The sequence below is a fragment of the Panulirus ornatus genome, chromosome 58, assembly GCF_036320965.1.
Source record: "Panulirus ornatus isolate Po-2019 chromosome 58, ASM3632096v1, whole genome shotgun sequence".
Classification (NCBI taxonomy): domain Eukaryota; kingdom Metazoa; phylum Arthropoda; class Malacostraca; order Decapoda; family Palinuridae; genus Panulirus; species Panulirus ornatus.
In genome coordinates this window covers 38,303,519-38,375,607 of record NC_092281.1, presented here as the reverse complement: position 1 = coordinate 38,375,607, position 72,089 = coordinate 38,303,519, and the positions used below count along the sequence as shown (strand labels likewise).

Here is a 72,089-nt window from a genome sequence, read left to right as displayed (position 1 = left end):
CTGTGCGGAAGACGGTCCAAATAGGGGAACATAAGATAGGGTTGCTGCGTTGAAGTACCCGGCTGATGTCATCTGATAGACGGTGCCTGTGTATAAACAATCATTGGACAGATATTTTGTGGATTACAGAGGTCCTCCCTCATGACGTCAAGCTGTAGCTCAGAATAGCAACCCTACCTTATGATGTCGTCTTTTGTTTCTCTTCCGCTCACTTTGCCTTTCTTGGCCTCGCTGGCTCATTCATGTGAATATCGCGATTCTTTAATAAGCTAGGTCAACTGCTGAAATGCAACTCTGGGCGGAAGACGGTCCAAATAGGAGAACATAAAGTTGGGTTGCTGCGTTGAAGTAGCCGGATGACGTCATGTGATAGGTGGGGCTCGGAGATGACCAATCATTGGTTAGATGGTTTATAGGTACAAAATCCCGCCCTTCTCATGACGTCACTAGGGCAACTCTGAGTAGCAACCCTACCTTATGTTGTGCTGTTTGATTCCTCTTCCGCTCACGGAGGCCTTTCTTGTCCTCGCTGGCTAAAAGACTCCTTATGGTAATAATAATAATAAAAAAAAAACTTGGGCAACTGCTGAAATGCGACTCTGAGTAAAAGACGGTCCAAACAGAACATAAGATAGTTTTGGTTTGAAGTACCCGGATGACGTCATCTGAGAGGTGGGTCTTGGGACTTACCAACCAATCATTGATCAGATAATTTGTGGGTTCAGAGCCCTGCCCTTCTCATGACGACGTCACCCGGGCAACTCAGAGCAGCAACCCTACCTTATGTTGCGCTCTTTGGTTCGTTTTCCGATCACGGTGGCCTTGTTTGACGTCGCTGGCTTATGTGAAATGACCGACGGCTTTATCCTGCTGAAATGCGACTCTGAGCGGAAGACGGTCCAAACAGGAGAACATAAGGTAGGGTTACTGCATTGAAGTAGCCGGCTGACGTCTTATCATGGTTGGGGATTGAGACTCACCGACAAATCAATCTTTGATCAGATGATATGTGGGTTCAGAGCCCCGTCCTTCTCATGACGTCACAGGGTAGCTCAGAGTAGTAACCCTACTTTATGATGTCCTGTTTGGTTTCTCTTCCCCTCACGTCGCCTTTCTTGGCCTCGCTGGCTCATACATGTGAATATCGACTTTTTTATAAGCTCAGTCAACTGCTAAAATGCGACTCTGTGCGGAAAGACGGTCCAAATTGAAGAACAAAAGATAGGGTTGCTACGTTGAAGTACCCAGCTGACGTCATCTGATAGACGGGGCCTGGGCATAACCAATAATTGGACAGATATTTTGTGGATTACAGAGCTCCGCCCTCATGACGTCACCCGGGAGCTCAGAGTAGCAACCCTACCTTATGATGTCCTGTTTGGTTTCTCTTCCGCTCACGTCGCCTTTCTTGGCCTCGCTGGCTCATTCATGTGAAAGTCGACTCTTTAATAAGCTCGGTCAACTGCTGAAATGCGACTCTGTGCGGAAGACGTTTTAAATAGGAGAACATAAGGTAGGGTTGCTGCGTTGAAGTAGCCGGATGACGTCATCCGATAGGTAGGGCTTGGACATGACCAATCATTGGTCAGATGGTTTATAGGTACAAAATCCCGCCCTTCTCATGACGTCACTCGGGCAACTCAGAGTAGCAACCCTACCTTATGTTGTGCTGTTTAGTTCCTCTTCCGCTCACGGAGGCCTTTCTTGTCCTCGCTGGCTAGAAGACTCCTTATGGTAATAATAATAATTAAAAAAGCTAGGGCAACTGCTGAAATGACTCTAGTAAAAAAGAGGGTCCAAATAGAACATAAGATAGTTTTGGTTTAGTGAAGTAATGGGGTGACGTCATCTGATAGGTGGGTCTTGGGACTTCCCGACCAATCATTGATCAGATAATTTGTGGGATCAGAGAGCCCTGCCCTTCTCATGACGACGTCAACCGGGCAACTCAGAGTAGCAACCCTACCTTATGTTGTGCTGTTTGGTTCCTCTTCCGCTCACGGTGGCCTTGTTTGACCTCGCTGGCTTATGTGAAATGACAACGGCTTTATCCTGCTGAAATGCGACTGTGCGGAAGACGGTCCAAAAAGGAGAATGTAAGATAGGGTTGCTGTGTTGAAGTACCTGGCTGACGTCATCTGATAGGCGGGGTTTGGGAATAACCAATCATTGGAAAGATACTTATTGGATTACAGAGCTCCGCCCTCATGACATCACCGGGGAGCTCAGAGTAGCAACCCTACCTTATGATGTTCTGTTTGGTTTCTCTTCCGCTCACGTCGCCTTTCTTGGCCTCGCTGGCTCACTCATGTGAAAGTCGACTCTTTAATAAGCTCGGTCAACTGCTGAAATGCGACTCTGGGCGGAAGGCGGTTCAAATAGGAGAACATAAGGTAGGGTTGCTGCGTTGAAGTAGCCGGATGACGTCATCTGATAGGTGGGGCTTGGACATGACCAATCATTGGTCAGATGGTTTATAGGTACAAAATCCCGCCCTTCTCATGACGTCACTCGGGCAACTCAGAGTAGCAACCTTACCTTATGTTGTGCTGTTTAGTTCCTCTTCCGCTCACGGAGGCCTTTCTTGGCCTCGCTGGCTAGAAGACTCCTTATGGTAATAATAATAATTAAAAAAGCTAGGGCAACTGCTGAAATGACTCTAGTAAAAAAGAGGGTCCAAATAGAACATAAGATAGTTTTGGTTTAGTGAAGTAATGGGGTGACGTCGTCTGATAGGTGGGTCTTGGGACTTCCCGACCAATCATTGATCAGATAATTTGTGGGATCAGAGAGCCCTGCCCTTCTCATGACGACGTCACCCGGGCAACTCAGAGTAGCAACCCTACCTTATGTTGCGCTGTTTGGTTCCTTTTCAGATCACGGTGGCCTTGTTTGACGTCGCTGGCTTATGTGAAATGACGGCGGCTTTATTCTGCTGAAATGCGACTCTGAGCAGAAGGCGGTCCAAACAAGAGAACATAAGGTAGGGTTACTGCATTGAAGTAGCCGACTGACGTCTTATGATGGTTGGGGATTGAGACTCACCGACCAGTCGTTGATCAGATATTATGTGGGTTCAGAGCCAGTCCCTTCTCATGACGTCACCCGGGTAGCTCAGAGTAGCAACCCTACCTTATGATGTCCTGTTTGGTTCTTCTTCCGCTCACGGTGGCCTTTCATGACGTCGCCGACTCATGCGAAATGTCAATTGCTCATGGAAAAAAAGAAAAAAAAACGATCAACTTGTGAAACATATAACTCTGAGCGGAAGACGGTCCAAACATGAGAACACAAGGTAGGGTTGCTGCTATGAAGTACCCGGCTGACGTCATCTGATAGACGGGGCCTGAGCATGACCGACCAAATCTTTGGGCAGATATTTTGTGGGTTCAGAGCCCCGCCCTTCTCATGACGTCACCCGGTAGCTCAGACTTTCTTAGCCTCTCTTGCTCATTTTAATGACGACACTTTATGGTAAGAAAAAGGGCACTCTGAGCGGAAACCGGTCCAAACAGAACATGAGGTACGGTTGCTGCTTTGAAGTACCCGGATGACGTCTTATGATAGGTGGTGCTTGCACATGATCGACCAATCATTGATCAGATAGTATGTATATACAAAGCTTCGCCTTTCTCATGACGTCATCCCGATAACTCGGAGGCCTTTCTTGGCCTCGTGGGTTAGAAGACTCCTTATGGTAATAATAATAATGAATTAAGCTCGGGCAACTGCAGAAATGCGACTCTGAGTAGAAGACGGTCCAAACAGATGAACATGAGAGATTTGGTTTGTTGAAGTACCTTGATGACGTCATCTGAGAAGTGGGGCTTGGGACTTACCGACCAATCATTGATCAGATAATTTGTGGATTCAGAGCCCTGCCCTTCTCATGACGTCACCCGGGCAACTCAGAGTAACAACCCTACCTTATGTTGTGCTGTTTGGTTCCTCTTCCGCTCACGGAGGCCTTTCTTGTCCTCGCTGGCTAGAAGACTCCTTATGGTAATAATATAATAATAAAAAAAGCTCTGGCAACTGCTGAAATGAGACTCTGAGTAAAAGACGGTCCAAACAGGAGAACATAAGGTAGGGTTGCTGTAGTGGGGATTGGGATTCACCGACCAATCATTGATCAGGTAATATGTGGGTTCAGAGCCCCGCCCTTCTCATGACGTCACCCGGGTAGCTATGAGAAGCAACCCTACTTTATGATGTCCTGTTTGGTTTCTCTTCCACTCACGTCGCCTTTCTTGACCTCGCTGGCTCATTCATGTGAATATCGACTCTTTAATAAGCTCGGTCAACTGCTGAAATGCGACTCTGTGCGGAAGACGGTCCAAATAGGGGAACATAAGATAGGGTTGCTGCGTTGAAGTACCCGGCTGATGTCATCTGATAGACGGTGCCTGTGTATAAACAATCATTGGACAGATATTTTGTGGATTACAGAGGTCCTCCCTCATGACGTCAAGCTGTAGCTCAGAATAGCAACCCTACCTTATGATGTCGTCTTTTGTTTCTCTTCCGCTCACGTCGCCTTTCTTGGCCTCGCTGGCTCATTCATGTGAATATCGACTCTTTAATAAGCTCGGTCAACTGCTGAAATGCGACTCTGTGCGGAAGACGGTCCAAATAGGGGAACATAAGATAGGGTTGCTGCGTTGAAGTACCCGGCTGATGTCATCTGATAGACGGTGCCTGTGTATAAACAATCATTGGACAGATATTTTGTGGATTACAGAGGTCCTCCCTCATGACCTCAAGCTGTAGCTCAGAATAGCAACCCTACCTTATGATGTCGTCTTTTGTTTCTCTTCCGCTCACTTTGCCTTTCTTGGCCTCGCTGGCTCATTCATGTGAATATCGCGATTCTTTAATAAGCTAGGTCAACTGCTGAAATGCAACTCTGGGCGGAAGACGGTCCAAATAGGAGAACATAAAGTTGGGTTGCTGCGTTGAAGTAGCCGGATGACGTCATCTGATAGGTGGGGCTTGGACATGACCAGTCATTGGTCAGATGGTTTATAGGTACAAAATCCCGCCCTTCTCATGACGTCACTCGGGCAACTCAGAGTAGCAACCTTACCTTATGTTGTGCTGTTTAGTTCCTCTTCCGCTCACGGAGGCCTTTCTTGGCCTCGCTGGCTAGAAGACTCCTTATGGTAATAATAATAATTAAAAAAGCTAGGGCAACTGCTGAAATGACTCTAGTAAAAAAGAGGGTCCAAATAGAACATAAGATAGTTTTGGTTTAGTGAAGTAATGGGGTGACGTCGTCTGATAGGTGGGTCTTGGGACTTCCCGACCAATCATTGATCAGATAATTTGTGGGATCAGAGAGCCCTGCCCTTCTCATGACGACGTCACCCGGGCAACTCAGAGTAGCAACCCTACCTTATGTTGCGCTGTTTGGTTCCTTTTCAGATCACGGTGGCCTTGTTTGACGTCGCTGGCTTATGTGAAATGACGGCGGCTTTATTCTGCTGAAATGCGACTCTGAGCAGAAGGCGGTCCAAACAAGAGAACATAAGGTAGGGTTACTGCATTGAAGTAGCCGACTGACGTCTTATGATGGTTGGGGATTGAGACTCACCGACCAGTCGTTGATCAGATATTATGTGGGTTCAGAGCCAGTCCCTTCTCATGACGTCACCCGGGTAGCTCAGAGTAGCAACCCTACCTTATGATGTCCTGTTTGGTTCTTCTTCCGCTCACGGTGGCCTTTCATGACGTCGCCGACTCATGCGAAATGTCAATTGCTCATGGAAAAAAAGAAAAAAAACGATCAACTTGTGAAACATATAACTCTGAGCGGAAGACGGTCCAAACATGAGAACACAAGGTAGGGTTGCTGCTATGAAGTACCCGGCTGACGTCATCTGATAGACGGGGCCTGAGCATGACCGACCAAATCTTTGGGCAGATATTTTGTGGGTTCAGAGCCCCGCCCTTCTCATGACGTCACCCGGTAGCTCAGACTTTCTTAGCCTCTCTTGCTCATTTTAATGACGACACTTTATGGTAAGAAAAAGGGCACTCTGAGCGGAAACCGGTCCAAACAGGAGAACATGAGGTACGGTTGCTGCTTTGAAGTACCCGGATGACGTCTTATGATAGGTGGTGCTTGCACATGATCGACCAATCATTGATCAGATAGTATGTATATACAAAGCTTCGCCTTTCTCATGACGTCATCCCGATAACTCGGAGGCCTTTCTTGGCCTCGTGGGTTAGAAGACTCCTTATGGTAATAATAATAATAAATTAAGCTCGGGCAACTGCAGAAATGCGACTCTGAGTAGAAGACGGTCCAAACAGATGAACATGAGAGATTTGGTTTGTTGAAGTACCTTGATGACGTCATCTGAGAAGTGGGGCTTGGGACTTACCGACCAATCATTGATCAGATAATTTGTGGATTCAGAGCCCTGCCCTTCTCATGACGTCACCCGGGCAACTCAGAGTAACAACCCTACCTTATGTTGTGCTGTTTGGTTCCTCTTCCGCTCACGGAGGCCTTTCTTGTCCTCGCTGGCTAGAAGACTCCTTATGGTAATAATATAATAATAAAAAAAGCTTGGGCAACTGCTGAAATGCGACTCTGAGTAAAAGACGGTCCAAACAGGAGAACATAAGGTAGGGTTGCTGTAGTGGGGATTGGGATTCACCGACCAATCATTGATCAGGTAATATGTGGGTTCAGAGCCCCGCCCTTCTCATGACGTCACCCGGGTAGCTCAGAGAAGCAACCCTACTTTATGATGTCCTGTTTGGTTTCTCTTCCACTCACGTCGCCTTTCTTGGCCTCGCTGGCTCATTCATGTGAATATCGACTCTTTAATAAGCTCGGTCAACTGCTGAAATGCGACTCTGTGCGGAAGACGGTCCAAATAGGGGAACATAAGATAGGGTTGCTGCGTTGAAGTACCCGGCTGATGTCATCTGATAGACGGTGCCTGTGTATAAACAATCATTGGACAGATATTTTGTGGATTACAGAGGTCCTCCCTCATGACGTCAAGCTGTAGCTCAGAATAGCAACCCTACCTTATGATGTCGTCTTTTGTTTCTCTTCCGCTCACTTTGCCTTTCTTGGCCTCGCTGGCTCATTCATGTGAATATCGCGATTCTTTAATAAGCTAGGTCAACTGCTGAAATGCAACTCTGGGCGGAAGACGGTCCAAATAGGAGAACATAAAGTTGGGTTGCTGCGTTGAAGTAGCCGGATGACGTCATGTGATAGGTGGGGCTCGGAGATGACCAATCATTGGTTAGATGGTTTATAGGTACAAAATCCCGCCCTTCTCATGACGTCACTAGGGCAACTCTGAGTAGCAACCCTACCTTATGTTGTGCTGTTTGATTCCTCTTCCGCTCACGGAGGCCTTTCTTGTCCTCGCTGGCTAAAAGACTCCTTATGGTAATAATAATAATAAAAAAAAAACTTGGGCAACTGCTGAAATGCGACTCTGAGTAAAAGACGGTCCAAACAGAACATAAGATAGTTTTGGTTTGAAGTACCCGGATGACGTCATCTGAGAGGTGGGTCTTGGGACTTACCAACCAATCATTGATCAGATAATTTGTGGGTTCAGAGCCCTGCCCTTCTCATGACGACGTCACCCGGGCAACTCAGAGCAGCAACCCTACCTTATGTTGCGCTCTTTGGTTCGTTTTCCGATCACGGTGGCCTTGTTTGACGTCGCTGGCTTATGTGAAATGACGACGGCTTTATCCTGCTGAAATGCGACTCTGAGCGGAAGACGGTCCAAACAGGAGAACATAAGGTAGGGTTACTGCATTGAAGTAGCCGGCTGACGTCTTATCATGGTTGGGGATTGAGACTCACCGACAAATCAATCTTTGATCAGATGATATGTGGGTTCAGAGCCCCGTCCTTCTCATGACGTCACCGGGTAGCTCAGAGTAGTAACCCTACTTTATGATGTCCTGTTTGGCTTCTCTTCCCCTCACGTCGCCTTTCTTGGCCTCGCTGGCTCATACATGTGAATATCGACTTTTTTATAAGCTCAGTCAACTGCTAAAATGCGACTCTGTGCGGAAAGACGGTCCAAATTGAAGAACAAAAGATAGGGTTGCTACGTTGAAGTACCCAGCTGACGTCATCTGATAGACGGGGCCTGGGCATAACCAATAATTGGACAGATATTTTGTGGATTACAGAGCTCCGCCCTCATGACGTCACCCGGGAGCTCAGAGTAGCAACCCTACCTTATGATGTCCTGTTTGGTTTCTCTTCCGCTCACGGCGCCTTTCTTGGCCTCGCTGGCTCATTCATGTGAAAGTCGACTCTTTAATAAGCTCGGTCAACTGCTGAAATGCGACTCTGTGCGGAAGACGTTTTAAATAGGAGAACATAAGGTAGGGTTGCTGCGTTGAAGTAGCCGGATGACGTCATCCGATAGGTAGGGCTTGGACATGACCAATCATTGGTCAGATGGTTTATAGGTACAAAATCCCGCCCTTCTCATGACGTCACTCGGACAACTCAGAGTAGCAACCCTACCTTATGTTGTGCTGTTTAGTTCCTCTTCCGCTCACGGAGGCCTTTCTTGGCCTCGCTGGCTAGAAGACTCCTTATGGTAATAATATAATTAAAAAAGCTAGGGCAACTGCTGAAATGACTCTAGTAAAAAAGAGGGTCCAAATAGAACATAAGATAGTTTTGGTTTAGTGAAGTAATGGGGTGACGTCGTCTGATAAGTGGGTCTTGGGACTTCCCGACCAATCATTGATCAGATAATTTGTGGGATCAGAGGGCCCTGCCCTTCTCATGACGACGTCACCCGGGCAACTCAGAGTAGTAACCCTACCTTATGTTGTGCTGTTTGGTTCCTTTTCAGATCACGGTGGCCTTGTTTGACGTCGCTGGCTTATGTGAAATGACGGCGGCTTTATTCTGCTGAAATGCGACTCTGAGCAGAAGGCGGTCCAAACAAGAGAACATAAGGTAGGGTTACTGCATTGAAGTAGCCGACTGACGTCTTATGATGGTTGGGGATTGAGACTCACCGACCAGTCGTTGATCAGATATTATGTGGGTTCAGAGCCAGTCCCTTCTCATGACGTCACCCGGGTAGCTCAGAGTAGCAACCCTACCTTATGATGTCCTGTTTGGTTCTTCTTCCGCTCACGGTGGCCTTTCATGACGTCGCCGACTCATGCGAAATGTCAATTGCTCATGGAAAAAAAGAAAAAAAACGATCAACTTGTGAAACATATAACTCTGAGCGGAAGACGGTCCAAACATGAGAACACAAGGTAGGGTTGCTGCTATGAAGTACCCGGCTGACGTCATCTGATAGACGGGGCCTGAGCATGACCGACCAAATCTTTGGGCAGATATTTTGTGGGTTCAGAGCCCCGCCCTTCTCATGACGTCACCCGGTAGCTCAGACTTTCTTAGCCTCTCTTGCTCATTTTAATGACGACACTTTATGGTAAGAAAAAGGGCACTCTGAGCGGAAACCGGTCCAAACAGGAGAACATGAGGTACGGTTGCTGCTTTGAAGTACCCGGATGACGTCTTATGATAGGTGGTGCTTGCACATGATCGACCAATCATTGATCAGATAGTATGTATATACAAAGCTTCGCCTTTCTCATGACGTCATCCCGTTAACTCGGAGGCCTTTCTTGGCCTCGTGGGTTAGAAGACTCCTTATGGTAATAATAATAATAAATTAAGCTCGGGCAACTGCAGAAATGCGACTCTGAGTAGAAGACGGTCCAAACAGATGAACATGAGAGATTTGGTTTGTTGAAGTACCTTGATGACGTCATCTGAGAAGTGGGGCTTGGGACTTACCGACCAATCATTGATCAGATAATTTGTGGATTCAGAGCCCTGCCCTTCTCATGACGTCACCCGGGCAACTCAGAGTAACAACCCTACCTTATGTTGTGCTGTTTGGTTCCTCTTCCGCTCACGGAGGCCTTTCTTGTCCTCGCTGGCTAGAAGACTCCTTATGGTAATAATATAATAATAAGAAAAGCTCGGGCAACTGCTGAAATGCGACTCTGAGTAAAAGACGGTCCAAACAGGAGAACATAAGGTAGGGTTGCTGTATTGAAGTAGCCGACTGACGTCTTCTGATAGGTGGGGATTGGGATTCACCGACCAATCATTGATCAGGTAATATGTGGGTTCAGAGCCCCGCCCTTCTCATGACGTCACCCGGGTAGCTCAGAGAAGCAACCCTACTTTATGATGTCCTGTTTGGTTTCTCTTCCACTCACGTCGCCTTTCTTGGCCTCGCTGGCTCATTCATGTGAATATCGACTCTTTAATAAGCTCGGTCAACTGCTGAAATGCGACTCTGTGCGGAAGACGGTCCAAATAGGGGAACATAAGATAGGGTTGCTGCGTTGAAGTACCCGGCTGATGTCATCTGATAGACGGTGCCTGTGTATAAACAATCATTGGACAGATATTTTGTGGATTACAGAGGTCCTCCCTCATGACGTCAAGCTGTAGCTCAGAATAGCAACCCTACCTTATGATGTCGTCTTTTGTTTCTCTTCCGCTCACTTTGCCTTTCTTGGCCTCGCTGGCTCATTCATGTGAATATCGCGATTCTTTAATAAGCTAGGTCAACTGCTGAAATGCAACTCTGGGCGGAAGACGGTCCAAATAGGAGAACATAAAGTTGGGTTGCTGCGTTGAAGTAGCCGGATGACGTCATGTGATAGGTGGGGCTCGGAGATGACCAATCATTGGTTAGATGGTTTATAGGTACAAAATCCCGCCCTTCTCATGACGTCACTAGGGCAACTCTGAGTAGCAACCCTACCTTATGTTGTGCTGTTTGATTCCTCTTCCGCTCACGGAGGCCTTTCTTGTCCTCGCTGGCTAAAAGACTCCTTATGGTAATAATAATAATAAAAAAAAAAACTTGGGCAACTGCTGAAATGCGACTCTGAGTAAAAGACGGTCCAAACAGAACATAAGATAGTTTTGGTTTGAAGTACCCGGATGACGTCATCTGAGAGGTGGGTCTTGGGACTTACCAACCAATCATTGATCAGATAATTTGTGGGTTCAGAGCCCTGCCCTTCTCATGACGACGTCACCCGGGCAACTCAGAGCAGCAACCCTACCTTATGTTGCGCTCTTTGGTTCGTTTTCTGATCACGGTGGCCTTGTTTGACGTCGCTGGCTTATGTGAAATGACGACGGCTTTATCCTGCTGAAATGCGACTCTGAGCGGAAGACGGTCCAAACAGGAGAACATAAGGTAGGGTTACTGCATTGAAGTAGCCGGCTGACGTCTTATCATGGTTGGGGATTGAGACTCACCGACAAATCAATCTTTGATCAGATGATATGTGGGTTCAGAGCCCCGTCCTTCTCATGACGTCACCGGGTAGCTCAGAGTAGTAACCCTACTTTATGATGTCCTGTTTGGCTTCTCTTCCCCTCACGTCGCCTTTCTTGGCCTCGCTGGTTCATACATGTGAATATCGACTTTTTTATAAGCTCAGTCAACTGCTAAAATGCGACTCTGTGCGGAAAGACGGTCCAAATTGAAGAACAAAAGATAGGGTTGCTACGTTGAAGTACCCAGCTGACGTCATCTGATAGACGGGGCCTGGGCATAACCAATAATTGGACAGATATTTTGTGGATTACAGAGCTCCGCCCTCATGACGTCACCCGGGAGCTCAGAGTAGCAACCCTACCTTATGATGTCCTGTTTGGTTTCTCTTCCGCTCACGGCGCCTTTCTTGGCCTCGCTGGCTCATTCATGTGAAAGTCGACTCTTTAATAAGCTCGGTCAACTGCTGAAATGCGACTCTGTGCGGAAGACGTTTTAAATAGGAGAACATAAGGTAGGGTTGCTGCGTTGAAGTAGCCGGATGACGTCATCCGATAGGTAGGGCTTGGACATGACCAATCATTGGTCAGATGGTTTATAGGTACAAAATCCCGCCCTTCTCATGACGTCACTCGGACAACTCAGAGTAGCAACCCTACCTTATGTTGTGCTGTTTAGTTCCTCTTCCGCTCACGGAGGCCTTTCTTGGCCTCGCTGGCTAGAAGACTCCTTATGGTAATAATAATTAAAAAAGCTAGGGCAACTGCTGAAATGACTCTAGTAAAAAAGAGGGTCCAAATAGAACATAAGATAGTTTTGGTTTAGTGAAGTAATGGGGTGACGTCGTCTGATAAGTGGGTCTTGGGACTTCCCGACCAATCATTGATCAGATAATTTGTGGGATCAGAGGGCCCTGCCCTTCTCATGACGACGTCACCCGGGCAACTCAGAGTAGTAACCCTACCTTATGTTGTGCTGTTTGGTTCCTTTTCAGATCACGGTGGCCTTGTTTGACGTCGCTGGCTTATGTGAAATGACGGCGGCTTTATTCTGCTGAAATGCGACTCTGAGCAGAAGGCGGTCCAAACAAGAGAACATAAGGTAGGGTTACTGCATTGAAGTAGCCGACTGACGTCTTATGATGGTTGGGGATTGAGACTCACCGACCAGTCGTTGATCAGATATTATGTGGGTTCAGAGCCAGTCCCTTCTCATGACGTCACCCGGGTAGCTCAGAGTAGCAACCCTACCTTATGATGTCCTGTTTGGTTCTTCTTCCGCTCACGGTGGCCTTTCATGACGTCGCCGACTCATGCGAAATGGCAATTGCTCATGGAAAAAAAGAAAAAAAACGATCAACTTGTGAAACATATAACTCTGAGCGGAAGACGGTCCAAACATGAGAACACAAGGTAGGGTTGCTGCTATGAAGTACCCGGCTGACGTCATCTGATAGACGGGGCCTGAGCATGACCGACCAAATCTTTGGGCAGATATTTTGTGGGTTCAGAGCCCCGCCCTTCTCATGACGTCACCCGGTAGCTCAGACTTTCTTAGCCTCTCTTGCTCATTTTAATGACGACACTTTATGGTAAGAAAAAGGGCACTCTGAGCGGAAACCGGTCCAAACAGGAGAACATGAGGTACGGTTGCTGCTTTGAAGTACCCGGATGACGTCTTATGATAGGTGGTGCTTGCACATGATCGACCAATCATTGATCAGATAGTATGTATATACAAAGCTTCGCCTTTCTCATGACGTCATCCCGATAACTCGGAGGCCTTTCTTGGCCTCGTGGGTTAGAAGACTCCTTATGGTAATAATAATAATAAATTAAGCTCGGGCAACTGCAGAAATGCGACTCTGAGTAGAAGACGGTCCAAACAGATGAACATGAGAGATTTGGTTTGTTGAAGTACCTTGATGACGTCATCTGAGAAGTGGGGCTTGGGACTTACCGACCAATCATTGATCAGATAATTTGTGGATTCAGAGCCCTGCCCTTCTCATGACGTCACCCGGGCAACTCAGAGTAACAACACTACCTTATGTTGTGCTGTTTGGTTCCTCTTCCGCTCACGGAGGCCTTTCTTGTCCTCGCTGGCTAGAAGACTCCTTATGGTAATAATATAATAATAAGAAAAGCTCGGGCAACTGCTGAAATGCGACTCTGAGTAAAAGACGGTCCAAACAGGAGAACATAAGGTAGGGTTGCTGTATTGAAGTAGCCGACTGACGTCTTCTGATAGGTGGGGATTGGGATTCACCGACCAATCATTGATCAGGTAATATGTGGGTTAAGAGCCCCGCCCTTCTCATGACGTCACCCGGGTAGCTCAGAGAAGCAACCCTACTTTATGATGTCCTGTTTGGTTTCTCTTCCACTCACGTCGCCTTTCTTGGCCTCGCTGGCTCATTCATGTGAATATCGACTCTTTAATAAGCTCGGTCAACTGCTGAAATGCGACTCTGTGCGGAAGACGGTCCAAATAGGGGAACATAAGATAGGGTTGCTGCGTTGAAGTACCCGGCTGATGTCATCTGATAGACGGTGCCTGTGTATAAACAATCATTGGACAGATATTTTGTGGATTACAGAGGTCCTCCCTCATGACGTCAAGCTGTAGCTCAGAATAGCAACCCTACCTTATGATGTCGTCTTTTGTTTCTCTTCCGCTCACTTTGCCTTTCTTGGCCTCGCTGGCTCATTCATGTGAATATCGCGATTCTTTAATAAGCTAGGTCAACTGCTGAAATGCAACTCTGGGCGGAAGACGGTCCAAATAGGAGAACATAAAGTTGGGTTGCTGCGTTGAAGTAGCCGGATGACGTCATGTGATAGGTGGGGCTCGGAGATGACCAATCATTGGTTAGATGGTTTATAGGTACAAAATCCCGCCCTTCTCATGACGTCACTAGGGCAACTCTGAGTAGCAACCCTACCTTATGTTGTGCTGTTTGATTCCTCTTCCGCTCACGGAGGCCTTTCTTGTCCTCGCTGGCTAAAAGACTCCTTATGGTAATAATAATAATAATAAAAAAACTTGGGCAACTGCTGAAATGCGACTCTGAGTAAAAGACGGTCCAAACAGAACATAAGATAGTTTTGGTTTGGTGAAGTACCCGGATGACGTCATCTGAGAGGTGGGTCTTGGGACTTACCAACCAATCGTTGATCAGATAATTTGTGGGATCAGAGAGCACTGCCCTTCTCATGACGACGTCCACAAGGCAACTCAGAGTAGCAACCCTATCTTATGTTGCGCTGTTTGGTTCCTTTTCCGATGACGGTGGCCTTGTTTGACCTCGCTGGCTTATGTGAAATGACGACGGCTTTATTGTGCTGAAATGCGACTCTGAGCGGAAGACGGTCCAAACAGAACGGCTGTGTGGAAGTAGCCGGCTGACGTCTCATGATGGGTGGGGATTGGGATTCACCGACCAATCATTGGTCAGATAATATGTGGGTTCAGAGCCCCGCCCTTCTCATGACCTCACCCGGGTAGCTCAGAGTAGCAACCCTATTTTATGATGTCATGTTTGGTTTCACTTCCGCTCACGGTGGCCTTTCTTGGCCTCGTTGGCTCATTCGTGTGAATATCGACTCTTTAATAAGCTCGGTCAACTGCTGAAATGCGACTCTGTGCGGAAGGCGGTCCAAATAGGAGAACGTAAGGTGGTGTTCCTGTGTTGAAGTAGACGGAGATATAATCTGATAGGTGGGGACTGGACACGACCAATCATTGGTCAGATGGTTTATAGGTACAAAATCCGCCCTTCCTATGACGTCACTCGGGCAACTCACAGTAGCAACCTTACCTTATATTGTGCTGTCTAGTTCCTCTTCCGCTCACGGAGTCCTTTCTTGCCCTTGCTGGCTCAGTCATGTGGAAGTCGACTCTTTAATAAGCTCGGTCGACTGCTGAAATGCGACTCTGAGTAAAAGACGGTCCAAACAGAACATAAGATAGTTTCGGTTTGGTGAAGTACCCGGATGACGTCATCTGAGACGTGGGTCTTGGCACTTACCGACCAATCGTTGATCAGATAATTTGTGGGATTAGAGAGCACTGCCATTCTCATGACGACGTCAACCGGGCAACTCAGAGCAGCAACCGTACCTTATGTTGTGCTGTTTGGTTTCTTTTCAGATCACGGTGGCCTTGTTTGACCTCGCTGGCTTATATGAAATGACGGCGGCTTTATCCTGCTGAAATGCGACTCCGTGCGGAAGACGGTCCAAAAAGGAGAACATAATAGAGGGTTCCTGTGTTGAAGTATCCATCTGATTGGTGGTTCCTGGGCATAACCACCAGTCATTGTTCAGATGTTTTGTGGTTTACAGAACTCCGCCCTGCTCATGACGTCACCCGGGTAGCTCAGAGTAGCAACCCTACCTTATGATGTCCTGTTTGGTTTCGCTTCCTCTCGTGTCGCCTTTCTTTCCCTCTCTGGCTCATTCATGTGAATGTCGTCAATTCTTTATTAAGGTCGGCGGTCAACTGCTGAAGTGCGACTCTTTGCGGAAGACGTTGTAAATAGGAGAACATAAGATAGGGTTGCTGCGTTGAAGTGCCCAGTTGACGTCATCTGATAGACGGGGCCTGGGCATAACCAATCATTGGACAGATATTTTGTGGATTTCAGAGCTCCGCTCTCATGACGTCACCCGGGAGCTAAGAATAGCAACCCTACCTTATGATGTCCTGTTTGGTTTCTCCTCCGCTCACGGTGGACTTTCTTGGCCTCGCTAGCTTATTCATGTGAGTGTTGTTGACTCATTGATAAGGTCGGTCAACTGCTGAAATGCGACTCTGGGCGGAAGACGATCCAAAAAGGAGAACATAAGGTAGGGTTGCTGCATTGAAGTAGCCGGCTTACGTCTTCTGATAGGTGGGTATTGGGAGTCACCGACCAATCATTGATCAGATAATATGTGGGTTCAGAGCCCGCCCTTCTCATGACGTCACCCGGGTAGCTCAGAGAAGCAACCCTACCTTATGTTGTGCTGTTTGCTTCCTCTTCCGATCACGGTGGCCTTCCTTGATTGATATCACTGGCTTATGTGAAGTGACTGCGGCCTACCTTATGATGTCATGTTTGGTTCTCTTCCGCTCAAATTGCCTTTCTTGGCCTCGCTGGCTCATTCATGTGAATGAATATCGACTAAAGATATTCAACTGCTCGGTCAACTACTGAAATGCGACTATGTGTGGAAGACGGTCCAAATAGGAGAACATAAGGTAGGGTTGCTGCGTTGAAGTACCCGGATGACGTCATCTGATTGGTGGGGATTGAACATGACCAATCATTGGTCAGATGGTTTATAGGTACAAAATCCCGCCCTTCTCACGATGTCACTCGGGCAACTCAGAGTAGCAACCCTACCTTCTGTTGTGCTGTTTGGTTCCTCTTCCGCTCACGGAGACCTTTCTTGGGGTCGCTGGCTAGAAGACTCCATATGGTAATAATAATAAAAAAAAGAAAAAGCTGGGGCAACCGCTGAAATGCGTCTCTGAGTAAAAGACGGTCCAAACAGAACATAAGATAGTTTTGGTTTGGTGAAGTAACCGTATGACGTCATCTGAGAGGCGGGTCTTGGGACTTACCGACCAATCATTGATCAGATAATTTGTGGGTTCAGAGCCCTGCCCTTCTCATGACGACGTCACCCGGGCAACTCAGAGTAGCAACCCTACCTTATGTTGCGCTGTTTGGTTCCTTTTCCGATGACGGTGGCCTTGTTTGACCTCGCTGGCTTATGTGAAATGACGACGGCTTTATTCTGCTGAAATGCGACTCTGAGCGGAAGACGGTCCAAACAGAACGGCTGTGTTGAAGTAGCCGGCTGACGTCTCATGATGGGTGGGGATTGGGATTCACCGACCAATCATTGGTCAGATAATATGTGGGTTCAGAGCCCCGCCCTTCTCATGACCTCACCCAGGTAGCTCAGAGTAGCAACCCTATTTTATGATGTCATGTTTGGTTTCACTTCCGCTCACCGTGGCCTTTCTTGGCCTCTTTGGCTCATTCGTGTGAATATCGACTCTTTAATAAGCTCGGTCAACTGCTGAAATGCGACTCTGTGCGGAAGGCGGTCCAAATAGGAGAACTTAAGGTAGGGTTCCTGCGTTGAAGTAGACGGAGACGTAATCTGATAGGTGGGGACTGGACATGGCCAATCATTGGTCAGATGTTTTATAGGTACAAAATCCGCCCTTCCTATGACGTCACTCGGGCAACTCACAGTAGCAACCTTACCTTATATTGTGCTGTTTAGTCCCTCTTCCGCTCACGTCGCGTTTCTTGGCCTCGCTGGCTCATTCATGTGAAAGTCGACTCTTTAATAAGCTCGGTCAACTGCTGAAATGCGACTCTGGGCGGAAGACGATCCAACCAGGAGAACATAAGGTAGGGTTGCTGCATTGAAGTAACCGGCTTACGTCTTCTGATAGGTGGGTATTGGGAGTCACCGACCAATCATTGATCAGATAATATGTGGGTTCAGAGCCCTGCCCTTCTCATGACGACGTCAACCGGGCAACTCAGAGTAGCAACCCTACCTTATGTTGCGCTGTTTGGTTCCTCTTTCGATCATGATGGCCTTGTTTCACCTCACTGGCTGATGTAAAATGACGACGGCTTTATTCTGCTGAAATGCGACACTGAGCGGAAGACGGTCCAAACAGAACGGCTGTGTTGAAGTAGCCGGCTGACGTCTTATGATGGGTGGGGATTGGGATTCACCGACCAATCATTGGTCAGATAATATGTGGGTTCAGAGCCCGCCCTTCTCATGACGACCTCACCCGGGCAACTCAGAGTAGCAACCTTACCTTATGTTGTGATGTTTAGTTCCTCTTCCGCTCACGGAGGCATTTCTTGGCGTCGCCAACTCATGCAAAATGAGAAATGTTTATGGTAGAAAAAAAAAAAACGATCAACTGGTGAAACCCAACTCTGAGCGGATGATGGTCCAAACAGGAAAACATAAGATAGGGTTGCTGCTATGAAGTACCCGGCTGACGTCATCTGATAGAAGGGGCCTGTGTATAACCAATCATTGGACAGACATTTTGTGGATTACAGAGCTCCGCCCTCATGACGTCACCCTGAAGCTCAGAATAGCAACCCTACCTTATGATGTCCTGTTTCGATTCTCTTTCGATCACGGTGGCCTTTCTTGGCCTCGCTGGCTCATTCATGTCAGTATTGACTCTTTGATGAGCTCGGTCAACTGCTGAAATGCGATACTGGGCGGAAAACAGTCCAAATAGGCGAACATAGATATGGTAGTGTTGCTGCATTGAAGTAGCCGGCTGACGTATTCTGATAGGTGGGGATTGGGATTCACCGACCAATCATTGATCAGATGATATGTGGGATCAGAGCCCCGCCCTTCTCATGACCTCAACCAGGTAGCTCAGAGTAGCAACCCTACCTTATGATGTCATGTTTGGTTTCGCTTCCTCTCGTGTCGCCTTTCTTTCCCTCTCTGGCTCATTCATGTGAATGTCGTCAATTCTTTATTAAGGTCGGCGGTCAACTGCTGAAGTGCGACTCTTTGCGGAAGACGTTGTAAATAGGAGAACATAAGATTGGGTTGCTGCGTTGAAGTACCCATCTGACGTCATCTGATAGACGGGGCCTGGGCATGACCAATCATTGGACAGATATTTTGTGGATTACAGAGCTCCGCTCTCATGACGTCACCCGGGAGCTAAGAATAGCAACCCTACCTTATGATGCCCTGTTTCGTTTCTCCTCCGCTCACGGTGGCCTTTCTTGGCCTCGCTAGCTTATTTATGTGAGTGTTGCTGACTCATTGATAAGCTCGGTCAACTGCTGAAATGCGACTCTGGGCGGAAGACGATCCAAAAAGGAGAACATAAGGTAGGGTTGTTGCATTGAAGTAGCCGGCTTACGTCTTCTGATAGGTGGGTATTGGGAGGCACCGACCAATCATTGATCAGATAATATGTGGGTTCAGAGCCCGCCCTTCTCATGACGGCACCTGGGTAGCTCAGAGAAGCAACCCTACCTTATGTTGTGCTGTTTGCTTCCTCCTCCGATCACGGTGGCCTTGCTTGATTGATATCACTGGCTTATGTGAAGTGACTGCGGCCTACCTTATGATGTCATGTTTGGTTTCTGTTCCGCTCAAATCGCCTTTCTTGGCCTCGCTGGCTCATTCATGTGAATATCGACTAAAGATATTCAACTGCTCGGTCAACTACTGAAATGCGACTATGTGTGGAAGACGGTCCAAATAGGAGAACATAAGGTAGGGTTGCTGCGTTGAAGTAGCCGGATGACGTCATCTGATAGGTGGGGATTGGACATGACCAATCATTGATCAGATGGTTTATAGGTACAAAATCCCGCCCTTCTCATGACGTCACTCGGGCAACTCAGAGTAGCAACCCTACCTTATGTTGCGCTGTTTGGTTCCTCTTCCGCTCACGGAGGCCTTTCTTGCCCTTGCTGGCTCAGTTATGTGAAAGTCGACTCTTTAATAAGCTCGGTCGACTGCTGAAATGCGACTCTGAGTAAAAGACGGTCCAAACAGAACATAAGATAGTTTCGGTTTGGTGAAGTACCCGGATGACGTCATCTGAGACGTGGGTCTTGGCACTTACCGACCAATCGTTGATCAGATAATTTGTGGGATTAGAGAGCACTGCCATTCTCATGACGACGTCAACCGGGCAACTCAGAGCAGCAACCCTACCTTATGTTGTGCTGTTTGGTTTCTTTTCAGATCACGGTGGCCTTGTTTGACATCGCTGGCTTATATGAAATGACGGCGGCTTTATCCTGCTGAAATGCGACTCCGTGCGGAAGACGGTCCAAAAAGGAGAACATAAGAGAGGGTTGCTGTGTTGAAGTATCCATCTGATTTGTGGTTCCTGGGCATAACCACCAGTCATTGTTCAGATGTTTTGTAGTTTACAGAACTCCGCCCTGCTCATGACGTCACCCAGGTAGCTCAGAGTAGCACCCCTACCTTATGATGTCCTGTTTGGTTTCGCTTCCGCTCGTGTCGCCTTTCTTTCCCTCTCTGGCTCATTCATGTGAATGTCGTCAATTCTTTATTAAGGTCGGCGGTCAACTGCTGAAGTGCGACTCTTTGCGGAAGACGTTGTAAATAGGAGAACATAAGATAGGGTTGCTGCGTTGAAGTGCCCAGTTGACGTCATCTGATAGACGGGGCCTGGGCATGACCAATCATTGGACAGATATTTTGTGGATTACAGAGCTCCGCTCTCATGACGTCACCCGGGAGCTAAGAATAGCAACCCTACCTTATGATGTCCTGTTTGGTTTCTCCTCCGCTCACGGTGGACTTTCTTGGCCTCGCTGGCTCATTCATGTGAGTGTTGTTGACTCATTGATAAGGTCGGTCAACTGCTGAAATGCGACTCTTGGCGGAAGATGATCCAAAAAGGAGAACATAAGGTAGGGTTGCTGCATTGAAGTAGCCGGCTTACGTCTTCTGATAGGTGGGTATTGGGAGTCACCGACCAATCACTGATCAGATAATATGTGGGTTCAGAGCCCACCCTTCTCATGACGTCACCTGGGTAGCTCAGAGAAGCAACCCTACCTTATGTTGTGCTGTTTGCTTCCTCCTCCGATCACGGTGGCCTTGCTTGATTGATATCACTGGCTTATGTGAAATGACTGCGGCCTACCTTATGATGTCATGTTTGGTTTCTGTTCCGCTCAAATCGCCTTTCTTGGCCTCGCTGGCTCATTCATGTGAATATCGACTAAAGATATTCAACTGCTCGGTCAACTACTGAAATGCGACTATGTGTGGAAGACGGTCCAAATAGGAGAACATAAAGTAGGGTTGCTGCGTTGAAGTACCCGGATGACGTCATCTGATTGGTGGGGATTGAACATGACCAATCATTGGTCAGATGGTTTATAGGTACAAAATCCCGCCCTTCTCATGATGTCACTCGGGCAACTCAGAGTAGCAACCCTACCTTATGTTGTGCTGTTTGGTTCCTCTTCCGCTCACGGAGGCCTTTCTTGGGGTCGCTGGCTAGAAGACTCCATATGGTAATAATAATAAAAAAAAGAAAAAGCTGGGGCAACCGCTGAAATGCGTCTCTGAGTAAAAGACGGTCCAAACAGAACATAAGATAGTTTTGGTTTGGTGAAGTACCCGTATGACGTCATCTGAGAGGCGGGTCTTGGGACTTACCGACCAATCATTGATCAGATAATTTGTGGGTTCAGAGCCCTGCCCTTCTCATGACGACGTCACCCGGGCAACTCAGAGTAGCAACCCTACCTTATGTTGCGCTGTTTGGTTCCTTTTCCAATGACGGTGGCCTTGTTTGACCTCGCTGGCTTATGTGAAATGACGACGGCTTTATTCTGCTGAAATGCGACTCTGAGCGGAAGACGGTCCAAACAGAACGGCTGTGTTGAAGTTGCCGGCTGACGTCTCATGATGGGTGGGGATTGGGATTCACCGACCAATCATTGGTCAGATAATATGTGGGTTCAGAGCCCCGCCCCTCTCATGACGACCTCACCCGGGCAACTCAGAGTAGCAACCTTACCTTATGTTGTGATGTTTAGTTCCTCTTCCGCTCACGGAGGCCTTTATTGGCGTCGCCAACTCATGCAAAATGAGAAATGTTTATGGTAGAAAAAAAAAACACGATCAACTGGTGAAACCCAACTCTGAGCGGATGATGGTCCAAACAGGAAAACATAAGATAGGGTTGCTGCTATGACGTACCCGGCTGACGTCATCTGGTAGAAGGGGCCTGTGTATAACCAATCATTGGACAGACATTTTGTGGATTACAGAGCTCCGCCCTCATGAAGTCATCCGGGAGCTCAGACTAGCAACCCTATGATGTCCTGTTTAGTTTCTCTTCTGCTCACGTCGCGTTTCTTGGCCTCGCTGGCTCATTCATGTGAAAGTCGACTCTTTAATAAGCTCGGTCAACTGCTGAAATGCGACTCTGGGCGGAAGACGATCCAAACAGGAGAACATAAGGTAGGGTTGCTGCATTGAAGTAGCCGGCTTACGTCTTCTGATAGGTGGGTATTGGGAGTCACCGACCAATCATTGATAAGATATGTGGGTTCAGAGCCCGGCCCTTCTCATGACGACCTCACCCGGGCAACTCAGAGTAGCAACCTTACCTTATGTTGTGATGTTTAGTTCCTCTTCCGCTCACGGAGGCCTTTCTTGGCGTCGCCAACTCATGCAAAATGAGAAATGTTTATGGTAGAAAAAAAAACACGATCAACTTGTGAAACCCAACTCTGAGCGGATGATGGTCCAAACAGGAAAACATAAGATAGGGTTGCTGCTATGAAGTACCCGGCTGACGTCATCTGGTAGAAGGGGCCTGTGTATAACCAATCATTGGACAGACATTTTGTGGATTACAGAGCTCCGCCCTCATGACGTCACCCTGAAGCTCAGAATAGCAACCCTACCTTATGATGTCCTGTTTCGATTCTCTTTCGATCACGGTGGCCTTTCTTGGACTCGCTGGATCATTCATGTCAGTATTGACTCTTTGATGAGCTCGGTCAACTGCTGAAATGCGATACTGGGCGGAAGACAGTCCAAATAGGCGAACATAGATATTGGTAGGGTTGCTGCATTGAAGTAGCCGGCTGACGTATTCTGATAGTTGGGGATTGGGATTCACCGACCAATCATTGATCAGATGATATGTGGGATCAGAGCCCGGCCCTTCTCATGACGTCACCCAGGTAGCTCAGAGTAGCAACCCTACCTTATGATGTCCTGTTTGGTTTTTCTTCCGCTCGTGTCGCCTTTCTTTCCCTCTCTGGCTCATTCATGTGAATGTCGCCAATTCTTTATTAAGGTCGGCGGTCAACTGCTGAAATGCGACTCTTTGCGGAAGACGTTGTAAATAGGAGAACATAAGATAGGGTTGCTGCGTTGAAGTACCCAGTGACGTCATCTGATAGACGGGTCCTGGGCATGACCAATCATTGGACAGATATTTTGTGGATTACAGAGCTCCGCTCTCATGACGTCACCCGGAGCTATGAGCAACCTACCTTATGATGTCCTGTTTGGTTTCTCCTCCGCTCACGGTGGCCTTTCTTGGCCTCGCTGGCTCATTCATGTGAATATCGACTAAAAAGATATTCAACTGCTCGGTCAACTACTGAAATGCGACTCTGTGCGGAAGACGGTCCAAATAGGAGAACATAAGGTAGGGTTGCTGCGTTGAAGTACCCGGATGACGTCATCTGATAGGTGGGGATTGGACATGACCAATCATTGGTCAGATGGTTTATAGGTACAAAATCCCGCCCTTCTCATGACGTCACTCGGGCAACTCAGAGTAGCAACCCTACCTTATGTTGTGCTGTTTGATTCCTCTTCCGCTCACGGAGGCCCTTCTTGGCGTCGCTGGCTAGAAGACTCCTTATGGTAATAATAATAAAAAAAAGAAAAAGCTGGGGCAACCGCTGAAATGCGACTCTGAGGAAAAGACGGTCCAAACAGAACATAAGATAGTTTTGGTTTGGTGAAGTACCCGGATGACGTCATCTGAGAGGTGGGTTTTGGGACTTACCGACCAATCATTGATCAGATAATTTGTGGGTTCAGAGCCCTGCCCTTCTCATGACGACGTCACCCGGTCAACTCAAAGTAGCAACCCTACCTTATGTTGCGTTGTTTGGTTCCTTTTCCGATCACGGTGGCCTTGTTTGACCTCGCTGGCTTATGTGAGTGAAATGACGACGGTTTTATCCTGCTGAAATGCGACTCTGAGCGGAAGACGGTCCAAACAGGAGAACATAAGGTAGGGTTGCTGCATTGAAGTAGCCGGCTGACGTATTATGATGAGTGGGGATTGGGATTCACCGACCAATCATTGGTCAGATAATATGTGGGTTCAGAGCCCCGCCCTTCTCATGACGTCACCCGGGTAGCTCAGAGTAGCAACCCTATTTTATGATGTCATGTTTGGTTTCACTTCCGCTCACTGTGGCCTTTCTTGGCCTCGTTGGCTCATTCGTGTGAATATCGACTCTTTAATAAGCTCGGTCAACTGCTGAAATACGACTCTGTGCGGAAAGCGGTCCAAATAGGAGAACGTAAGGTAGGGTTGCTGCGTTGAAGTAGACGGAGACGTAATCTGATAGGTGGGGACTGGACACGACCAATCATTGGTCAGATGTTTTATAGGTGCAAAATCCTGCCCTTCCCATGACGTCACTCGGGTAACTTACAGTAGCAACCTTACCTTATGTCGTGCTGTTTAGTTCCTCTTCCGCTCACGGAGGCCTTTATTGACCTCGCTGGCTCATTCATGTGAAAGTCGACTCTTTAATAAGCTCGGTCAACTGCTGAAATGCGACTCTGTGCGGAAGGCGGTATAAATAGGAGAACATAAGGTAGGGTTGCTGCGTTGAAGTAGCCGGATGACGTCATGTGATAGGTGGGGCTTGGACATGACCAATCATTGGTCAGATGGTTTATAGGTACAAAATCCCGCCATTCTCAAGACGTTACTTGGGCAACTCAGAGTAGCAAACTAACCTTATGTTGTGCTGTTTGATTACTCTTCCGCTCACGGAGGCCTTTCTTGTCTTCGCTGGCTAGAAGACTTATTAGGGTAATAATAATAGAAAAGAAAAAAAAAAGCTCGTGCAACTGGTGAAATACGACTCTGATTAAAAGATGTTCCAAATAGAACATAAGATAGTTTTGTTTTGATGAAGTACCCAGATGACGTCATCTGAGAGGTGGGTCTTTGGACATCCCGACCAATCATTGATCAGATAATTTGTGGGTTCAGAGCCCTGCCCTTCTCATGACGACCTCACCCGGGCAACTCAGAGTAGCAACCCTACCTTATGTTGCGCTGTTTGGTTCCTCTTCCAATCACGGTGGCCTTGTTTGACATCGCTGGCTTATGTGAAATAACAACGGCCTTTATCCTGCTGAAATGCGACTCTGAGCGGAAGGCGGTCCAAACAGGAAAACATAAGATAAGGTCGCTATGTTGGAGTACCCAGCTGACGTCATGTTATAGACGGGGCCTGGGTATAACCAATCATTGGACAGACATTTTGTGGATTACAGAGCTCCGCCCTCATGAAGTCATCCGGGAGCTCAGACTAGCAACCCTATGATGTCCTGTTTGGTTTCTCTTCTGCTCACGTCGCGTTTCTTGGCCTCGCTGGCTCATTCATGTGAAAGTCGACTCTTTAATAAGCTCGGTCAACTGCTGAAATGCGACTCTGTGCGGAAGGCGGTCCAAATAGGAGAACATAAGGTAGGGTTGCTGCGTTGAAGTAGCAGGATCACGTCATCTGATAAGTGGGGCTTGGACATGACCAATAAATCATTGGTCAGATGGTTCAAGTTACAAAATCCCGCCCTTCTTATGACGTCACTCGGGCAACTCAGAGTAACAACCTTACCTTATGTTGTGATGTTAATTCCTCTTCCGCTCACGGAGGCCTTTCTTGGCGTCGCCAACTCATGCAAAATGAGAAATGTTTATGGTAAAAAAAAAAAAAAACACGATCAACTGGTGAAACCCAACTCTGAGCGGATGATGGTCCAAACAGGAAAACATAAGATAGGGTTCCTGCTATGAAGTACCCGGCTGACGTCATCTGGTAGAAGGGGCCTGTGTATAACCAATCATTGGACAGACATTTTGTGGATTACAGAGCTCCGCCCTCATGACGTCACCCTGAAGCTCAGAATAGCAACCCTACCTTATGATGTCCTGTTTCGATTCTCTTTCGATCACGGTGGCCTTTCTTGGCCTCGCTGGCTCATTCATGTCAGTATTGACTCTTTGATGAGCTCGGTCAACTGCTGAAATGCGACACTGGGCGGAAAACAGTCCAAATAGGCGAACATAAAATAAGGTAGGGTTGCTGCTATGAAGTAGCCGGCTGACGTATTCTGATAGGTGGGGATTGGGATTCACCGACCAATCAATGATCAGATGATATGTGGGATCAGAGCCCCGCCCTTCTCATGACGTCACCCGGGCAACTCAGAGTAGTAACCCTACCTTATGTTGTGCTGTTTGCTTCCTCTTCCGATCACGGTGGCCTTGCTTGACCTCGCTGGCTTATGTGAAATGAGTGCGGCTTTATCCTGCTGAAATGCGACTCCGTGCGGAAGACGGTCCAAAAAGGAGAACATAAGAGAGGGTTGCTGTGTTGAAGTATCCATCTGATTGGTGGTTGCTCGGCATAACCACCAGTCATTGTTCAGATGTTTTGTGGTTTACAGAACTCCGCCCTCCTCATGACGTCACCCGGGTAGCTCAGAGTAGCAACCCTACCTTATGATGTCCTGTTTGGTTCCTTTTCCGATCACGGTGGCCTTGTTTGACGTCATCTGATAGGCGGGGTCTGGGCATAACCAATCATTGGACAGATATTTTGTGGATTACAGAGCTCCGCCCTCATGACGTCACCCGGCAGCTCAGAGTAGTAACCCTACCTTATGATGTCCTGTTTGGTTTCTCTTCCACTCACGTCGCCTTTCTTGGCCTCGCTGGCTCATTCATGTGAGTGTTGACTCTTTGATAAGCTCGGTCAACTGCTGAAAGGCGACTCTGTTCGGAAGACGGTCCAAACAGGATAACATAAGAGAGGGTTGCTGTGTTGAAGTACCCATCTGATAGGTGGGACCTGGGCATAACCACCAGTCATTGTTGAAATATTTTGTGGTTTACAGAACTCCGCCCTCCTTCTGACGTCACCCGGTTAGCTCAGATTAGCTTATGATGTCATGTTTGGTTTGTCTTCTGCTCATGTCGCCTTTCTTGGCCTCGCTGGCTCATTCATGTGAGTGTTAACTCTTTAATAAGCTCGGTCAACTGCTGAAATGCGACTCTGGGCGGAAGGCGGTCCAAATAGGAGAACATAAGGTAGGGTTGCTGCGTTGAAGTAGCCGGATGACGTCATCTGATAGGTGGGGCTTGGACATGACCAATCATTGATCAGATGGTTTATAGGTACAAAATCCCGCCCTTCTCATGACGTCACTCGGACAACTCAGAGTAGCAACCCTACCTTATGTTGTGCTGTTTAGTTCCTCTTCCGCTCACGGAGGCCTTTCTTGTCCTCGCTGGCTAGAAGACTCCTTATGGTAATAATAATAATTAAAAAAGCTAGGGCAACTGCTGAAATGCGACTCTAGTAAAAAAAAGAGGGTCCAAATAGAACATAAGATAGTTTTGGTTTAGTGAAGTAATGGGGTGACGTCATCTGATAGGTGGGTCTTGGGACTTCCCGACCAATCATTGATCAGATAATTTGTGGGATCAGAGAGCCCTGCCCTTCTCATGACGACGTCACCCGGGCAACTCAGAGTAACAACCCTACCTTATGTTGTGCTGTTTGGTTCCTCTTCCGCTCACGGTGGCCTTGTTTGACGTCGCTGGCTTATGTGAAATGACAACGGCTTTATCCTGCTGAAATGCGACTCTGAGCGGAAGACGGTCCAAAAAGGAGAATGTAAGATAGGGTTGCTGTGTTGAAGTACCTGGCTGACGTCATCTGATAGGCGGGGTTTGGGAATAACCAATCATTGGAAAGATACTTATTGGATTACAGAGCTCCGCCCTCATGACATCACCGGGGAGCTCAGAGTAGCAACCCTACCTTATGATGTCCTGTTTGGTTTCTCTTCCGCTCACGTCGCCTTTCTTGGCCTCGCTGGCTCACTCATGTGAAAGTCGACTCTTTAATAAGGTCGGTCAACTGCTGAAATGCGACTCTGGGCGGAAGACGGTTCAAATAGGAGAACATAAGGTACGGTTGCTGCGTTGAAGTAGCCGGATGACGTCATCCGATAGGTAGGGCTTGGACATGACCAATCATTGATCAGATGGTTTATAGGAACAAAATCCCGCCCTTCTCATGACGTCACTCGGGCAACTCAGAGTAGCAACCTTACCTTATGTTGTGCTGTTTAGTTCCTCTTCCGCTCACGGAGGCCTTTCTTGTCCTCGCTGGCTAGAAGACTCCTTAAGGTGATAATAATAATAATAAAAAAAAGCTGGGGCAACCGCTGAAATGCGACTCTGAGTAAAAGACGGTCCAAACATGAGAACACAAGGTAGGGTTGCTGCTATGAAGTACCCGGCTGACGTCATCTGATAGACGGGGCCTGAGCATGACCGACCAAATCTTTGGGCAGATATTTTGTGGGTTCAGAGCCCCGCCCTTCTCATGACGTCACCCGGTAGCTCAGACTTTCTTAGCCTCTCTTGCTCATTTTAATGACGACACTTTATGGTAAGAAAAAGGGCACTCTGAGCGGAAACCGGTCCAAACTGGAGAACATGAGGTACGGTTAGTGCTTTGAAGTACCCGGATGACGTCTTATGATAGGTGGTGCTTGCACATGATCGACCAATCATTGATCAGATAGTATGTATATACAAAGCTTCGCCTTTCTCATGACGTCATCCCGATAACTCGGAGGCCTTTCTTGGCCTCGTGGGTTAGAAGACTCCTTATGGTAATAATAATAATAAATTAAGCTCGGGCAACTGCTGAAATGCGACTCTGAGTAAAAGACGGTCCAAACAGGAGAACATAAGGTAGGGTTGCTGTAGTGGGGATTGGGATTCACCGACCAATCATTGATCAGGTAATATGTGGGTTCAGAGCCCCGCCCTTCTCATGACGTCACCCGGGTAGCTCAGAGAAGCAACCCTACTTTATGATGTCCTGTTTGGTTTCTCTTCCACTCACGTCGCCTTTCTTGGCCTCGCTGGCTCCTCATTCATGTGAATATCGACTCTTTAATAAGCTCGGTCAACTGCTGAAATGCGACTCTGTGCGGAAGACGGTCCAAATAGGAGAAGAAAAGATACGGTTGCTGCGTTGAAGTACCCAGCTGACGTCATCTGATAGGCGGGGCCTGGGCATAACCAATCATTGGACAGATACTTTGTGGATTACAGAGCTCCGCCATCATGACGTCACGCGGGAGCTCAGAGTAGGAACCCTACCTTATGATGTCCTGTTTGGTTTCTCTTCCGCTCACGTCGATTGGCGAAGGCGAGAGGTCAGGTTATGCAAGAATGTTAGAAATGGCTTCCATCAGTTTCTACCCTGTCTACTCTAAAAATTTTGGGTTATTAGAACTTAAAGATTTATGAGTAAATAATACTGAAAGTTGGTTTAAAGTTGCCTGACCCAACATAACAACACCTTGGTAATGGTGACCTGATGAAGGATACTGAACCTAACCTAACCTATATTAACACCTGACTACTGATTATATGATCAAGGATGCCTTAGCTATCCTAACTTTAACGTTAAGCTCTATCTCACTTTCCTTAACCTTCATTTTAAGGATAACATCAAAAGGGAAAACTCTTTAACATCGACGATAATATATTCTATGTACTCAAGTGATTAAAGTGGGTGGAGCCGTCCCAACATTACTTAGTAAAAATGGGCCTGGATAAGCAACACAAACGTATTAGGCTTTTATGATTTCTTTTTATCTTCTGTTTGATTTTGATGGAGAACAAATTTCATTATAACTTGAAAACTTATTGCCCTCTAGATGTAATTTAATTTGCTAATTTCTCAATGGAATAAATACAAAGATTTTCACCACTATTCAGCATTTTATCTTTCTTTAATAAGCACCTCTTTTGTACTTATGATACACTCCTGCCATTTTATTGATATCTGCACACACACACACACACACACACACACACACACACACACACACACACAAACAAACACACACATATGTATATTCCTATGAGTCCACGGGGAAAATGAAACACGAAAAGCTCCCAAGTGCACTTTCGTGTAATAATCACATCATCAGGGGAGACACAAGAGAGAAATATAACAGTCAGTTGATATACATCGAGGAGGCGAAACTAGGACGCCTTTTGGGAAACAAGTGATTATCCAAAACATACAACGAGCGTTCATAAACTTATCATTTTACATATCTTATCAACAATAAAGTTTTCTAATTTGTATAGCCCATCACTAATATTAAATTTATAATTCTTTGTGTATTTAAAAACAGAAGATTCAATGATATTTCTCTTGGCAATAGAGTTAGAGTTAATAACTGAGATGGCGTTACTCTAGTCAATACAATGATCATAGTTTTTAACATGATTAAACAAGGCATTTGATTCTTGTCCCGTTCTTATACTATATTTATGTTGCTTAAGTATTACAGAAAGTTCTTTACCAGTCTGACCAACATAAAATGTCTTGTTTAATCATTTTAAAAACTCTGAATATTGTATTGACTGGAGTAACGCCATCTCAGTTATTAACTCTACCTCTATTACCCTGAGATATATGATTGAATCTTCTATTATTAAATACACAAAGAATTATAATCTTAATATTAGTGATGGTCGATACAAATTAGATAACTTTATTGTTGAGAAGATTTGTAAAATGATAAGTTTATGAACGCTCGTTGTATGTTTTCCCACTTCCCACTTCCCTCATCCACAAGAGACTGCATACTTGCACATCTTTCCAAAAATTTTGCATTCACCTCCCAAACAGCCTCATCCATAAACAAATTAAACAACCATGGAGATATCACACACCCCTACCGGAAACCAATGTTCACTGAAAACTAATCACTTTCCTCTCTTCCCACGCGTACACATGCCTTACATCCTCGATTAAAACTTTTCAATGCTTCTAACAACTTACCTCCCACACCATATATTCTTTATACCTTCCACAGAGCATCCCTATCAACTCAATCATATGCCTTCTCCAGATCCATAAATGCTACATACAAATCCATTTGCTTTTCTAAGTATTTTTCACATACATTCTTCAAAGCAAACACCTGATCCACACATCCTCTACCACTTCTGAATCCACAATGCTCTTCCCCAATCTAATGCTCTGTACTTGCCTTCACCCTCTCAATCAATACCCTCCCATATAATTTCCCAGGTATACTCAACTAACTTATACCTCTGTAATTTGAGCACTCACTTTTATCTCCTTTGCCTTTGTACAATGGCACTATGCAAGCATTCGCCAGTCCTCAGGTACCTCACCATGAGTCATACATACATCAAATAACCTTACCAACCAGTCAACAATACAGTTACCCTCTTTTTTTAATAAATTCCACTGCAATACCATCCAAACCCGCTGCCTTGCCGGCTTTCATCTTCTGCAAAGCTTTTACTACCTCTTCTCTGTTTACCAAATCATTTTCCGTAACCCTCTCTCAATGCACACCACCTCGATCAAAACACCTTATATCTGCCACTCTATCATCAAACACATTCAACAAACCTTTAAAATACTCACTCCATCTCCTCACATCACCACTACTTGTTATCAACTCCCCATTAGCCCCCTTCACTGAAGTTCCCGTTTGTTCCCTTGTCTTACGTACTTTATTTACCTCCTTCCAAAACATCTTCTTATTCTCCCTAAAATTTAATGATAGTCTCTCACCCCAACTCTCATTTGCCCTCTTTTTCACATCTTGCACCTTTCTCTTGACCTGCTTCTTTCTTATATACATCTCCCACTCATTTGCATTTTCCCCTACAAAAATCGTCCTAATGCCTCTCTCTTCTCTTTCACTAATACTCCTACTTCTTCTTCCCACCACTCACTTCCCTTTCTAATCTGCCCACTCCCACGCTTCTCATGTCACAAGCATCTTTTGCGCAAGCCATCACTGCTTCCCTAAATACATCCCATTCCTCCCCCACTCCCCTTACCTCCTTTGTTCTCACCTTTTTCCATTCTGTACTCAGTCTCTCCCGGTACTTCTTCACACAAGTTTCCTTCCCAAGCTCACTTACTCTCACCATTCTCTTCACCTCAACATTCTTCTTTTCGGAAAGCCTCTACAAATATTCACCTTCGCCTCAACAAGATAATGATCAGACATCCCTCCAGTTGCACCTCTCAGCACATTAACATCCAAAAGTCTCTTTTTAGCGCGCCTGTCAATTAACTTATTGAATACATATTGTTCTGGAGTTAGATTTTTCCTTAAATCAGGAAGTGCTGCTGCAACTACCTTCTGAACATCCCATATGGCCGCAGGGTATTCTATATTAAACACCTTCTCGTCGACGACAATATAACATATATACTATGAACAAAATTATGAGTGCAGTAGACAATGAAATAATTAAAATTCCAGATATATGAGAAGCGTACTTAAAAGGTACAAAAGCCAGAACATATATTGTAGAATCTAGATCGTTCTGAACCATAGATGGAAGATGTTGGATTTTTACTTCATCGTTGATTGATAGTTGATGTTTTGGGGGATTCGTCCTGAACTCGGGAGAGTTCTATCAATTTATCCCAAATAATTATCATGAGTGCCGAACAATTTGAAACTGGAAATGATGAGAGTACATTGTTGTCCAAACTGAATGTGTCCCAGAAACAATTAAGATTTAGGATGATTAGGTGGGCAATGAATAAAAACATTTTGTGGGTCTGGGAAAAACAGTGCGTGATACTGGTCCATACTTTCAATCCAAGGTTCATTAACAACCATTTCTTCAAAGGAACAAGAATGAAGAACATTTTGTTGATACCCAAAAAGTAGTTGGTACTCACATGAATTTGTTTGTAAATTATGAAAAACCATGGTATTGGGGGGTGGGGGGCAAATTATGAAAAACCATGGTATTGGGGGGTGGGGGGCAAATTATGAAAAACCATGGTATTGGGGGGTGGGGGGCAAATCAAGTTGCCAAGCAATGGTTTATGGCTGTTCCTCCCACACAAGTCTCATAGGAGGAGAAACCGGTGAAAATAACTCGCGAGGTGGAGCAACACACTGCGGGCTATCAAACAGCTCGAGTCTCTTGGTGTACTGAGTTTAATAACAGCGGTGAACCCAAACATCTGTTTCGCCTGCCGACGTGGCAAACCCGCAGGCAACAATGACGTGTCAGGCACAGCTTATTTGTGCACCGACCTATGAACAAACATATAATCTATACCCAAATTAATGTCATATATAATGATAAATCAAATATCAACACCCTTTAAAGTCTCAATACAAATAATCTTGGTAATCCCATTCTCCCTCACAAACCGAGTGAACCAAGTTCCAACCCCTGGCGTCAACATCATTCAAACCCCTGGCGCTAACAATGGCACAATGCTAAATCATCCAAGGAAGGATGTGCAATCAATGATGAATATATATCATATAAGAGAAAGTTTATGTTATCACAAGGACGATAGTCTTTTGCAACTCTTTTGTATAATTAAAAGGGAATGGTATTACGTTCACAAGGCTGTAAGTATTGGAGTCAGTGAATGGTATGTGGATAATGACCGCTTCGAGGATCACGTCAACCGTTAGTAAGGAGTAATAACTGGCCACGTGATGCAGAGGGAGAGCTGGGGTGTAACCGAATTTCGTCATCGCTTGTTTAATGATACGTGTGAGGTCCGAGAAGGGAAAAAATGATGGTACGACAACTTGGTTTACCAGATTATTAACATCTTCCAATAAGCCACTGAAATAATGTGCATGATAAGTGATCTGGGCATATAAACTATCAACATATGTGGAAATAGTCACTATAGCATATATGGGATTAAGAGACTTTGACAGTAGTGCTACATGTTGTGTCAAGTTATTAACAGTTAACGTTATGTCATTCAAATATTTAGAATGTTGTTTTAAGATCTTAGCTTTAGCCTTAATATACCTGTTGTTATGAAGTTATTGAAATTGTAAGGATCTAACCTGATTCCTAACTGAATTAAGTTCTTCCTGAGTAGCAATACCAAACAAATATAATTGGAGGGATCCTACAACATTAAACAGACCTCTTTTGCTTCTCCTCTGCGTTTTTGTGTTCATCCTGGTATTAGTATTTACTGGATATTCAATGTCTTGTATTATGTCATACAGAATCACACAGGTACTATTCAGTTTCCAGGTCCACTGGCTTAACAAAGTTGGAGGAGGAGCAACACTAGAGTTTCTGATGGACGGACTGGTGTAAATCTTGAGTAGGGTAGACCGTAAGCGAGGTGCGGCCTCCATTAGTTTTACTAAATTATCGTAAGTGTAGGGTAGACCCTCCAGGCCCAACTTAACTGAGACTGTGTCCCTCACGAGGTGGACCTCGCGGGGAGTCGTGAGAAGGGCGCCTGGTACTGCCATGGTGTCATATACAGGAAGACACCATAAGGACACAAGAAGGAAGAACCTGTAAAATGATCAACTTGCAACTTCTTAAAGGTGAGGTCTTAATGAATACTGATGTGTCTGTGGTGGTGTTGTGAGGGTGGTCGGTTCTGGTGTGGGGACAGTCTGAACAGTGGTAGAAGTTGGTTGGGTGACATTGTTTGGGGTTTGAGGAGTGTTGTCTGTTGTGGTACCGGGATGATCATGTTCAGAATACTGTAAAACTTTCAAGTGGTCCTCATGTTCTTCACGAATGTCACCTGCATTTAGATGTCGAACCCTAAACTTATGTCCCTTTAAATGAGCTAAGACTCTATAAGGACCAGAAAATTATGGGTCAAGTTTAGGAACCTCACTTCTTGAGTTAAATTCCTGCACCATTACCAAGAGTCCGGGAGCTACGTACCTTTCATGGTTTCGCGGATTTATCAGCCTGGTTCGTGAAGGTTGTAGTGGCTTCACCTAGATTTTCCTTGATCCTTTGATGAATCAATTGAGTCGTGCGATATTTTTCCGCTACAACTGATTTCTGAACCGCTGGACATGAAGGAGGGGACGCTATTATGTCATACGGCAACACTTTATCAAAACCGTGTAAGGCGTGGAAGGATGTGTCTCCAATTGACTTATGATATGCAGAGTTTAATGAACATTGGATATCAGACAGGTACTCATCCCAGTCATCATGATCAAAATTAATGTTGGTGGGAAGACACTGGAGGATCTTACGGTTCAACCTTTCTACCAGGCCATTCGAGGCTGGGTGTTATACTTATGTTATACCTTAAGTTATACTTATGTTACTTATGTTATACCATTTACAGAGTTCCTCTAATAATGAGTTATTAAATTCCCCACCATTATCTGTGACTAAAATCTTCGGCGCATTATGTCTAAGATATGTTTTTTGAACGCCTTAGCGACCGTGGCTACGTCTTTATTTTGAACTGGGACTAATTCACAATATCTCGTGAAGGCATCAGTAATTACTAAGATGTATCTGTAGCCTGCCATGGACCTAGGAAAACCTCCTAATATGTCCATATGAACTCTTTCCCATGGGTATGAAGGTAAAGGATATTTCAACACAGTATGCGGGGTAGTTGGACTTCCCTTGTGTGCCTTACATGTTTGGCACCTCCAAATATGATCTGTAATGTTTTTATGTATCTTGGCCAAAAATACCTCAAACGAGTTTGCTTATAGCATCTATCTGCGCCTGGGTGTGCGGCCTGGGTTGAATCATGTGCTAACTTCAAGAAATCCTGTACTAATACTGTTGGAATGATTGTCTGTTTAACAACACGGGCGAGCACTCCTAATTTCGCGTCCCTGCACAAGACTCCCCCACTGTGCTAAATACAATTCTCTGACTGGGACAATTCTATGACAGGACCCCAGACTGGGTCATCCCGTTGATGCTATCTCAACCTCTCTACATCAAAATCTACAAGGCTATCATTTACAGTGACTGCACCCACTCTGCGGGAAAGCGCGTCTGCAACTACATTGGATGAGCCAGAAACAAAACGAAAATCTGGGTCAAATTTTTGTGTAGTTAAAAATCATCTCTGAAACTTTCCTGTAGGTTCTTGTCTTTGAAAAATACCTAACAGTGCTCTGCGATCTGTATAAACTGTAATAGGGTAACCATATATGTATTCCTTAAAATGCTTGAGTGCCCAAACATCTGTAAGGCCTTCTAACTTAGTTACTGAGTATTTCGATTCCGTCTTTGAACATGAATGGCTCGCATAGGCTATGGGAAAAAGTCTATCCTTATATGACTCCTGCAAAAGTACAGCTCCAAGACCCTGTTTACAAGCATCTGTGTGCAAAATGAAAAGTTTCTCAAAGTTTGGAAATCGAAGGATAGGCGCCTCGATCAAGTGTTGCTTGAATAAGTTAAACGCATTGTCTTGTGCTGTAGACCACTGGAATGTAACTCCCTGTTTCAGAAGTGAAGTGAGTGGGTTTGCTAAACGGAGGAAGGATTTGACCTTGTCTGTTGTGGAAGGGACTGGCCATTCTACAATTGTTTTGACTTTACGTGCATTAGGTGGAATACCGTTTTCATCAACGGTGTGACCTAAGTAATTAATTCTTGTTTGTAGAAAGGAACATTTGATAACTTGACTTTTAGGTTCGCATCCTTAATTCGTAGAAATACTCTCTCAAAACTTTTGAAATGAATAGCAGCATCTGGAGACATGACAATTATATCATCAAGATAAACCAATACTTCTTTGCCCAACATGTGACGACAAATGTTAGTCATTAACCTTGAGAAGGTGATCACCGGTGAGGAATGAAGACCGAAGTGCATGATGCATATGAACTGCCAATGACCATCTGGCGTACTGAACACAGTCAGGGGACGGCTTTCCTCTGACAAGGGAATCTGCCAAAATCCGCTCAATAAATCCAAAGTTGAAAATACCTTATTGTTACCGAGGCTATGAAGAAGCTCTGATACCACTGGTAATGGGAAACCATCTTTCAAAGTGACCTTGTTGTTGAGTTTTCTAAAATCTATGACTGGTCTAAAAGTTCCGTCCTTTTTCGGAACGATCAGAAGTGGTAAATTCCATGGTGATCGTGATTCCTCTATAACATTATCTTTCAACATGTCCTGAACAAGTTTGTTTGCTATGTCTCTGTGCGCGTGTGGCAATCGATAGGCTGGGACGTCAATGGGACTGTGTGTTTTTCTCTAAGTTAATAATATGAACATCCAAATGAGTTCTACCGAGTGGTTCTCCTGATAAGGCAATAGTAGACCTATACTGGTTAAGTAAGTCTGTTAACTGGTCAACATGTTTGGTTAATCCTACCTTGGATATCATGTCAGGGGTGATGGTGGGGAGCTGACTCGAGCCGTGCACTGCTGAGTCAGGGGCAGGAGGAGTAGGTGGTGGTGGGTTAATGGAATGTGAGACTAGACAGATGTTAAACTCATGCAACTCCTCGTCTTGAATTCCGGACTTCAAAACGGAGAATTCCACAAGCTTGGCCCCTCTACGGAGACGGACAGGAGTGGGGTCCCGTATTGGCAATGTATATGGTAACCTCTCCATCTGCGGTCTCATGAATAGAGGCATCCATCGATAGTCCTTTGACAGTTAGTGATGAAGGTTCAGCAACTACTCTTAGTACGAGATCACCCTGACTATGACTAAGTCCATGATCATTCATCTATGTTCGAGAAAGTGAGAGAGGAACCTTCGTTAATGTGTTGCTATGCAGAGTCATGTTGGTTCTCAGTTTACCAGGGCAATGATGAGTAGAAAAGTAAAAAGGATGAGTATTGTCTACCGTGAAGCAGGACGTGGGAGCAGATGTATTAATGACTCTGACTGAGTGAGAACTCTTCTCTGACAATGGCAGGAACGTATTATCAACACAAACAATATGATAAATAGGACAGATCTTATGTTGTGCCACACATAGAGTGGCGTCCTAGTAACAAGTTAGCAGGAAACGTTACACCACGAACAATGTAAGGGGTTACGGTAATGACCGAGTCGCCTATGTGAATGTTCATTTTAATAGTGCCCCTTACGTCGAGATTTTCATTTGAGATACTTTGAAGGGATGGGTAAAAGTCCGAGCATTGAACAAGTTGAGTGCGCTCCATTAATGGTTGAATAAAATCACAATGAATGACATCTGCTTCCGCGCCGCTGTCTAGAAAGATTGTGATTGTCTTATCCTGGAAAGAACCCACTAAATCGAAACTTGTAATGTGAGAAAATGGCGAAGAACGAAAATGTCTTGAGAGTTCCTTATGTGATGGAGTCTTGTCATGAGCGAGAGATTGTCATTGTTGATAATGACATGATGAACCTGTGTTAGGTGACGTCTGTCTAGCTAATGCTCGGCATTCCGCTGAAGTGTATCTAGCGTTCCTATGATATGAACACCTGCTTGGTGGTGTTGGGCGCGAGCGGGTGAAGGTCTGACTGGAGGAAATCATGACTAGGTCGGCAGAATTGTGACGACCGAGGCTGTGATGACATGGGTTGTTGACTGCGTTTGTTGTTCTGGTCGAGGCTCACGTGAGAATGAGTCCCATGTGTAAGGACACACATTCGCTTTATGTCCTGGTTGGCCACACCGGAAGCACGTCACTTTATGTGAGTGTTTGTCATCACTGAATCGCTGTATTTGACCGTGAGAAGAATGATTGTGTTGACCACTAGAATGTTTCCTCACACTTTGGGAAGCCGACACCCTCCCCAGTGTCTTGGTGTTGGAATATCCACCTTTCTTTTGAGTGTAATTCAACACTTTTGTTACTGACCCACAATGATGGGTCGATGTTCTCATTAAGTAACCGTCGTCTTACGTCTGGAGGTCAGGTCCTTGAGAATGAAGGTTATGTGTAATAAACGCATGAATGTTTGCACATGAGTTTCAGGATTCATCATGGCCGATATGCATGATGAGGATTCATAAGCCTGCCTAACTAATCTCATTCTTCCATGTAAGGTACTCCAGTGATCAGGGACTGACGTATCATCCAAGTATGTTGTGTTAAGAGCACGTTAAAGGATGTGTAGTGAACTATCTGAGAATGATTCCTCACAACCTAATTTAAACAACGTTTTAAATTCCTCCCAAGATGTACAGTTTCCAATGTCATCTGAGTCATAGACAACCCTAGCTTAATTGTTAGGCTTGTTGAAATCAATGAGATTTTTAGCAGCCGATATAAGCGCTCTGTCTACTGAATCACCATTATCTTCAACAATGTCCTCTGCATTTCTAATCCACCGATGAGAATTTGACAGTTTACCATCAAATAACTCGTGTGGTTCCCTAGCTTGTTTTAGTGTGAAAACAGTTTTTTTGTGAAGGAATTGATTGTCCTGAGTTTTTGTGATGTGGAGGGGCAGGTGGGTGTGGGTGTGGTAGTGTATGGGAAGGTTTCTCTGGGTCATCTGTGTCACCAGAATCTGTCAAAACAACTTTGTGTGACGTCACCATTTTAGAAGGCTGGTTCCGTTTATAATAAGAGATTCTAGGTAATTTCCTAAGTACATATGAACCCTTACGATTACCGCATGGAATATCTTCGGACATGTAATACAATCTGACTTAAAGTGTTTAAGTAATAATCCCCTCGAGAAAATCAAAATACAATTAACACTATTATCTTAATCCAAAATACATAACGTGAATATCATTTGAAAATATTGTAATGAAATAAAGGCAGTAAAAAGTCTGGCATAACAATATAACATATCAATACAAGATTCTGTACGTGAAAGTAGTCACTAAAAACAATAGTACCAATGTATGAATACATAAGAAAGAATATATGCAAGAATAACTGAAAACTTAGATTGATCTGCTAAACTACAAAGATGAATATTCATATTACCCAAAAGTATATATATGTCTATATTTATAGATTAGGAACTAGTAACACACAAAAGGAGCATATCTCAAAGACTGAACCATTTTGACATAGTTCTTATCTGAATGGGAGATTCGCTCACGAAGACGTCTTGGGTGTAGCGTAGCGAGGTGGAGACGTGTGCAGACTAGCGGCTCGCTGGGTGTAGCGAGGTGAAGATGTGTGCAGAGTAGCGACTCGCTGGGTGTAGCGAGGTGAAGACGTGTGCAGAGTAGCGACTCGCTGGGTGTAGCAAGGTGAAGATGTGTGCAGAGTAGCGTCTCGCTGGGTATAGCGAGGTGAAGACGTGTGCAGAGTAGCGACTCGCTAGCAGGAAAGTTGAGTGAGCGACAAGGGCTGGACCACGCGATGCTGACGTCTGGGATGTCGCCACGGCTGATGATGACGCGTCTCTGGAGCGGTTGACAAGATGACCTCCACGTTGGTGTTGGCAGGATGGCTGACCTTACTTGACACGTCTGGATGTGATGACAACACTGCACGGTGGTGGCGCTGTCTAGATGCCCTTGCAAGCGGGAGAGTGTCAGCAATGCAATAAAGACGTATCTTCACTGCATTGATGTACGGGTGATGGAGAACGTAGCCGGCCGTGGTTTCTGCCCTTAACGTCCACAGGAGCGAGCGCCAAGACTGTATCAGGTAGGCTTGTATGACTGCTGGCAACACCAGACGTAGAAATATGAAGTAGATGTGACGGTCGTCTGTGGTCACGTGGGTTGATAGGAAGGAAATCAGGCCTTCTTCGTCTGTGGTACTTAATGAAGATCAGGTGGCCTTTGTAGATTTATTACAACAAAACGTGTACGTCCATCTGTAGTACTCTGGGCTATAGTCTTATGACACACTACGACACACTCTAGTGAACAGTGTGACGATGCTGGCCAGTGTGTCCCCTCAGGTCACACTGGCAGGGGTTGTATGGGAGTCCGTCAACACCCATTCAACAACGTGTTCAAATAACAGATCAGCTCTTACGTGTTCAAACATCCTGATTAACAGTAGCCCCTGTCCAGCCTGACTCCCGTCCCAAGCCTCTCTCTCTCTCTCTCCTGTCCTGCCTGACTCACGTCCCAAGCCTCTCTCTCCTGTCCAGCCTGACTCCCGTCCCAAGCCTCTCTCTCTCTCTCCTGTCCTGCCTGACTCCCGTCCCAAGCCTCTCTCTCTCTTGTCCTGCCTGACTCTCGTCCCAAGCCTCTCTCTCCTGTCCAGCCTGACTCTCGTCCCAAGCCTCTCTCTCCTGTCCTGCCTGACTCTCGTCCCAAGCCTCTCTCTCCTGTCCTGCCTGACTCTCGTCCCAAGCCTCCTCCGCCTGTCCTTCCTTTTTCACATAAAGTCTCTTTCAAATCCTCACTTTCCTCACAAACCTATCTCATGTTCAGACTCCCTCATCCCAAGCCTCTCTCTCTGGTACAACCCAACCCTCATCCCAAGCCTCTCTCTCTGGTACAACCCAACCCTCATCCCAAGCCTCTCTCTCTGGTACAACCTAACCCTCATCCCAAGCCTCTCTCTCTGGTACAACCCAACCCTCATCCCAAGCCTCTCTCTCTGGTACAACCCAACCCTCATCCCAAGCCTCTCTCTCTGGTACAACCCAACCCTCATCCCAAGCCTCTCTCTCTGGTACAACCCAACCCTCATCCCAAGCCTCTCTCTCTGGTACAACCCAACCCTCATCCCAAGCCTCTCTCTCTGGTACAACCCAACCCTTATCCCAAGCCTCTCTCTCTGGTACAACCCAACCCTCATCCCAAGCCTCTCTCTCTGGTACAACCCAACCCTCATCCTAAGCCTCTCTCTCCTTCAAAGCCTCACTCTCCAGCCAAACATCTTGTGTTCAGCCTCTCTCATCCCGAGCTTTTCTCTCCTACAAAGCCTCACTCTCATCCCAGGCCTGCCTCTCCCTCCCTCTGCACCAGCGGTATTTCAACATTTTCAGTGTTGCAGGTCCACATGAATTTGGGGAAGAATTAGAGAAATTATGGAACTCTTTATAATGTGTCCCATTTTCTGAACGTTGCTTCCAATCTTACAGTTGCATGTGCCGGGCTACCACAATAACCGCCACCTGATTGCCACTCTCCTGGAGGAGGAGGAAGAAGCCGATGTTGTGATAGTAAACATCACATGATGCATCACTAATGGTCATAACATCAAACATTATGGCTACACATCCCGACAATCACCAGACTGTGTGTGGCACAGCACGAAGGACGGAGTCGCCCGCCAGTCTTGTACGAAGCACAATACAATATCTCACTACTTCCTGCCGCTTTCAGTACTTTCTATCAGTCAAGATACTCACACTACGTACGTACGTACATCGTTCTATTATCCTTTGTACATCTTCACAACTGGCGTTTTGCACCTTATCTGAATGAGTCAGATCAAATGGTTATCAAGGATACAGAACACATAACACTTGGCCACTGTCTTTGTCTTTCATACTCTATTTTTCATATTTGTTTGCCATTTCCCGCAAGAACAAGGTAGCGTCAGGAATAAGTGAATGAATCCTAGAGGGAAACTTAGCTGGGCTCCTTCCTCTATTCCTTCATTTGAAAAGTAATACAGAAGGGGAAGATTTCCAACCCCCCCAGTTCCCAACCCTCAGTCGCCTTCCACAATATGCAGAAGATACGTATGCAGACAAATAGACAGACAGGCAGACAGACAGACAGACAGACAGACAGACAGACACACACACACACACACACACACACACACACACACACACACACACACACACACACACACACACACACACACACACACACACACACACGGAGTATCGCCGAGAATGGATAAAGGCAAGCAAGGTAAGAATATGTACATGTGTATATATATTCCTATGAGTCCACATGGAAAATGAAACACGATAAGTTCCCAAGTGCACTTTCGTGTAATAATCACATCATCGGGGGAGACACAAGAGAGAAATATAACAGTCAGTTGATATACATCGAAGAGACGTAGCTAGGACGCCATATGGTAAACATGTGATTGTCCAAGACAGACAACGAGTGTATCATAAACTTATCATTTTGCAAATTCTATCAACAGCAAAGTTATCTAATTTGTATAGACCATCACTAATATTAAGATTATAATTCTTTGTGTATTTAATAAAAGAAGATTCAATGATTTTTCTCGTGGTAATAGAGTCAGAGTTAATAACTGAGATGGCATTACTCCAGTCAGTACAATGATCATAGTTTTTAACGTGATTAAACAAGGCATTTGATTTTTGTCCCGTTCTTATACTATATTTATGTTGCTTAAGTCTAACAGAAAGATCCTTACCAGTCTGCCCAACATAAAATTCATCACAGAGAGAGAGAGAGCGAGAGAGAGAGAGAGAGAGAGAGAGAGAGAGAGAGAGAGAGAGAGAGAGAGAGAGAGAGAGAGAGAGAGAGAGAGAGAGAGAGAGAGAGAGAGAGAGAGAGAGAGAGAGAGAGAGACTGCACAACCATATTGCCTCCATATGTACTGAGACTCACAACAGCGATACGCCTTACTTGTATATGGTTCATTCAGGCCAGACGAGCTTAGCCCACCTGGACAGACGTGAGATGAGACGCGGAATATGACGGTAACATTACCATGTCACGACAGCCACCGACCCACCGGTGCACCACGGATCAGGCGATGCAGAGACGGGCAGCATGATGACGACCCTGGCTGCACCTGGACACTGGGGACGTCCAACATGATGACGACCCTGGCTGCACCTGGACACTGGGGACGTCCAACAACAGCAGATAATAATGTGGACGAGTCTGCCTCCGCTCGTCAACCACCACCTTACGCTGAAGCCTCATAATGACTGGATGGAGGAAGGTATGGCGATACACCGTCTGTTTACACTTCATGTTTCTCTCGGTTATAAAACTAAAACAAGAAAATAATACTAAGTTTTAGTATTTGTATTGTATGACTACAGTTAACCCTTGTGTTAGTAATACAGTGGCCGGAGTGGCTACTGTGACGTTGATGTAATATCCATTTGATAAATCTCTATCTAAATATGACCTTCAGTCATAAAGACTGCACTACAAACCTTTCATTGCCTTGAAATCTTAAGAGAATCAATGTTAACCTTTGTATGTTTTATATATGATCCAGTGACTTTAACCCCAGCCACCGTTGTACACAGTCATATCCCTGATATGTGGACACCTGGAACGTTGTAGATAATTTATCATGAAGGTCCCAGTACTGTGTCCACGCCACACCCACTCCAACAAAGGGCGCCTGTGGACGACGATGACGTAGGGAGGCTCTTCAAGCAAACCTCATCATAAGTTTACAAGGACGATCTCTTTGTGTTTTCTGTCATCTACTAAGGAATATTTGTCAAGCGTTTGGTATGTCCACAACTGTTTTATACCTTCGGAGTTATATTTCTTCCTCTTGTGTATCACTAACATTGACTCTCGGGTCGCATGAGTTTCACTACAACGAAATTCGCAGACGCTACTAAAGGTGAGACGTAAGACGAAGTCAGGTAATCAACAGATGCGACAACTTGACATAACTACCGTTAAATGGTACATTGGATTGTGTTTCCTGCTTGTTTAATTCTTGCTTTGTTTGCATTAACATTTGTCTATTGATTTATAGATTATGGCTGGAGGTAACCATTGTCAACTCTTCATAATTAATGATGGTCTGTGGTAGGTTTACTCCCTACACCCATCATCCTTCTTGGTCCCAAATCTATTTCAGGCCACCCAGACCACTGGTGCCTTGTGGATGTACCAATGTGACCCTATGTTCGTACAATTGTTCTTAAGCCCGTTTCTTAGGCAGTGTTACCTCTGTGTTTTGTGAAAATTGTCTCCTTACCAGCGAGTATTGTAAGAAAATGGTTTAATAGTCTATCTTGCAACTGCATCAGCTACTACAGATAATCAGAAAGTGTAAACATTCAGCGGTTCATGAATGCCAAGCGGTTGTTCAAGCCAGGCAAAATGTGTGGATGACCTTGACGGAGTAAGCATTGTGTTGATGAAGTTATGGCCAGTGGTGTGGCGAGGGAGGGTCTGGGCAGGCAAGACACGATTGAGTGATGTTTCGTATCGTCAAGCCTCATTCCTTCCCTTGTCTATGTTTTACTTTTGATGACATTCATAGAGAATGCAGCTAAGGAGTTACGTTTTCTATACACAACATAGATGCTATTCGTTTTTACAAAATCGTAGTTTACTTGCAAACGGTAAAATCACTCATATGTAGCTTTGCCAGGTTTCCTCCTAAATTTGTTCTCCATATTAGATTTATCATACGTCAACGTAACAACTTAAAACAGAGATGGTCACGAAGTACAAAGATTAAAAATGATGAAAGGCTTTGATAATCTCGATCTAACAAATTACCTAAGGCTAGATCTTCTGATCTAAGTCGTATTAATGGATGCAGTCTGGTGGGAAAACATTCTACCTTCACTGAGGCCAAGTGTTATTTGCTCAACCTAATTGTTAACATACAGACTGATGATTCCCCTGTAACTTCCATGGTATACACACTGACCAACTTGGCAAGTGGTACACCGAGTACAACGCCACACCTCCTGACTCCTTCCCAACCCACATGATGAAGATCATGGACAACTTGTATGACCGCTACCTAACATTACCTGGACCCAAGATGACATTAAAAATTATTGATAAATTCTATCTTGCTTGAGAGAACAAAATCTTTAATACTAAAGAATGATGGAAAGAAACAGCAAGATAATATCTTGGGGGATAAAGTGTGTCGATCACCGCAGACAAAATTGAGGATACAACATAGAATAGAGAATTTGTCTCTGATGATGCTCTTGCCTCCTCTGACGTCCACATGTTATCCACATAAACACAGTACGTTACTACAGTACATACAGTAATATCAGTCGTAACAACACTATGTATGTAGTCGTGATTACCGTAACATGTGAGTGGCAAGATTGGATGACGTCACGTAACAATATCAGACTTCATCATTCTCAATAGTTTAGGTGGATCATGTAATATTTGACGTTGCTTCATGTTTTATCAGATGATAAAATGATGGCTGGCCTAATGACCTTCACAAATCAGTGGTCATTAAATCCCACACAGCAACCAACCACTCAGGATGACCAGGAGGGAGCCACCTGGTGCAGACCAAGTGTACCAGCCTGGTGGAGAGGATCAACTGCTCCACCTCAGGATAAGAGCTGCTCAAGTTCTGTAGTGAGGGACACTCCAAGTGGCATGTGAAACTACCAGTCTTAGTTATAAACTACCGCCAGCCCACCCGGCCGGTGGGTGGGTGGCTGTGGCCAACATGAACCCAGGGGCTACACACACACACACACACACACACACCGCCCACTGACCTGACCACCGGCCGGTGGGTGGGTGGCTGTGGCCAACATGAACCCAGGGGCTACACACACACACACACACACACACACACACACACACACACACACACACACACCGCCCACTGACCTGACCACCGGCCGGTGGGTGGGTGGCTGTGGCCAACATGAACCCAGGGACTACACACACACACACACACACACACACCGCCCACTGACCTGACCACCGGCCGGTGGGTGGCTGTGGCCAACATGAACCCAGGGACTACACACACACACACACACACACACACACACCGCCCACTGACCTGACCACCGGCCGGTGGGTGGCTGTGGCCAACATGAACCCAGGGGCTACACACACACACACACACACACACACACACCGCCCACTGACCTGACCACCGGCCGGTGGGTGGGTGGCTGTGGCCAACATGAACCCAGGGGCTACACACACACACACACACACACACCGCCCACTGACCTGACCACTGGCCGGTGGGTGGCTGTAGTCAACATGAACCCAGGGGCTACACACACACACACACACACACACACACACACCGCCCACTGACCTGACCACTGGCCGGTGGGTGGCTGTAGTCAACATGAACCCAGGGGCTACACACACACACACACACACACACACACACACACCGCCCACTGACCTGACCACCGGCCGGTGGGTGGCTGTGGCCAACATGAACCCAGGGGCTACACACACACACACACACACACACACACACACACACACAGAGCGGCGCCAGGCTGGAGGCGGGGCATCGTGACGTCACAGGCAAGTCCCTCCCCCCGCCAGATCCAAACATGTGTTGTGTCTGGTGATGGCGGTTCAAGATTTCCCACATTTATATTGATCTTTACATTATCATCCACTCCCAAAGTCACCTGGCATTCTTGTGTTTCAACAACAGACGTGATATATGCAACACCAGGCAAACATTGTACCATTATCTGATAGGTTAATTGGTGCAGAATCAAGAACCAGTGAATTTCATCGCCGCCATAAGTAAGTAAGGAAGGTGACTTTAATGATGATAAATACGACCTGGTATGGCTGTGTCTACACACTACCGCCATCTGGTCAACATTGTACATACCAACCTTTAAACTCTGACATTCAACCACAAGGTTTAAGGTCGCTCATGAAAACGCGAACTTAAAATCTATCCATTTAAATCTACCATTCATCAATCAACATTTAAACACCATCATTTGAACGTAAACCTTCCAGCTGCGTTATTTTACCAGAGTCCTTTAAGATACGTCATATAAACACAAAACTTGAATGTACGTTAAGCTTGTGCAAACCATCATTGAATCTCAAACTTTTGATTTAGAATTGTAATGAAATTGCAAACTTTTAACTCCGTCAAATTACAGCTATTGTACGAAATGCTTAACTGAAAAATTTTAATGTCAGTTAATTTAACGATATCCTATGTGGTTCATCTCTGAAACACAAACCTTTAAACTTTGTCTCTAGAACTAACCACAACCATCAAGTTCTATATGTGGAAAGGAAATTTGTATAATCTGTCAAAAAACGTCGTATAACGCGAACTTTTTAATCCTTCTATTTACCTGGGCCACTCTTCCCTGACTGCCATTCATATTTTGTCCTTTTAAACTGTGACTTTATTACACTTTCATTCATTCATCATGACTTTATTACACTTTCATTCATTCATCATGACTTTATTACACTTTCATTCATCCATCATGACTTTATTACACTTTCATTCATTCATCATGACTTTATTACACTTTCATTCATTCATCATGACTTTATTACACTTTCATTCATTCATCATGACTTTATTACACTTTCATTCATTCATCATGACTTTATTACACTTTCATTCATTCATCATGACTTTATTACACTTTCATTCATTCATCAAGACTTTATTACACTTTCATTCATTCATCATGACTTTATTACACTTTCATTCATTCATCATGACTTTATTACACTTTCATTCATTCATCATGACTTTATTACACTTTCATTCATTCATCATGACTTTATTACACTTTCATTCATTCATCATGACTTTATTACACTTTCATTCATCCATCATGACTTTATTACACTTTCATTCATTCATCATGACTTTATTACACTTTCATTCATTCATCATGACTTTATTACACTTTCATTCATTCATCATGACTTTATTACACTTTCATTCATTCATCATGACATTATTACACTTTCATTCATTGATCATGACTTTATTACACTTTCATTCATTCATCATGACTTTATCACACTTTCGTTCATTCATCATGACTTTTTTACACTTTCATTCATTCATCATGACTTTATTACACTTTCATTCATTCATCATGACTTTATTACACTTTCATTCATTCATCATGACTTTATTACACTTTCATTCATTCATCATGACTTTATTACACTTTCATTCATTCATCATGACTTTATTACACTTTCATTGATTCATCATGACTTTATTACACTTTCATTCATTCATACTTATCTTGTTTCATTTTCGCCGTGGACTCATGGGAATATACTTGATCACGCACAAAATTGTGATCCTTTCCAGTATATATATATATATATATATATATATATATATATATATATATATATATATATATATATATATATATATATATATATATCCTTCAATATGTTTACTTTCGATAATGAGGAACAAAAGAAGGAGCCAAACAAGTAAATTTCGTCAAAGACATCTCTCTTTTCTAAACGCTGCCTCGCAAAGATTTTCATTAATTCAAATTGAAGAAACAGACGTATTTTTCTATTGTCTGGTTAGCTCAGTGGTAGAGCGTGAGTCTCACACACTCAAGGTCGTGGGTTCGAGACCCACACCAGACATAATTTTTGTCTTTTTCTTGTTTCATTTTGTCCGCATCACATGTGTGCAACATTCAGTATATTCGCCCAACGTTATAGTGAAGATCTTCACAATAAATTGGGGTTTTCGACCTTATCTGAAAGGGTCAGGTCCACCAAGACGTCCTTGAAATCTTCCAGAAGCTTCTGGCGATCCTCCTCCAACTGCTGGGCACATCAGAGTTAACATGGGCCGGACATCGGTTGTGGAACGACTTAATCTGCTTCCGGTAGTTAGCAGGGATGATAATGAGGGCTCTGACCTCATACCAGGTCAGCTTAGTTCCAGTCTATTGCTTAGTTCCAGTCCATTGCTTAGTTCCAGTCTATCACTTAGGTTCAGTCTATTGTTTAGTTGCAGTCTATTGCTTAGTTCCAGTCTATTGCTTAGTTCCAGTCTATTGTTTAGTTGCAGTCTATTGCTTAGTTCCAGTCTATTGTTTAGTTCCAGTCTATTGCTTAGTTCCAGTCTATTGCTTAGTTCCAGTCTATTGCAACGAAAATAAAAAAGTAAAACTCATTTCTTCGTGGAAAATTGAGAGGAAAACACGACAGCAACATGGAGATTTACCCTGTGGTTATTTTGCCGGCAAGTCGGCAACGGTCGGTCAAACAGTATTTTGCCGTGGTAATCTCAGTACTTCATATAATACTATGTCACAAAATATGTTCTTGGGGGCGTAGCTCAGTGGTAGAGCACTCGCTTGGCATGCGAGAGGACCCGGGTTCAAACCCCGGCGCCTCCATTTTTTATTTTGGAAATTCATTGTTTTCAGTCTTGTGTGTGTATGTGTATATATATATATATATATATATATATATATATATATATATATATATATATATATATATATATATATATATATATATATATATATATATACATATATATATATATATATATATATATATATATATATATATATATATATATATATATATATATATATATATATATATATATATATATATATCGTTTGATCAGTCAAGTTAAGCAACGTTGGGTCTGGTCAGTACTTGGATGGGTGACCGTCTGGGAACACCAGATGCTGTTATCCCTGGGGATAGGGAAGAAAGTATACTTGCCACGTATTCCCTGCGTGTCGTACAAGGCGACTAAAAGGGGAGGGAGGAGAAGGCCGGAAATCCTTTACTCTCATTTTCAATTTTTCAAAAGACGGAACAGAGAAGACATAAAGATATTGTAAAGATGTAATTAATATAAGATATAAGAATGAGTGGAAGATACGGATGTAGCTGAAACAAGGAGTAATGAAGATTAAGGTGCAATGAAAATTATTCTGTAGTGAAGATAAATATATATGTTAAAATTTTGTATTGAACATTAAGAAGTAATGATAATGATGAGAGTGTAGTGAAGATGAGGGTTTCGTTAGTGAGTAGTGACAATTGCCTTTACAATGATAATAAGGGGGTAACACAATGAGGAACACAAACTTTCGAAAGCTACGTTCAAGTCAGACTTTGAACTAAGTTCGGTAAACAGAAGGATGATGTTAAGATGAGAGTGTAGTGAGGAAGAGTATAGTGATGATAAGGATATTGTCAAGATAGGTTGTACTGAAGGAAAGAATGTAGTGAATATACAAATGTAGTAGAGATAAGGGTTATAAAAGAGTAAAGTTTATATGAAATGATTATGTAGTGAAGATAAAAATTATTTTTAGTAAACATTAGAGAGTACAGTGATGATGGTATGGTAGAAGTAACTGTCTGGTGAAGAAGAGGGTATAGTGAAGATATAATTTAGTGCAATGGATCATGCATTACAAAGTTGTGTCTATCCACACACGTGTTACACGTCCCAGGTAAAGATATATTCTAGAGATAGTGTATATCTAACATATATATGTGTTTTATAGATATTTATAATAAGTTTTCCTGAGGGACAATACCTAAGACTTTCGTATTAAAGTTGATCAGTTGTAAGTGATCAAGCATTACAAAGGTGTGTCCATTGCCACAGGTGCTACTGATCCCGGGTCAAGGTATTTTACAATTTTTGTTTCCTTAACCCTTCTAGTTATCAATGCTTCATCTCTGGCTTGATCCTTGCAAGTGACATTTATGTGTGTAATTCTCTTTATTCTTATCATATAATCAGTCAGTTGAGGTGCAGAACACGCTTTTCATCCTGGTCACTCCACTCTGTCACATACTATTATTCAGAAGGTGTTACCGGACTCAACCCGTACGTCGTTACACCAAGAATGACAAGTAACCTTGGGGAAAGGCTGTATCATCGACCAGGGAAGGGAAGAAATAGCACAGTCTCATCGAAAACCTTTTTGCTTCATAGATATGTGCCATCATCCCCTGCTCCTGTGTGGAGTGCAGCAGCCACCAAGGTGTAGGAGCGTCATCAAAGGTGTGCTGGTGATGTGTGGTAATAATAATACGAAGGTGTAGGAGTGCCATCAAAGGTGTGCTGGTGATGTGTGGTAATAATAATACGAAGGTGTAGGAGCACCATCAAAGGTGTGCTGGTGATGTGTGGTAATAATAATACGAAGGTGTAGGAGCACCATCAAAGGTGTGCTGGTGATGTGTGGTAATAATAATACGAAGGTGTAGGAGCACCATCAAAGGTGTGCTGGTGATGTGTGGTAATAATAATACGAAGGTGTAGGAGCGCCATCAAAGGTGTGCTGGTGATGTGTGGTAATAATAATACGAAGGTGTAGGAGCACCATCAAAGGTGTGCTGGTGATGTGTGGTAATAATAATACGAAGGTGTAGGAGTGTCATCAAAGGTGTGCTGGTGATGTGTGGTAATAATAATACGAAGGTGTAGGAGCACCATCAAAGGTGTGCTGGTGATGTGTGGTAATAATAATAAGAAGGTGTAGGAGCGCCATCAAAGGTGTGCTGGTGATGTGTGGTAATAATAATACGAAGGTGTAGGAGCGCCATCAAAGGTGTGCTGGTGATGTATGGTAATAATAATACGAAGGTGTAGGAGCGCCATCAAAGGTGTGCTGGTGATGTGTGGTAATAATAATACGAAGGTGTAGGAGCGCCATCAAAGGTGTGCTGGTGATGTGTGGTAATAATAATACGAAGGTGTAGGAGCACCATCAAAGGTGTGCTGGTGATGTGTGGTAATAATAATAATACTGTTCACACCATCACCTGGGCTGAGACTCAGGACCTGTTACCCTCCTCCTGAGAAGGACTATTTTTGTGTCCCTACTCATCACACTCTCGACCTTCTTACTATCTTCAAACGATCGGAAATAAAGGCAGATCGTAACTCCGTTAATGAGGTAATAAATTCCCTACGATGAAAAGATATTGTGTTTAGGATTATGAAGAGCAAGGAATAGACCCAGATGAGCCAGTGTCCGGGCGTGGCCACTCCTCCATATTGTGTCCCCGGTAGCCACTTGGGCAACGCTACTGTGTGTCGACTCCCTATTGGTGGACCGCTGCTGCTTGCGATTTATGATTGGTCCTCTGCGGCCCAATGATTTCTGTGCTACGCCTCCGCGGTAGTTGATTGGTCATCGATTGTGAGGATGGAATCACGGATGAAACATGTATAACTAGAAAGGTTAAAGATACAAAGATGGTGAAATACCTTGACCCGGGATCAGTAGCACCTGTGGCAATGGACACACCTTTGTAATGCTTGATCACTTACAACTGATCAACTTTAATACGAAAGTCTTAGGTATTGTCCCTCAGGAAAACTTTTTATAAATATTTATAAAACACATATATATGTTAGATATACACTATCTCTAGAATATATCTTTACCTGGGACGTGTAACACTTGTGTGGATAGACACAACTTTGTAATGCATGATCCATTACACAAAATAAACTTCACTAACGAAGAGTTATACCACGAGTTGTTGGAGAATATTGATCAAATACCTATACAGAATTTTCATGTAAGATATGAGGCATTTCTTGATAGTAAACATAAGAAATGATGATGAAAGAATAGGGACGTAGATGTAAATATTTTGTTAAAATATGAAACACTCCTGCCTTAAACTAGCTCCTTGTATTACATTTTCACTTAGATACACACATGATAATGCATTCTGTTCTTTATAAACACAAGTTTTGATGTTTCTAACACGTTTTTATTATTTCTTATATAATCTCAAGGATTCATGCTTAAAGATCTTGGCTATGAACAACCATTATAATACAACATAATACATATCTATCATAAACAAATCATTTATCACAATAATTATTATGTTTGTACCAGATTCTTTAAGTCCTCAGTCACGTTTGTTAATATATAAGAGATTTTTCCGCCACTGACAAGTGGCTCCGTGGTGTAGTGGTTAGCACATCTGCCTCATAAACAGTTGGTCCGGGTTCGATTCCCGGCGGGGCCTTTGTTTTCAGTATTTTTTTGTGATCGTAAATACTCGTAGATATGTTTCTCTCTCTCTCTCTCTCTCTCTCTCTCTCTCTCTCTCTCTCTCTCTCTCTCTCTCTCTCTCTCTCTCTCTCTCTCTCTCTCTCTATCAGCCGACAGGCAAGTTGAAGAAATCTGGAATTCATCCTTTAGAAATCTGGTATACGAAGAGAGGCTATAATGATTGGATCTCTTCTCCCTTAAGACACGTTGACTTCGCAGCGACTTAATCCAAGTGTTCAAAATTCCGAATAAGTTCGATAAAGTGAACGTCGAGCATCTTTTCGAAATACAAGAAAATGCGGTTACCAGGACAAATGGAATAAAACTCAAAGCTAAATGATGTAGTACGGACGTGGGATAAAGTTTCTTTTCCTATAGGTGTGGTTTAACACTAGAATAAGTTACCGTCAGACGTAGTGAATGCTGAAACCATAAATACTTTCAAAAGTCGTTTAGAAAAATATCTTATAAAGTCAGGTATACTTTGAGAAAAACGCCAGAAATTAACGTATAAAAGACAGCGATAACGGGGACACTAGAAGGCTAATGCGCAGAATCAAATTTTTCTTGTCAAGCTATTATTTTTGTTTTTCACACAACCCAGTCGTGGGCCAATCAGGCCTTCTGTTGTCTGTCTTTCTAATGTAAATATAACTTTATTATGTTGCTGAACATTTGAAATAACACAGTTATAATGACTTATAGATATTTTCTAAACACAAAATGATACTAAAAGAATGATAATGTAACTGTATGAATATATATTGAACATGTAAGAGGAGTCTCAAGGTCATCAGTAATGCTATATATATAATATCAGGATAAGAACTTGACAATCATCATCACAGTCACGTTGCTGCCACGGTGGTGACCGCTGCTGCGTCTTGTAGCCAGGTTGTAGCTCTTCCTCCCGTGCCAGTGCTTACCCTGGCTTGGTTTATAAGGCTTGATATCTGTTGCGTCCAACTTGTATTCATAAGGTTGGTTGTGCAGGATTAAACTTTCACTGACCGCAGGAGAACTCAGCCTGGCCTTTGTGTGTCCGGCCCAACTCTGAAAACCTTACTGCTCGACCAACTGCCTCATCTTTTTTGTGGGGGTAAGGTAGTTCTTTTTTCCCCACTGTCTGGGGTGGCTCACCACCTAGTTTGGGACGAGGTCCCTGTTAGGATGGATAACGGGAAACCATCCACTGCCCCCGTACTGGGAAGTGGTAATGAACGACCCAACATCAAAGCTAGAAACGTTAAATTTGTTAACATACATGAGACCGGTTCAACGCCCCTGGCCTCCCTCAATCCCTTCTTGATCAGGAAGGTCATTGATGGCTGGTCAGGGCCCGTTGACATGGTCAGGAAACTGTCAAGTGGTGATCTGGTCAAGGTCAAGTCGGCGATCAGGTAGCCGATTTGCTCAAGGTGACCCAGTTCCATATTTACAAGGTCGTGGTCACAATTCCAGTATCCATGAACTCGTGCAGGGGAATTATCTACTGTCTGGAACTCATGGACATGTCGGAGGACGAAATTGTGAAGGAACTGGCAGACGTTGATGTGGCCCAGTTGATAAATTTGACATTTGGATAATCAAATCTCCCGGATGAGATCTTCGTTGGTTACTTACGTTGCCAAGTAAGACCTTACATCCCGAACCGTTTGCGTTGCTTCAGGCAACCATCCAAGCTGGGACCGGGAATGTCCACGGTTCAAGTTCGAGAAGGAAGTGTGTGAGGTGAAGACACGTAAAAACATTTCGTATGGCGAGGCTAGGAAGAGGGTTAAGGAGTCTTGTGAGACTCCCAACCCCAATGAATCCTATGCTTCGGCATTGAAACACAAGCCTGTTATGTGTACAGTTGCCACGCAGACTCCTTCCGTCACAAAGACCATCGCCACCGAAAAACTCTCACCTTCTCCTCGAACAGAACCTAAAGTTCAAACCTCCTCTGATGCCCAATAATGATTAATGATATTCTGACTCCAGCTTCCGTCCCGTGAAATCTTAAATACTCAATTTATGCTGATGATTATTGCATTGTGGCATTCCTCGCCTAATGCACAATTTTCGGCTGAGCGGGTTCAAGCTACGCTTGATCCGTTCATCGTTGGCCGCTACAACGGGGATCTAGCTTCTCACTCAACAAAAGTATTGCGGTTGTTTTTTCCCGGTAAAATATTATCCTGAATTTGCAGTTAACATTACATACCAACGCGATCCCTTCTCGCAATAATGCTAAATTTCTTGGACTGTATTTTGATAAAAGATTGAATCGGAAAAGTCATATTGACTACTTAGTGGTAAATTGTAATAAAAGGTTAAATATCCTCAAATATCTCTCGGGTTCCTTCTGGGGAGCTGACAGAAAATCTATATTAATGGCATATAAGTCCTTGGTTACATCTAAATTAGACTCTGGCTCTCAGGTGTATGTTTCGGCAGGCGAGTATACCCTGAGGAGGCTGGATATGTTACAGAATAAATGTTTACGAATGTGTCTTGGAGCTCAATCATGCACAGGAGTTCCACGAATGGAAGTTGAAGCAAATGTGCCTCCTCCTCTCCAGCTAAGACGCGACATTTTAGCCTGGAAAAGTGATATTCTGATGGCCAGAAGAAACAATACTCCCACCTGTCGCCTCATAAAGGAATGTTCACAGCTTGTCGAGAGAGGCGTCAGGCCCCTGGCCGTCAGAATACACCTCGTCGGTGAGAACTCGGGCATCAAAGTGAGTGAAGTGGACTCGCTGATCAAGAGGAAATTACCTCCATGGCAGGTTAAAAGAACCAAAATTATGACAAGTTAGCTTCCAGCCAATAAGGCTGACTTGCCAGAGTGCGAGGTACACCAGCGTTTTCGTGAGATCATCGTCAAACATGTGTCATATTATCACTTCTACACTGACGGCTCCAAGATGAACGAATGCCTGGGTGCAAGTGTATGGTCGGTGGAGTGTGCCAGACCAAACATCTATTTTGGGCGCGGAATTATTTGCTATTGATCGAGCCATAGATTACATAATCAATTCAAATCATGACAAAGCAATGATCTTTTCTGATTCACTTTCAGCCCTTAAGGCAATTAACTCTGGCCACACAGAGTCAAATGAAATTCATGGCAATGATATTACTAAAGTTGATACATGTAATAAAGATATCATCTTGATCTGGGTGCCTGGCTGGTCATTGCAATATATACGGCAATGAGCAGGCAGACCGGTTGGCTAAGTCAACATCAGAACTCGACGAGATGGTTCCGATCCCTCGGGAACTGGGCTCCCGCCTTATCTTAGGAAAGAATTCAATATTTATTGTGTGGCAAAGTCAGTGGACCAGCCTGACAATACCCAGCAAATATAAACCACAAGTAGCAGACTGGACGACCTGGTGATGCACGAAGAACAGAAGAGAGGAAGTCGTTCTGACCCGTCTACATCAACTATACCTACAACACCCACCTACAACCATACATCACACATAACACCCACCTACATCCATACATCAAACACAACACCCACCTACAACCATACATCACACACAACACCCACCTGCAACCATACATCACACACAACACCCACCTACAACCATACATCACACACAACACTCACCTACAACCATACATCACACACAACACCCACCTACAACTATACATCACACACAACACTCACCTACAACCATACATCGTACACAACACTCACCTACAACCATACATCACACACAACTCTCACCTACAACCATATATCACACACAGCACCCACCTACAACCATACATTACACGCAGTACCCACCTACAACCATTTTTCACACACAATACTCACCTACAGCCATACATCACACACAACACCCACCTACAACCATATAACACGCACAACTCCCACCTACAACCATACATCACACACAACACCCATCTATAACCATATATAAACCCAAACTTTCCAGCAAGATGCGAAACCTGTCAATCCAATCTGCCAATAGACCATCTCCTCACCTCTAAATGACCGGCGAAGCTTGATTTATGCGGAAGCTTCAAAATCTCCCTCCTGTAGGGACGCGGCACTACCACCTGGTGAACTGCCTGCCACTCCTCGTCTTCCCCATTACATGACGCTGGACACCACCTCCTCATTAACAGAGAGCTCCACCTCACTCGGCTCACTCTCGGGCAGTGACTGTAGTTTTCACTTTCTGCGTTTCAACGGCTATGTCCTCAGGCACACGGCCTGCCGTGCCAGCTGTCATGGACCTGGCATCATCGTGGTCGGGGACTATCTCTGGTACCTCTTCATCAAGCTACACTGCCTCCGTGGACTTCACCGGGCCCGTAGGCAACACCGGCACTGGGTTCATCTTCCCACTCGCTAGGTCGCTGCCTAACACAAAGTCCACGTCTAAGACAGGCAACTTATCTACAACCCCTACAAAAGCATGGCCCGTGAAGAGATCTGTTTCTACCCTCACATCGACTAGTCGAGCTTCCTTGGGACCGGACAGTCCATCTAGTAAGACTCGGTCCCCAAGCTCTTCTCGCGGCACCAAGCCATCCAACGTCAGGGACTGCAGCGCACCAGAATTCCGTAATACGGTCACTTTTCGTCGTACACCACATAGCCCTCAGACAAGAACGCATTGCAGTTCCCACAGAACGGATCTTTAACTACAGATTGATCAACACTTTCGCAATCCCTCACTTTCCTAGGAGCAGGGACAGCCTCACCTACTTTACTAAGTGGCCCTAAAGTTGAGAAGAGACTCACGGGCCTACATATAAATTCAAAAAGTAGAGTCTCTGGATTCCTTCACCCGAGCCCAGCACTCCCTCACCTGGTGCCCAGCCTTGCCACAGTGGAAGCAAACTTTAACTTTCTGGGAATATTTCCCTTGACTTTTATGAGTTACTGGCAAGGTAGCAGATTCAGGTGGGATTACATTATTACCGGACTTTCCTTTGCCATCTGAACCCTTCGAACGTCTCTCCGTACCAAGTTTGGAGCGTAGCCACTACGTGCATAAATCGCCCTTTTTGCAAAAATACTTGACATAAATCTGACCAGGTCTACACATTCAGCACTGCCTGTTTCACGACCTCAATCATTACACTGATCAGCGTCAGCACTGGTCAACGACATGATTAACGAATCAAGGAAGGAGATTCCGTTAAGGCAAGAAATATCCCGGCGAGGTCGCCAATCTATGTTACGAACTCAATACTTATTCGAGCAAGGTCGCCAGTAACATGCATATGTTACAAATACTATGCTGATCCTTATCTTTGCAAGGACGTTAGATTTGTTATGTTACACAACTCAGGATAACGCTATCTTAACGTTATGGGATTAAAACAAACATCAAAGTTAGAATTACTTATAATAAAAGAATTCAAATGTACAAGGTGAACACATAAATCAGGCATGAATCATTTACGTTAACACTGAACATGAGCTTAACATTGAACATAAGTTAACTTTCCAGATAAGATTTCAAGCCAGGAGATCTCTTTCCTTTATGACAATTTGTTCAATAACATTACACTTAGTTAGACCTGACGTGACACAGTAAACATCATCGTTAAACTTAGCTAAACCTGACGTAACACAGTAAACATCATCGTTACACTTAGCTACACCTGACGTGACACAGTAAACATCATCGTTACACTTAGTTAACCTGACGTGATACAGTAAACATCTTACAAACTAAGACAGCGGTGGCTGCGGGGTTCGAGACAGGGAAAGCCTACATTACCTTGCGGGGCTCGGGACTGCTGAAGGAATCGACTCCCAGACGACCATCTGAGCCTTTTATCTGAAGGACCAGCAAGGCAGGAACAGCTAGCCACGCCTTGATCCGCCACCTATGGTTACGATAGGTCAGAATGACACAATTGCCCTTGATATGTCAAAAGACTGATTGTCACGCCCTCATCTTGACGTAATTGGCTGAAGGAGGCCTAAGGTCCGGCCCACATATGGCGTGAATTCAAACTCCTTTGTTCCTTTGTCTACGACAGCAACGAACGCACGGGATGACATACCCCGCAGCTGGCCCCTACGCCTTGACCTGACGCCGTTGATAAGGGTTCAGGTGCTGGATGACTGGTCAACATCTGCTTCAACGCAGAATTACTAAGACAAATAACACGGTCAGGGAAGTGAGGTCCGAGCCGTTAGCAACAACACCCTACACAAAGGTACACCATACACAAAGACACACCACACACATACATACGAACATGTGGGCACACACACACACACACACACACACACACATATATATATATATTTTTTTTTTTTTTTTTTTTTTTTTATACTTTGTCGCTGTCTCCCGCGTTTGCGAGGTAGCGCAAGGAAACAGACGAAAGAAATGGCCCAACCCCCCCCCCCCCCATACACATGTACATACACACGTCCACACACGCAAATATACATACCTACACAGCTTTCCATGGTTTACCCCAGACGCTTCACATGCCTTGATTCAATCCACTGACAGCACGTCAACCCCTGTATACCACATGACTCCAATTCACTCTATTCCTTGCCCTCCTTTCACCCTCCTGCATGTTCAGGCCCCGATCACACAAAATCTTTTTCACTCCATCTTTCCACCTCCAATTTGGTCTCCCTCTTCTCCTCGTTCCCTCCACCTCCGACACATATATCCTCTTGGTCAATCTCTCCTCACTCATTCTCTCCATGTGCCCAAACCATTTCAAAACACCCTCTTCTGCTCTCTCAACCACGCTCTTTTTATTTCCACACATCTCTCTTACCCTTACGTTACTTACTCGATCAAACCACCTCACACCACACATTGTCCTCAAACATCTCATTTCCAGCACATCCATCCTCCTGCGCACATCTCTATCCATAGCCCACGCCTCGCAACCATACAACATTGTTGGAACCACTATTCCCTCAAACATACCCATTTTCGCTTTCCGAGATAATGTTCTCGACTTCCACACATTTTTCAAGGCTCCCAAAATTTTCGCCCCCTCCCCCACCCTATGATCCACTTCCGCTTCCATGGTTCCATCCGCTGACAGATCCACTCCCAGATATCTAAAACACTTCACTTCCTCCAGTTTTTCTCCATTCAAACTCACCTCCCAATTGACTTGACCCTCACCCCTACTGTACCTAATAACCTTGCTCTTATTCACATTTACTCTCAACTTTCTTCTTCCACACACTTTACCAAACTCAGTCACCAGCTTCTGCAGTTTCTCACATGAATCAGCCACCAGCGCTGTATCATCAGCGAACAACAACTGACTCACTTCCCAAGCTCTCTCATCCCCAACAGACTTCATACTTGCCCCTCTTTCCAGGACTCTTGCATTTACCTCCCTTACAACCCCATCCATAAACAAATTAAACAACCATGGAGACATCACACACCCCTGCCGCAAACCTACATTCACTGAGAACCAATCACTTTCCTCTCTTCCTACACGTACACATGCCTTACATCCTCGATAAAAACTTTTCACTGCTTCTAACAACTTGCCTCCCACACCATATATTCTTAATACCTTCCACAGAGCATCTCTATCAACTCTATCATATGCCTTCTCCAGATCCATAAATGCTACATACAAATCCATTTGCTTTTCTAAGTATTTCTCACATACATTCTTCAAAGCAAACACCTGATCCACACATCCTCTACCACTTCTGAAACCGCACTGCTCTTCCCCAATCTGATGCTCTGTACATGCCTTCACCGTCTCGATCAATACCCTCCCATATAATTTACCAGGAATACTCAACAAACTTATACCTCTGTAATTTGAGCACTCACTCTTATCCCCTTTGCCTTTGTACAATGGCACTATGCACGCATTCCGCCAATCCTCAGGCACCTCACCATGAGTCATACATACATTAAATAACCTTACCAACCAGTCAACAATACAGTCACCCCCTTTTTTAATAAATTCCACTGCAATACCATCCAAACCTGCTGCCTTGCCGGCTTTCATCTTCCGCAAAGCTTTTACTACCTCTTCTCTGTTTACCAAATCATTTTCCCTAACCCTCTCACTTTGCACACCACCTCGACCAAAACACCCTATATCTGCCACTCTGTCATCAGACACATTCAACAAACCTTCAAAATACTCATTCCATCTCCTTCTCACATCACCGCTACTTGTTATCACCTCCCCATTTGCGCCCTTCACTGAAGTTCCCATTTGCTCCCTTGTCTTACGCACCCTATTTACCTCCTTCCAGAACATCTTTTTATTCTCCCTAAAATTTACTGATAGTCTCTCACCCCAACTCTCATTTGCCCTTTTTTTCACCTCTTGCACCTTTCTCTTGACCTCCTGTCTCTTTCTTTTATACTTCTCCCACTCAATTGCATTTTTTCCCTGCAAAAATCGTCCAAATGCCTCTCTCTTCTCTTTCACTAATACTCTTACTTCTTCATCCCACCACTCACTACCCTTTCTAAACAGCCCACCTCCCACTCTTCTCATGCCACAAGCATCTTTTGCGCAATCCATCACTGATTCCCTAAATACATCCCATTCCTCCCCCACTCCCCTTACTTCCATTGTTCTCACCTTTTTCCATATATATATATATGTTTCTAGATGGTTACCCTAGCTTTAGAATTAATTATCTGATTTGATTGTTTGTAGTTTATTTTTGCTTAAGATGTTATTTTCAACATCACTGGAGTTTTTCAAAGTTAAACGCCATCTCCACTACATCATCATAATCATTTTGAATATCAATGGATTTTCTGTGGTTTAAGGTTATTTTCAATACATCTTCACAGTCATCTTGTTTTCATCATCGATGTCGTTTATCTTGGTCAAAGACTATCTTCACTACATCCTTATATTTATCTAATTTTCAATATCATTGGCCTCTATCTTGATAAAAGCCATCTTCACTACATCCCCATAATCATCATACTTTCAATATCACTAGCGTATTTTTTTGGCCAAAGGTCATCTTCACTACATCATTTTAGAAAGTCACTTTCAACACCACTGAACTTTATCTTCAGGAAAATCTATCTTCACTATATCCTCACAGTCATCTCGTTTTCAATATCAGTGGCCTTTATCTTGGTCAAGGCCATCTTCACGACATCCTCATGAATATTTTACTTTGGACATTTCTTGCCTTCATGTATATATATTAATATATAAACTACATTGCAACTTACATTAAATAGAATCATCTAACTTCACTATATTAGCTTTACTATATTTGAATATAAACAAGGTCTAACCGAGGTTACTTGGTTGAGCAAGACGTGAGAATATCATCAAATGGGCCTCCAGCCCTGGGTTGAAATTGTCGTTCTGACGTATTTCGAGTTCAGTGCTGATACAGGACCAGTGATTAAAGGACTATCTTGTTAGTCTGTGTAACTTCGCCTGACCCAATCCACGTCTTCAATGGCTTTCTGTTACTACAAACGGGATTACAAAGGAAAGGCTTCCTTTGTTAGTTTCATGAATACCTTCGTTCAAATGAAGGGAAAGACTATTACTATGAAGCGGTACCTTATCAGCAGGAAAGAGCTGCAGCAACGGTATGAAAGTTACTGCAAGATACATAACGAGCCCGTGGCTTCCAACGTAAACATCGGCCGCCATTTGGGTTCCCTCGGCATCATGTGTGACACCAAGATTGGACCCGTTGGGAAACAGGAACGATACTATTCTGGTATCATGTGGCTCGATGGCGCAGGATCACAGGTTGAAATGCAAAGAAAATGGAGAAAGCCGCCCAAACGTATCATGAAAGCCGTGCAAGAGAAGATCGAGAGGAATCGGTTGAGAGACGATATCGCTCACAGTATATTGAAATTTATCCCCAAGACTTCCCCTGATCTCCAGACACAGCCAGTCACAGAGACCACCAGCTCCGCTCCCCAGACACAGCAAGTCACAGAGATAATCAGCCCCGCTCCCCAGACACAGCCAGTCACAGAGACCACCAGCCCCGCTCTCCAGACACAGCCAGTCACACAAGCCACCAGCCCCGTCCCCCACACAGAGCCACAAGATCCTGATATTGAGGAAGCAAATGAATTTCTCGATGATTTTTTGCTTTCACTGGAGAAGAACTGTTGAGTTCCTTATAGACAAGAATCTATATAAGTTCACTTATGGAGTGAGATCTTTGACGGAGCTGTGCTGCCTATAGCACAGCCTACCAAAGGGTGATCTTTGCTGTCGTGCAGTAACCTCATGAGGGCGGAGTCCGGCTACACTTTCTTTACCGAGGAAAAGATCTCTGCACTAATAGACAACTGTCCTAGCAACACTAATATGAGATGAATAGATGGATGCTCTAATGATCGAAAATATACAAGTTTTAGGAGGCCTGACAACTATATACATTCGGTTAGCCAATCTTCATATGACTGGGGCTATTGTTCCCTCCGATTGATTCATTTTTCAAGATTAAGGAAAGTTATAATAAAGATATTGTACTGAGTTTCTCCGTTGGCGTCAGGGTAAACACCCATCCCCCCCGAAGCTTGGTTACCTTTCCGTGGTGGGGGGGACTTCATGGATTGGGCAGTAGCAACCATCGTTGGTTGCTTCTGTTCAATCCATGAACGAAAAACCAAGCATCTTGAGCGTAATTGTCGTATAAATTCACTTGGTGTCAAAACTGACGCGAAAGCGGTTGTCTCAATTTTGTCAGAAATGTTTGTGCGTCTCGGCCTGATGGCGGGAGTCGGTTTGGCGCGGTGGTCATGAGGGAATACGAGGAAGATTGGCAACCGTCCCAGAAGTAGCTACAGTGAGGCCCAGCAGCTGTCCCTATTACTGTGGAAGGCACTCATGTAAGGTGTGCAGTGAGGCGCAGCAGTAACAAGGGAAACGGACAACCAAAACAGCAATCTTGATCATCAGGAGGCTATCCAATGCTCAGAGTAGATAAGGATGATTATTGTATGGCTTCGCTCAGAGGATGAAAATCTTAGCCGTAAAAATCAATAAGTAAAATAACTAGTAGTTAGTGGTAGTGAAGTGGAATTACCGCATTTCTGTGGTCTTAATAGTAAAACTAAACTTTTCGTTTTCTCCATCAATCTAGAGGTGTTGTAGACCACCATCTTTAAGGTTGTAAGGTAATGGTAACTACAAGGTTATGACCTCGGCAAATTTGTGATGGAAAGTGCAGGAAATGTGGTAATGTATATAATATGAATTATATATAGTTGTATAATAAATGTGTTCATACCAACCTTTGCCTTCCGAGATAATGTTCTCGACTTCCACACATTCTTCAATACTCCCAGGATTTTCGCCCCCTCCCCCACCCTATGATTCACTTCCGCTTCCATGGTTCCATCCGCTGCCAGATCCACTCCCAGATATCTAAAACACTTTACTTCCTCCAGTTTTTCTCCATTCAAACTTACCTCCCAATTGACTTGACCCTCAACTCTACTGTACCTAATAACCGTGATGTTATTCACATTTACTCTTAACTTTCTTCTTTCACATACTTTACCAAACTCAGTCACCAGCTTCTGCAGTTTCTCACATGAATCAGCCACCAGCGCTGTATCATCAGCGAACAACAACTGACTCACTTCCCAAGCTCTCTCATCCCCAACAGACTTCATACTTGCCCCTCTTTCCAAAACTCTTGCATTCATATCCCTAACAACCCCATCCATAAACAAATTAAACAACCATGGAGACATCACACACCCCTGCCGCAAACCTACATTCACTGAGAACCAATCACTTTCCTCTCTTCCTACACGTACACATGCCTTACATCCTCGATAAAAACTTTTCACTGCTTCTAACAACTTGCCTCCCACACCATATATTCTTAATACCTTCCACAGAGCATAACTATCAACTCTATCATATGCCTTCTCCAGATCCATAAATGCTACATACAAATCCATTTGCTTTTCTAAGTATTTCTCACATACATTCTTCAAAGCAAATACCTGATCCACACATTCTCTACCACTTCTGAAACCACACTGCTCTTCCCCAATCTGATGCTCTGTACATGCCTTCACCCTCTCAATCAATACCCTCCCATATAATTTACCAGGAATACTCAACAAACTTATACCTCTGTAATTTGAGCACTCACTCTTATCCCCTTTGCCTTTATACAATGGCACTATGCACGCATTCCGCCAATCCTCAGGCACCTCACCATGAGTCATACATACATTAAATAACCTTACCAACCAGTCAACAATACAGTCACCCCCTTTATTAATAAATTCCACTGCAATACCATCCAAACCTGCTGCCTTGCCGGCTTTCATCTTCCGCAAAGCTTTTACTACCTCTTCTCTGTTTACCAACTCATTTTCCCTAACCCTCGCACTTTGCACACCACCTCGACCAAAACACCCTATATCTGCCACTCTATCATCAAACACATTCAACAAACCTTCAAAATACTCACTCCATCTCCTTCTCACATCACCACTACTTGTTATCACCTCCCCATTAGCGCCCTTCACTGAAGTTCCCATTTGCTCCCTTGTCTTACGCACTATTGGATTACGTGTTAATTGACAGGCGCGCGAAAGAGAGACTTTTGGATGTTAATGTGCTGAGAGGTGCAACTGGAGGGATGTCTGATCATTATCTTGTGGAGGCTAAGGTGAAGATTTGTATGAGTTTTCAGAAAAGAAGAGTGAATGTTGGGGTGAAGAGGGTGGTGAGAGTAAGTGAGCTTGGGAAGGAGACTTGTGTGAGGAAGTACCAGGAGAGACTGAGTACAGAATGGAAAAAGGTGAGAACAATGGAAGTAAGGGGAGTGGGGGAGGAATGGGATGTATTTAGGGAATCAGTGATGGATTGCGCAAAAGATGCTTGTGGCATGAGAAGAGTGGGAGGTGGGTTGATTAGAAAGGGTAGTGAGTGGTGGGATGAATAAGTAAGAGTATTAGTGAAAGAGAAGAGAGAGGCATTTGGACGATTTTTGCAGGGAAAAAATGAAATTGAGTGGGAGACGTATAAAAGAAAGAGACAGGAGGTCAAGAGAAAGGTGCAAGAGGTGAAAAAAAGGGCAAATGAGAGTTGGGGTGAGAGAGTATCATTAAATTTTAGGGAGAATAAAAAGATGTTCTGGAAGGAGGTATATATATATATATATATATATATATATATATATATATATATATATATATATATATATATATATATATATATATATATATATATATATATATATATATATATATATATATATATATATATATATATATATATATATATATATAATATATAAAGAAGAGATGCTGCTAAGACACCATTGTATGCTTGCTTGTTTTTTCTTTTCTTTTCTTGCCTATCTGCTTGCCTGCGTTTTTGTTTATTTTCTTTCTTGTCTACCTGCCTTTTTGCTTGACTGCCTGCGTCTCTGTTTTTTCATTGCCTGCTTGCCTGAGTTTGTCCACCTGATTGCTTACCTTCCTGCCTTTTTTCTGCGTGCCTGCCTGCCTGCCCTTTTGTCTACTTTCCTTTTTGCCTACTTGCCTGCTTGCCTGCTTGCCTGCTTTCCTGCTGTGTCACTTGTCTGCCAGCTTTTTAAGTTGCCTGCCTGCCTTTCGCGGTAATATAAATGTTTGCGGGCTTTCCAGTGTACGTTTCACTAACATGGAAAGTGTAGGGGTTTGGGAGCCTGCAGTTTTACGTGACAAAAGGAGATATTTACATAAATTTGATAAGCAGGAAGACTACAGACGTACCAACCCATACTTCAGTAGTTCAATAGAATGTGTGTATCACTAGAGGCTCTCAAACCCACTTTAAACACAAGAAAAGTTTGTGTACTTCGCCAGCAACCCACAATAACAACAAAATGTCCATAAATTCATAGGTCGTCAGTTGTGAGAAGTAGTTCTTGTCTTCTCATTCACTCTTGATATAATGCATATTTTCCCCATAGGTCTGCTCCTGCGGGCATTAGAAAAGGGAGCCGTGTAGTCAGGTTGGCTCCCACACTTAAGGTGACCAATGTCTTTGATCTGAAGCATGAACGGGCGTGACCATTACTACCATATATTGGACGGGGTCACTACGTTCCCCGCACCAAGCGAATCTCTCACATTTATGATCATTTTCACTTGTCTTTTATCCTCATGTTCTGTCATTAGTATCTGTTGTGATTGTTATAACAAGTATTGTGGACACGATATCTGCAAGAGATTTGATAATAAGATGATAATAGTCTCGGAGGCGTAAGAGAAAGATATATTTAGGATACCTTTCTTGGTTCTACTTTCTGTTTTCTTATGATATAATGTTAAACAGAATGTTTACATAAGTAACAAGGAACTAATGTGGTTCTTGAAGAAAGGGGAGAGCCAGTTAAAAAGACTCCTGCACGCACCTGGTTGCGAAGTTCACAAATGTTTTGACTTTTTTTTGTGGTGGTGGTTGGGGGTGTAGGTGGTGGTGGTGGTGGTGTGATGGTGGTGGTGTTGGTGATGGTGGTGGTGGTGGTGTTGGTGATGGTGGTGGTGGTGGTGTTGGTGATGGTGGTGGTGTTGGTGGTTGTGGTGGTGGTGTTGGTGGTGGTGTTGGTGATGGTGGTGGTGGTGGTGTTGGTGATGGTGGTGGTGTTGGTGGTTGTGGTGGTGGTGATGGTGGTGGTGTTGGTGGTTGTGGTGGTGGTGTTGGTGGTGGTGTTGGTGATGGTGGTGGTGGTGGTGTTGGTGATGGTGGTGGTGTTGGTGGTTGTGGTGGTGGTGTTGCCCAGGTGCATATGCACCAATAATCACCCATCTCTCTCCATCCACTTTCAGTTTTACCCATATCAATCTAGAGTTTACTTTCTTACACTCTATCTCAGACTCCCACAACTCCTGTTTCAGGAGTAGTGCTACTCCTTCCCTTGCTCTTGTCCTCTTACTACCCACTGACTTTACTCCCAAGACATTCCCAAACCACTCTTCCCCTTTACTCTTGAGCTTCGTTTCACTCAGAGCCAAAACATCCAGGTTCCTTTCCTCAAACATACTACCTATCTCTCCTTTTTCTCATCTTAGTTACATCAACGCACATTCAAACACCTCAGCCTGAGCCTTCATGGGGGATGAGCACTTCCCGCGTGACTCCTTCTTCTGTTTCCCATTTTAAAAAGTTAAGATACAAGGAGGGGAGGGTTTCCAGTCCCTCTCTCCCGTCTCCTTTAGTCGCCTTCTGCGACACGTGAGGAGTGTGTGGGAAGTATTCTTTCTCCCTATCCCCAGGAAAATTCATACTTGCTGCCTATATTGTCTTTGATATCAATACAGACTATATATTATCTTTCATGTTAGTACATACGATACATTGGATTTGTACTGATATAGTTTTACTAAACATTTTTTTGTTTTTCTTTATCTCAACGGCCGATGTTCGAGCAACCATTACGTCTGAAATGGTGTTGTTCAAGAAGGCCTAAAATTCTGCGTGTAATCTAATTGATTAAATTTATGCAACTGGATTTTTCTCATCTATAGACTTTCTTTTTGAACTGCATGTTACATGATGAAAACAAGGTCTGGTTTATTATTGTCATGAAGGAACTGAAATAGCAGCAAAATATATAAAGAAATTTATCCGATGATTGCACTTAGAAACTGACAGATGTAATATAGCATGAAATATTCACAAAACAGTGAGTTGGTGACATGTTTCATATATTTGTAATACAACTCTGAAGTTAGTTCGTAAATCCTTACGGGGAATAAATGGTGCACAAATGGTGAAGGAAGGTGCAAAAACGGGGCTATTTCAGTCCAAACTAGAATTCATTTGTTCACTACGACATTGATCTCAGGACATTTCAATGGCTGAGATTTACATGATACAGAAAATCTTCAAACAAGGACGATGGACAGATAGATAGATGGTTGAATAAATAGGTAAACTTGATAGATGTAGGCGGAATCAGAGTCGCCTATGATTTCGTTCACAGCGAATGAGATGATAAATGGGCGAGGCTATAACCATCGTTTGTGATTATTGTAAATGACTAAAAATGATTAATTTTTATTGCTTTTTTGCGACTGCTGTTAGCCTTTGAGGGTTAATGTTCCCTCAAAGTTGCCCGGACCCTACCACTAGGAGGTCAGCAGTTCGACTTAGGGTCCATTTGTGCCATGTTTATGGCCCCCAACGGAATGGATGTATTTTTCTTATTTTTTTTCATCCCTATGGATGGGACTCATAAATGTTAGGAACTTTTCCTAACGATTTGATCCTTTATGGTAATCGCTTCATCCGCACAATAGTTTGACAATAATTTGCAACTGAATGAGAACTTTTGCCATAGGAAGTGTCTTCTGAGGACCGGGTATAACAGGGTCGACTGCTGGAGAAGGAGGAGATTCTCCAATCTCAACGACGGGAACTTAAGGTTCAAGGAATTTCAGGGATGAATGTTGGTGGTGTGGACTTTAATCTTCAACACGGCCGCTTCAGCTTTAGGGTCGGCTGCTGCTGCAGGTGCTGCTGATCCTCCAGTTGCAGCGACGGACACTTCAGGGTCTTCATCGAAGACCAGTATGAGTACGTCGGGATCCACCAGGCCTGATTCATCCCCATAGAAGTAGGGGATCAAGGTCACCAATTCAGTGGTAGGCATCACTTTGCCCCGTTGTTTGGTGGGAGCCAAAGAAACATTGATGGGGATGGCGGCTGCTCCTGTGTCAACTACACCAGTTTCCTCGCTGGGTCCGCCTTCGCACAGGTCATCATCATCTTGATGCCGAGTCTGGATCTTCACCACTACTCTCTCGTGCACGGGTTCGATATCCAGACGTGATCTCTTCCTGGAAGGCCTTTGGCATTCTGGAAGGCACCGCTTTCCTCCCTGGGCCAGGCCCTCACTGCTGGACAACCAGGCAATTCTGGTGTAGGCGTACTCCTGGTGGCGGCCGTTGCGTCCTCCAAGTCTGCGATCTGCCTTGATGCCCCACCGTCCCAGTGTTCTCCCGACGTTCAGGACGGCAGCTTTCTCGTACCCGAACCCTTCGCAGAATTCACAGTATCGCAAATATAGCTCAGTTCGGCTTATACAATCTTTAACAGCCCCGGTTTGCTGGATGTGAGCCTCGAAAAATTCAAGGAAGGATTCCTTGCCAGGGTACCGATGGGCAGCGCGGACGTGAGTCATTTCTGCGATCTGGTGAGATGAGTGATTTACTTGACGAAGTAAACTTTTATAGACCAGCACTTGCAAAAATATAGTGAAGCCACACAAAAATATAGTCGACTCTTGTTTCCTCATTGATCTGATATCCTAGATGATAGATCAACAGAGTGAAGTTGAAGCACTAGTGTAGTGAAGATGAAACATCAATATAGTGAAGATGGCAGGTTACGGTAGAGGGTGTACACTGGGCAGAATTGCCTCTAGTGGAGAGGGTAATGGAGCTTGTAGTGGAAATATAATGGTGTGTGTGTGTGTGTGTGTGTGTGTGTGTGCGTGTGTGTGTGTGTGTGTGTGTGTGTGTGTGTGTGTGTGTGTGTGTGTGTTTGTGTGTAGCGATACAAAGACTATATAAGAAAAACAGGAAAGCAGGAGTAATCTCGCGTGAGCAATGGCTGCTTAATTGTGCACGTTGTCAACAGCTGGTGGTACTAATTACCTTTGTGCTGTCTAGCTGTCTGTTTGTTGACGAGAACTTTACAGCGAGTTTTCAGTTTGAAAAAAGAGAAAAGAAAATAATCAAAAACTTGTTTTTCATGTTTTTCCCAAGGGTAAAGTATTGTACGCACGACTTGAGACAACTATGAACAATAACAAATACAGGTAACATTAAACACAATGTTAGGGACCAAATCAACTGGACGGTTTCATCAACAATCATGCCATATCAACCAGGACATATTTCATTCTTTAACATTAAAGCAACATATTTACATACATAACCTGTAATTGGTCCACGTAAGCCTAATGATCCTGATGAAGTAATTATGCAGATAAGAGATGATGGGAAATACTCTAACAATAATGAGCTTGAAAACAAAGTTAACTAGCATAAGTGACTTGTCAATAAGTAAGTTCAAGAATATTTTTTTCTTTAATTACAAAACTGTAGGTATTGGGGAAATATGGTATGTACTTCTTGATATCTAAAGAATTCGCCTTTGTTGAGTTTGTAGAAAAATGTGGTTGTTTGTTATCTACTTCTCTTAGATTTATCCCATCCTACGTTTATATTTATGAATGTCTTACCAATTCCATCACAGCAAAACCCCTTACGTCTCTTTGTCCTGTGGAAATGTGTGTAAAATGTGATGTGTGGGAGTAGTTTTCCTCCTCTTGCATATCACACATAGATAACATCTTTTTCTGCTCATAATCATATATCTGATTAATCTCATGTGAGTTCTAAGTACCGAGTCACAGACACCATTATCTCTCACCGTCATGTTCACTACAGAGAGAGACACCATTATCTCTCACCATCATGTTCACTAC

The 72,089-nt window shown here is 44.3% G+C and overlaps 3 non-coding genes across 3 annotated transcripts; all 3 read left to right on the top strand.

Moving 5' to 3' along the window:
* The first annotated feature begins 49,150 nt into the window (after window positions 1-49,150).
* TRNAV-CAC (transfer RNA valine (anticodon CAC)) lies at window positions 49,151-49,222 on the top strand. Its single transcript has one exon. It is a non-coding gene; the product is annotated as a tRNA-Val (tRNA).
* A 692-nt stretch (window positions 49,223-49,914) lies between these two features.
* TRNAA-GGC (transfer RNA alanine (anticodon GGC)) lies at window positions 49,915-49,986 on the top strand. The gene has a single exon. It is a non-coding gene; the product is annotated as a tRNA-Ala (tRNA).
* Window positions 49,987-53,548: 3,562 nt separating this feature from the next.
* TRNAM-CAU (transfer RNA methionine (anticodon CAU)) lies at window positions 53,549-53,620 on the top strand. The gene has a single exon. It is a non-coding gene; the product is annotated as a tRNA-Met (tRNA).
* The last annotated feature ends 18,469 nt before the right edge of the window (window positions 53,621-72,089 follow it).